Below are 55,536 nucleotides of genomic sequence, written 5' to 3' on the forward strand. Positions count from 1 at the left end.
TAACACCGAAAACCCCCCAAAAGTAAACAGTAAACTCCCATCCATAACACCAGCTTTAAGAGAGGAATCTGAGGATAGGCATTAATCAAAACTCTCAAACCCTGTTGGTGAGAGGGACAGACAGAGGCAGGGGAAAAGGGGGGGGGAGAGAGAGAGGGAGTCAGGGGAAAGGCACAGAGGAAACTGAGATGGAGACAGAGAAAGGGAAAGAGACAAGGAAAGGTCGAAGGAAAGATGGGGAGAGGGTGAGGTAAGGAGACATAGCGTAACCAGTAACCGTAATCTCTACTGACACAGCTCAGCATTGTTGTTCAACGTCTCTCTCTCTCTCTATTTTCTTGAGGCAGCGGTGCTAACCAGGGACAAACTATGGGTTGTAATCTGCGTCGGCTCACTCTGTCCTCGAACAGCAATGTTACTGCAGCTAGTATGTCCCAAACCGCTGGCCTACTTCACCTGCAAAACAATGGCAGGAGGAAGCAGATGCAAATAATCCTATAATCCACACACGCTGCACAGCCCTAGCATGATTAAAGAGGCCAGGCAGCCAGAATAATGCACTCTACTTTGAACAACACCAACCTCAAAATACATCTAATGGTCTTGCAGGAGAAAGAAAGCAGGAAATGGGGATATAACATTCTAAAATGGGGTGGAGTGGTGTGGAGAGAATCAGTTATATTATTTTCTTGCCTTTCTTCCATTTGCCCTTCTTTTTCCTGCCGTTTTCCTTGCCTGACTATTTATTTCACTCTGAACGCCCATGTGATGTGGAAATGGCAGCAGAAGACCAAACGCTTATTAAACGTGATGATGCCTTGTGTGTGGTTGTGCGACTGTGTGTTTGTGCGCACAAGTGTATGTTTGCGTGCCCACACGCTTGTGTGTTTTTACCACTAAGATGCTCCACTTGACAACATCTCGTAATGACTCATTGGAGTGGGTCGCTCAAGTCCTTTTATTGTGCTGCAACGGCTCAAAGCGGGTGTGTGAAACTCTCTATTTGTGCACGCTCTGTGCTGGCTGGTGTGAGCTGCTGCCTGCAGGCATGTACTTGGCTCCAACATCCATCCTCTACCTCTATTGTGCTGCCAGGGCAGCTGGAAGAAGACTCGCCATGCTGTCCCCTCTACGGCTTCTTCCATCCCAGCGAGGAAGAGCGAGAGGGAGGGTTGGAGGGAGCAGGAAATAGGGATTGCGGGTAGGTAAAAGAGAGAGGGGGGTCAGAGGGAGAGGAGAGAGAGGAGAGAGATGGGGTAGGGAAGAGGAGCATTTGAAGGCCTACCTTAGATGTCTACTATCCACTGTAAAGATAACCGTTAGATGAAAGAGCAGACTTTTCTTCCTCTGTTGCTGAAGACCACCATGAGTCCAGGAAACCGCTTTGAGAATCCCCACAACCTCAGTGCAAAATCAGAAAACATAACGACTATGCCACAAAATCTGTGAAACACTTGGCGACACAAGCTCTGCACAATAACCATAATGCACTGCGCCTAAAGTGTACAGTTCTCCCACTACCCGAAGTCCCCCCCTCCCTCCTCCTATGCATCCTGGGTAACGCAGTGCGCCGTGTGCACTTCCAGGTGTCAGCAGAATGCACCGTGGGATGTCACAGCGGATATTGTCACGGTGTGACGGAGATGGATGGCTTGTCACGCCGACTGACCTCCAAACTCCTGTGTCAGCAGGATGACCGGAGAACATGTCACACCGTGTGACTGGTCCAGCACCAAGAAGAGGACAATGCTGCCCCAACAAAGTTTTCCTGGAGCCAAACCACAAAAGAATACGGTACACTCGTCACACGCTTTGTTTTATGATGAGAGTTTCGGTTTTGTGCCTTGTTGTTTGCCCAGCTTTGAGTGGAATCCCATGAAACCTTGCAATAACCAATTGTAACTGTGACAGGAAACCATTTTAAGAGCCATCAGCGAATCGTATCACTGTGGTGGTGCGTTGTTAGCACTGATGCAACGTGTTTGCGTAGGTGCTGTGTAGTTCCTCTACGTAAAACCGTTTGCCTTAGTGCAGCAAAGATGGTTCGGAACCACACTCGCATCATGAGTAACCTTGCCTGAGACCTGAAGACTTGCGTTCGCTCCCAAAGCGAATGCTTAGGCTTTAACTCTGTGGGCTAACACAGTATTGTGGTGTGCAGGATACCTGGCTTTAAACCGGGGCCGGTCACATTTTATTCTAACACCTGACTCAGGTCAGAACATACGACTAGCAGTATAATGATGAAGAGATTTCTTTCCTCTAAGGTCCGTAGTGGCCTTTGATAGAGAGGCCGGCTAAAATACATCACCAGCCCTATGGCAATCCAGGGCCCTTCTCCAATGGGTGCCATCAAGCAGAGACGCTGACGTCCCAACGGCCATCCGTCAGAGCAGGGGACGGGGCTGAGTGGGTCGCTGAGCCGGCCGCACCCTGCCTCCACTGAGACTCATCAGCTGGGTTTGATCACCGGCTGGCCGGGGCAATAATCTTCCCCCTCCCTCCCTTCTTCCCTGCCTCCGTCAATTCGACAGCTGATCCAGCACTCCTCCCCCTCTTCCTTCTCCTTCGACGGGCCACCACAGGGATAGCCGCTCCGCACGACACGCAACCCTGACAGATCCCTCCGCAGACTGGGCTGATTTCATCAGCCACTTGGTCCCCCCCCCCCCTTTCCACCGTGGAGCTGTGGTTGTGGGCCACAGCTCCACATCCACACATCAACGCCTGTTTGTCTTGTGTGGAAGGCAGCTAGAGAGGGATTCAGAAATGCTAGGGAGGGGAATTTCATCAGTACCTTTTATGGTGTTGGGATATAACACTGGTTTACTGTATGTGGTTTTCAGGAACATGTTTAAATATGTGCTGTGTGGATTCTTCATACTTGTATTCCTTTCATCTGTTTTATTGTGGTTGTTTGTTAAGCATTATGACATCAACACTGTGGCATCGACACTGACATCACTATGGCATGATCATATGTCAAGCATATTCCTCATACATCCATATAGATGTAATTCTATTTGAACTACTCTACTGTCAGGGAAATTGCAAGATTATGGTATGCTTGTATTGCATTATAATGGTTGTTTTATTCGACAGAGTATTCTGTTAACTATTGTGTGTTCTACTGAGGAGGGCCTCTATGAGAACACTGACAGGGGAGATTTACGATGTCTTTGGGTGATAAAACCTAAAGAGTATTCCAGAGAACATGAGTTAATGTTTCTGTTCCGTACCAGGGAGAGACGGTTCCAGTTTGGAGTAGGAGGACCAGACACTGGTCTATACAATAAACTGTTGACACAGCAGGTGCTGTCTGCTATGTTTTATAGATATCTTTCATACAAATCTTAACCTTGTGACCATTCTATGTATCTGTTGTTCATCATGTAGGTTGAAAGGGGTGTATCTTGGTTATAAAATACCTTTGTACTTTTGTTTTGCCACTCTCAACGGATCATTAGAACATGGGGAATCGTTAATAAGAGCTTTGCAATAGCGATGACTTGTCATTAAAGATTTAGTTTAAGTATAACTCTGACTGGTGTGATAAGTTTGTCTCTCCTCATTTGATAGTACAGATATTAACCACCACACTACTCTGTCATACTTCAGGGATGTTGAGTTCATTTTCTTCCAGTACATTTTTTTGGTGTGACGTGTGAGAACAGAGAATTTCATCTATTTTCTTTTGTTGCTGTGGTAAACACGTTACTGTGCAGCGTCATACGGAACGAGCCAGTTCGTGACTCTTGAGCGCCCTGATGTTACACTACTGCTTGACAGGAGTTACGGTGCGTTTAATAAATTCAGACCCTTCCCGCTGTTCCGCTCGCTATTATCTTATTGATTGAACATTCTCATCAGGCCTTATTATTGAGGGGGCCCTGGAAATCACCCATAAATCTGACCCCAAGTGGCTCCTGGATAATAAGTCAGTCTGGACAGGACCCTCCTCCAACCAACCAGCTCCTAGCCAGACTTAGGTCCTGGCAGAAAGCAGAGAAAAGCTGCTCTGCACAAGCATCTCCACTGAAAACCCTCCTCTGATTGCTTAGAATATAATATATTGAATATATCTATATTATTCACATACAAGGAAGGGACAATGTTCCAATGTTTCTTTGGCAAGGAAGCAAATCATGGAAATTGCAGTACAAAACAATACAGTCTAATTAAGTTAGTTCGATAAAGAATCCTTCTTTTATTTTCAAGCCTCTCCAGGGTTTAAGGTTGTGAGGAGGCAAGTAGGGACAGATCACTGCATGGGAGGAATAAGTGACCAGGCTTATCTTCACGCACATTCACGCATATTCACGCATATTCACTCACATTCACTCACATTCACTCACATTCATACAGTCACTCACATTTATTCACATTCACGCATATTCACTCACATTCACTCACATTCACACAGTCACTCACATTTATCCTCCCACATTCACACACATCCTCACGACACATTCACTCACATTGACTTACATTCACTCACGATGTGAGTAAGACCTTTAAACAGGTCAACATTCACAAGGCCGCAGAGCCAGACGGATTACCAGGATGTGTACTGCAGTTGCTGACCAACTGGAAAGTGTCTTCACTGACATTTTCAACCTGTCCCTGTCCGAGTCTGTAATACCAACATGTTTTAAGCAGACCACTGTAGTCCCTGTGCCCAAGAACACCAAGGTAACCTGCCTAAATGACTACCGACCCGTAGCACTCACGTCTGTAGCCATGAACTGCTTTGAAAGGCTGGTCATGGCTCACATCAACACAATTATCCCAGAAACCCTAGACCCACTCCAATTTGCATACCACCCTAACAGATCCACAGATGATGCAATCTCTATTGCACTCCACAGTGCCCTTTCCCACCTGGACAAATGGAACACCTATGTGAGAATGCTATTCATTGACTACAACTCAGCATTCAACACCATAGTGCCCTCAAAGCTCATCAATAAGCTAAGGACCCTGGGACTAAACACCTCCCTCTGGAACCTGGACTTCCTGACGGGCCACCCCCGGGTGGTGAGGGTAGGTAACAACACATCCGCCACGCTGATCCTCAACACAGGGCCCCTCAGGGGTGCGTGCTCAGCCCCCTCCTGTACTCCCTGTTCACTCATGACTGCACGGCCAGGCATGACTCCAACACCATCATTAAGTTTGCTGATGACACAACAGTGGTAGGCCTGATCACCGACAATGACGAGACAACCTATAGGGAAGAGTGTGGTGCCAGGACAACAACCCCTCCCTCAACGTGATCTAGACTAAGGAGATGATTGTGGACTACAGGAAAAGGAGGACCGAGCACACCCCCATTCTCATCAACAGGGCTGTAGTGGAGCAGGTTGAGACCTCGAAGTTCCTTGGTGTCCACATCACCAACAAACTATCATGGTCCAAGCACACCAAGACAGTCGTGAAGAGGGCACGACAAAACCTATTCCCCCTCAGGAGACTGAAAAGATTTGGCATGGGTCCTCAGATCCTCAAAAAATTCTACAGCTGCACCTTTGAGAGCATCCTGACAGGTTGCATCACTGCCTGGTATGGCAACTGCTCGGCCTCTGACCGCAAGGCACTACAGAGGGTAGTGCGTACGGCCCAGTACATCACTGGAGCCAAGCTTCCTGCCATCCAGGACCTCTATACCAGGCGGTGTCAGAGGAAGGCCCTAAAAATTGTCAAAGATTCCAGCCACCCTAGTCATAGACTGTTCTCTCTGCTACCGCAGAACAAGCGGTACCGGAGCGCCAAGTCTTTATTTATTTTTATTTTTATTTCACCTTTATTTAACCAGGTAGGCAAGTTGAGAACAAGTTCTCATTTACAATTGCGACCTGGCCAAGATAAAGCAAAGCAGTTGGACAACATACAAAAACACAGAGTTACACATGGAGTAAAACAACATACAATCAATGAAACAGTAGACAAAAATAAGACTATATACAATGTGAGCAAATGATGTAAGATAAGGGAGGTAAAGGCAAAAAAAAGGCCATGGTGGCAAAGTAAATAAAGTATAGCAAGTAAAACACTGGAATGGTATAATTATAATTTGAAGAAAGTTCAAAGTTAAAATATAAATAATATGGTGCAAAGGAGCAAAATAATAAATAAAATAAATAAATACAGTAGGGGAAGAGGTAGTAGTTTGGGCTAAATTATAGATGGGCTATGTACAGGTGCAGTGATCTGGGAGCTGCTCTGATAGCTGGTGCTTAAAGCTAGTGAGGGAGATAAGTGTTTCCAGTTTCAGAGATTTTTGTAGTTCGTCTAGGTCCAAGAGGCTTCTTAACAGCTTCTACCACCAAGCCATAAGACTCCTGAACATCTAATCAAATGGCCACCCAGACTATTTGCATGCCCCCCCCATCCCCCTTTTACACTGCTGCTACTCTCTGTTGTTATCATCTATGCATAGTCACTTTTTAATAACTCTACCTACATGTACATATTACCTCAACTAACCGGTGCCCCCACACATTGACTGTACCGGTACCCCCCTGTATATAGTCTCGCTATTGTTATTTTACTGCTGCTCTTTAACTTGTTACTTTTATTTCTTATTCTTATTCATATATTTTTTAACTGCATTGTTGATTTGGGGCTTGTAAGTAACAATTTGGTGCATGTGACAAATACAATTTGATTTGATTCTCTCACATTCACCCTCATTCACTCACACACACTTCAGGAAAATATTCTGTGAAATGACCAGGGTTATAATTCAAGAGTTAGCATTCAGCACTGTGCCTTTTGATGGTTTTCTCTCTTGCACTCTCCCTCTTTCATTCTCTCCGACTATCTCTCTCCATTTGTCCGACACACGTAGGCACGCATGCACGCACACGCACACGCAAACACACACAAACACACACAGAGGGATTAAAAGAGTCAGAGGAGCAGCTGAGTGGTTGCCTGCTGACACCAGAGTGACAGGGTGCACGGTTGACATCCGGAGTCGTCTGCATGTGCTCTTCGATGTACAGCGGGAGACATGCCTCTTCATTGTCACGGTCTATAACCATCTGTATTCTGAGAGCAGTAGTCAGAGCCACCTAACCTCAGACGTTCCTAGACGTGACTTGGTCTGGGCCCAATTTGACACGAAGCACACAATGCATAATCCAAGTTAACACAATATTTCTAACGTTACATATGTAAATTAGACAGGTAATATGTGTATATTGTGTCTGTGTGAGTGTTTAGGGTACTTGCGGGAACTTTCAATAAAATCCCCATTGGACCATTCCTGGAATCGGGAGGGAATAAGCAGTTGTTGAAAACCAGGGAATTTATTGAAAGCTCCTGGAATTTTGCAACCCTAATTGTGTAACATGTTGTGGTTGGGGATACGTGAGTTAGTAAATAAACAGTGGGCTAGTGGTGCTGCAGTGCTCATTAATCCACTTAGCCTTAATCCCTATTGGCTATCTGAGTCTCTCCTTGGCTTTGGACAGCTACCTGTCACTATCACATGGACCACCTGCTGTGGGGAGTGTACGTTTGTAAGAGAGGGAGAGAGAGTAGATAACATGACTGCATATTGTATGTGCGTGAGTACGTCTGTGTGTGTGTGTGTGTGTGTGTGTGTGTGTGTGTGTGTGTGTGTACTGTATGTGTGTATGTGAATGTATATGGGAGTACAATACCATGTTTAATCCCCATGAGGATCTATGAATAACAATCAGATGAAAAAAACAGAGCATCACTTCCTCTAATTTCCAGAGTGGTCCACACTGGATGCGGTAGAAGTCACATGGTCAGGTCAATGCGGGGGTCGGGCTGGTGTGGTGCTCTGAGGTCACAGTAGCATTAGTAACCAGACACCAGTGTGCGTTCCCAGTGACGGAAACCGGATACCACCTTTGGATCTAGAGGGCACAGCATGGAGGCCATCCATGCAGTTCATTTTCTCTTCAGGCACATAAGTGTCTGTTGTCAGCCCATCTGGTTGGGGGAAAACCCCTGGTATTATTCAATACCCGCTGGATGGTTATGTGGTGGATTTTCATTGAAAATGAACCAGTGACTGTATTCTTGAATGGAACTCTTAATGAAAGGGTTGACCGCCCATTCACCACTGTAGTGTAATACCCAGGGGTCCTCGGATATCCAATCATAGAAAGCAGTGTAAAATTAATGATTAATTTATACTTCCAAACAGAGGAAGCGAGCGATGGGAGTCTGGATCTCCCTTGAATTAGTGCACCACAGGGGGGAAATTGAATGGAAGAGGGTCATGCTATTTGGTGCGTTATGCTGGTGTGGGTATGGGATTATGGGTAGGAAATCAGGGTGAGCTGGGGGACAGATGTGGACAGATGATACGAGGGGAGGGAGGGAGGGGGGTACAGGACGGGGCCACCCGCTGTGTGGACACCCATACTGGGACCAATCCCCCACGCCAAAAACATCAAGGAGATTAAATGACCCGTGTTTAATATCGAGGCTGAGTATGATGATGATGAATTGATGTCAGAGGTCAGAATTTGGAGTTGTCGAGATAATGACCGTGCTAAAACCATCTCCAGAATAATCTCACGCCACAGTTTGTTTTACACTACTTTTGGTGGCAGCAGTGAGACCCAGAGTATAAGGACAGTAGTCTAATGTAACCTTTTTTTTTTTTTTTAAGTGTGCGAGTCATAAGTATCTGTCTCTGGGCCAGAGTGCAGATTGACTCCTATTGGCTCAGGTTGGCTCACAGGCCTGCCTGCTGGGTGGTGCAGCGGATATACAGCAGCACTGTTCTCTTCCCTGTGAAAAATCGGCCCTGACAGATACAGGCTTCTGTTCGTTAGCAACTCTTCGCCTGCTAAAGTCACACCTGTTCTTTTTCTCACCTGCTGTGGCAACTTTCAGGTCTTCCCACGCCCGACAAAAAAACAGCTTTAGAAGGCTAGAACTGCTCTGCGGAGTTCCTGATACTGTTCTGCTCTTTTTATTGTACTGTTTTTACAGTATGCAGTCTTTGATGATGAACTCACATGAAGAGATCCAGTGATAGTTCAGCTCTGCCAATATGCTTTTTATTGGTGGCGAGGGTCTTCTGTTGCACTGCTTGATTATCTATCCTCTGGCGCTTCTCTGTGTTTATCTGGTTGGTTTGGAGATGCTTTATAAATACGGGCCTTGAACATCAGTACTTTCCATCTCATGTATTTTAGATAGATCGTCTAAGAGGGAGAGAGATATTTAAGGAGAGAGAGGCAGAGAAAGAAGACAGTGACTGAGCAACAACCAATCAAAGAGAGTAGATGGGCAATGCGGATGCGGCAACATTCCTCACAATTCCCACGGGCTGCTTCAGCTGTGACACGAAGGTCATCCTTGTGGTTGAACACAGCGGGAGAGAGCCTGTGCTCTTGAAAAACCTTTGAGGACAGTACTGTACAACCCCGCCCACTGGCAATAAGAGGGTGAAGTGAGGAGATAAAGGAGAGCCCATGGGAGAAGCCACAGCAGAGAGACTCTAGTCTTATCTGCCTAGAGTGGGGGAGTTTAAGCTCAGATGAGACTTATTTAGGGGATTGTAATCAGGTGTTACCGGGCAGATCTGGCTGCCTTAGAAACCTTTGAAACCTCTCTATGGGCCAAACACATGAAGTCAGATGTTCCTGAAATTGATTCAACTGATCCCCACTCACAGTGATAGGAAAAACCTTTAGTGTTTTAGGATAAACTAGCTCTTCTTGTTCTCTTTGACAGTGTTTTGGCATGGGTACTCGTAAACAACTGGACAGAATGAGCTTTGGTAATTCCTTAATGACTTTATGGCCGTCACAGCGTTTGTCATGTGCAAAACTACTGTACTGTTAAAAAGCCCTGAGCTGGCCATCATGTCCTTATGTGATGTCTGCTTTTTGAGTGAAGCTAATGCCACAACACAGGGCTAAAAAATATGTCTGACTGAAATGAAAGTGTTGACAACACCGAAACACCTGTCGCTGCTTTGACAGCACTTCTCGTGGACATAAAGGAAGTTAATGTCAGATTCTGATGAGCTGGCTGCTTATTCAAACAACTGAGTGCTGCTAAAAGTGCACACACACACACACACACACACACACACACACACACACACACACACACACACACACACACACACACACACACACACACACACACACACACACACACACACACACACACACACACACACACACACACACACAATGACTTGTGTTGAGTGACAGTATGACAGTGTTTGATTTTCCCTTAGTTAGATGACATTATCATTGATGTCTTTGTTGCTCTGCCAGGTGTGGACTCTAACTCCGTGAGCCCCTCTGACTCAGTCATAAAGCTTTAATGTCATAGGCACCGTGCCCAGTGCCGTGGTAATGACTCCAGCGGGCACCCTGCCCACACAGGGAGCTCCAGGTCCTGGCGGCGCCAGCAGGACCTTGCTCTCCTTCCTTCCCTCGCTTTCCCTCTTACATAGCCGTCATCATCCCATTTGATGCGTCCATAGAGATGTGCACTGAGGCGTTGTCTGAGATTGTCCTGCCAATTCAGAAGAGTGTGCAAATTCACACTAGATGAGAGAACCAATGCAAAATGACAACCGCTAGCTGTTAGGAATTGCACTCTAAACGTACACTGAGTACACCAAACATTATGAAAACCCTCCTAAAATTGAGTTGCACCCCCCCTTTTGCCCTCAGAACAGCATCAATTCGTTGGGGCATGGATTCTACAAGGTGTCGAAAGCGTTCCACAGGGATGCTGGCCAATGTTGATGACAATGCTTCCCAAGGTTGTGTCAAGTTGGCCTTTGGGTAGTGGACCATCCTTTATACACACGGGAAACTGTTGAGCATGAAAAACCCAGTAGCGTTGCAGTTCTTGACACAAACTGGTGTGCCTGGAATCTACTACCATATCCCGTTCAGAGGCACAATTTTTGTCTTGCTCATTTACCCTCTGAATGGCACACATACACAATCAATGTCTCAATTGTCTCAAGGCTTAAAAATCCTTCTTGAATCTGTCTCCTCCCCTTCATCTACATTGAAGTGGATTGAAGTGGATTGAACAAGTGACGTCAATAAAGGATCATAGCTTTCACCTGGATTCACTTGGTAAGTCTATGGCATGGAAAGAGCAGGTGTCCTTAATGTTTTGTACACTCAGTGTATACTGATGCAGCTCTCTGCAGTGCGGAAATATTGTTACACAAGTATCATAAGCCCTTATGAATATCAAGAAGGCTATTGTTCTCCTTTATGGTTTCCTCTCTATTAGAGGAATAGCCCCTAGTAGACAGTGAGGTACAGAAGTGAAGCGCGAGCACACGAACACACACACACACACACACACACACACACACACACACACACACACACACACACACACACACACACACACACACACACACACACACACACACACACACACACACACACACACACACACACACACACAGTATTTTATAGATGTGACCAGGCACTTCAACATCAGACAGCCTGCCTAGCTGCTTCTCTCTGTCATCTCTTTCCGTGACTGCCTCCTGTCTGTGTGCATTGATGTCAATATGCTACAATATGTTTCCAAATGTGTTATGATCATACCCAATCATCCCTCATCTTGAGAGCTTCCAAGATTAGACACACAACGAGTCTGCCTATCATTTCCTCCGACGAATCTTGGAAGCTCTCAAGATGAATGATGATTGTGTATGATCATAACCCATTTGGAAACATATTGTAATGTAGGACGCCAAGGACACCATGATAAAATTCTGAATGTGTTTTAGATAAAAACGTCTTGATGATGAAAAGCTGTGCTATTTTCAGAAAAGGGCATGGTGATTTGTTACAATTGTAGATGGCCTATATGAAAGACAGTTCACTAATCACTAATGTGTGCTGTAAGCAAGTTGAGTATGAGTATTTATGGTGAGTGGCTTTATCTGAAGGAGCTCTGAGTGGTTCCTGCTGGTTTTTGTACTCTCCGGAGGAAACACACAGAATAAGCATTCATGCCAATATTTAGTGTTAAAATAACCATCAGGTAACATTACAAAATGTGAAGGTAAGGGGACCTGGAGGGAGGGAGCGGGAGAGGGAGGGAGAGAGGGAGAGGTGAGGCCGCCAGCAGCCAGCCGATTCAACCGAGCGCCGTTTGTTTCATGTTGGAGAGTTCGAGGAGCATCTAAAGTCCCTGCTGAATTTGAAATTGATCCGTCAGTGCCTTGGCTCTTCCATCTTTGCTCTTCAGAGTTGTCGAGTCATCTTGGCAGCCGTACCTGTCCACCAACCCACCACCCCCTCCCCACTCATGCATCCCGCATCCTGACTGGTCAGCTGGGGAACACTCTGACTCTCTGGGGATATGGGTTTCAGCTTTCAGCACTTTTCTCAGTGACCTTGAGGTAGTGCGGGATGCGACCTCTCAGCTTCCAACAGAGCTGAACCGCTCAACCTCTATGACCAACAGCAGCCAAGGAGGATGAGGTGGATGCAACGGATGCAAATGTGGCTGACAGGGGCTGGGCGGGGGAGGGTCTAGGTAGAGGATGAAGCTGTCAACCATGTGGTCACAGAATGATCACCTTTAGCGGCGTTGGAAGAAAGTGGATGTTGCCCATTTTCAGGGAAACAATATGTTGTTTTTTTTTATCTGACTTCCATTTCCCTTGAAAAACGGAAGGGACTCCGCTTAGGCGTCTTTCTACGCCTGTTACGTTAGGTTAGAGAATGAGAGTTGTGCAGACTTTGTCTGTGTCAGCCTGTATGCCTCTGCTGTTGAATATGTCAATCTGAACCTGTGGTATAACCTGTGTATAATTTCCCCATGTTTCTATACCACTTGCAGTATTACTGTACATATCTGAAGGGTCTGTTGGAATTATACAGAGCAGGCAGTAAATCAGTTTCTTGTTGAAACATTGATTGCAAGGTTCTAACGGCAATTAGGGCATAATTGTGCTGACGGTATTTACTGTGCTTTGTGTGAATCTGCTGTACAATTTGAAAGCATCACACATTACACAAATCTTGTATACATGAATTACATTTTTATTTGTGGATAGGATCACCTTTCAGTATGATCTTACATTGATGATTGCTTTGGAAAATGGTAGCACCAGGGGCAAACATTTATTGCCTATTATATCTGATTGATTCCAATTCAGATTTGTGCTCTAGTCTATATGACTAATTGCTCACCAATACTTTTTGAATGTGCAAAGGTTGTTTGTTTTTCTATGTTGCCAAATGAAACCAGGGATGATAATATAGCAGTAGCATACCATTTCCATACAAACCACAGCTATTCAAATCAAATTTTTTGACAGCATTTAATCCAAAAGAGGAATTTACAGAATTCTGCTTTTTTGATTATGATAATACTCTATAGATTTATAATGTTTATATGTATGTACATATATGGCACTTGATGACATTAAATCAAGAAAATCCATTTGCCCACAAACGAAAGCAATGGGCGCTTGGGTGTAAATAAAAGAAAGAAAAAATGAATTTAAAAGTCCCAGGTGTCCACATTTGCAGTACATCCCCCCCAATTGAGTGATCACATAGGTTAAGGTCAATGGTGCAAGCTCAGGCAACCAAAACAACGATAGTGCTGACAGCAAAGATGTGAGATGAGTAATATACCGGAAGAATGTATATCATTTGAGTACATTTGACCCTAAAACTGCCAAATAATGTGTGTGTTTCATTGCTATAATGGTATGTGGTGTGTAAAACCGGTGGAATGTCGTAAAAACACCATCACAGCACAAATTGGATATATTTTGGCTAATTATTCATATATAGTGCAAGTATTTACTCCATGTTCAACAGCTGAAGTGAACGACAGAGTGAATGTCAACACATACATTATATGCTTTTAAGAAGCACTTTACAAAATATAGGCTAAACCATAATCTATAAACGTTGCATCAGTGCCTTCTCATAAATATATGACAAACGTTTGGTCCGTTTGTTTTTTAGTTGTCAGTAAAAGACAAATCAAATCGATCTACCCCACCTACTTCGCAAGCGAAGTTGGTGTGATAAAATATACACCACATTCTTCTTAAATATATTTAAATTCTTTGTACAATTGTTCCATTCAGTGGTGCTGAAATGCACACCTCTCGCTCTTAAGCCGCATGCAAAAAATAAATAAAAAATACGCTACATATTTGCTACAACTTCTTCGGTGGTTTATCTACTTCTGTGTCTGATACCACACAGCAAAGCAATACACCAGTTGGAAAAATCCAACGCATGCGACACACTGCACGCAGTGCTACGCACCACAACCTTGTCCAGCAGATGAGTCGCAGTGGTGCGGATTGCCTCCCATTTGAAATGAATGGCCCTCCGCGAGAACCCATACAGTTTTGACGCAACCGGTGTCCACGAGGCTTGTCTTGGGCCTTCTCAATATGCTACACATAGGCAGAGTCACTTGATTGTGTGCGGCCGAAATTGGGCATGCTCATTCTAGGCATGTCTTTGTTACGGATCTCGTAGATGGACTTCCTCCTGGCCTGCACGCCTTTGACAGCTACTTTGATCTTCTTCCAACCAAGATGATTGAGTTCAGCCAAGTTCAGGAGCACACAGACGCCACTGACCGCAAACATGAAGACCAGAAACACGGTCTTCTCCGTGGGTCTTGAAACGTAGCATTCTACATCTTTGATGCAGGGGTATCGATCACACTCATATACCGCGGGGACATTGAATCCGTACAGGAAATATTGACCCACCAGGAACCCTATCTCTAGCGCGTTTCGGAAAACCACTTGGATGATGTAGAATCTTGAGATGCCCTCCTGCCTCCTCATTTTAGACTTTCCACTAGTTCTCATGGCCGAATTTGGGATGTCCTTCACCTCCAAGCAGTCGGGCTCGGCTTCTTTGGTGGAGTTCTCCGTGTTCTGAAGTACTCCGTTTACAATAGTGTTTTTGATCTTTTTGCTGTCGTCTCTTTTGATGGAATCTTGGCGCTTGTCCAAGGAGAGGAACACGGTGGAGTACCCCCGCTCCAAGCGCTCCTTTTGCTTGGCGGACTGGTGCACGGAGTAGGTGATGAAACAGAGACTAGGGGTACACACCAAAATAATCTGAAACACCCAATATCTGATGTGGGAAATGGGGAACGCCTTGTCGTAGCAAGCCTGGTTACAGCCGGGCTGCAGGGTGTTGCACACAAACATGGACTGCTCGTCATCATAGACGGTCTCTCCAATGATCGCAACGATTAGAATCCGGAAAATCACCACCACTGTTAGGAGGATCCTACAACACAAACAAGCACACAATCAAAATGTCGCTGTTAAGATGTGCAGAGATGATTGGCTTAATCATAAAACAAACAGATAGACAATTAGCGATGGCAAACTAATACTGGCTCTAGTGCACTAAACGGGCGCTTGGGAGCTGTCCAGTGCTGAAAGCCACTAGTCAGTTCTGAAAGAAAAGCGCAAAAGCACTATTCACCTCAAGCTTCAGCTCTCTTGTAACAAAATGTGCAAATGTAGTGTTTCCAAAAACATTATTCGTGAATGTTATGTTTATGCCATGATTCCCTATTGGTTCACATTTTTTGCATAGTCATGAATCTTTGTTTTTTGCGTTTTTGTACCGTTCTTCACGCTTAATCGCTTAGAGTAACCTACTTGGTCATCAAACACACACTCATGGTAAGACTTTTACAAAGCTATCCTCACGTTCCCTCTTACCTTCCGATCATAGTAGAGTGCTGTTGGACAGCTGCCTCCAAGAGACGCTCTAATATTGTCCACTCCCCCATTGTCATTCATTTGGAGATGATAGCACACCGTGCACCGTTCTTGTGGAATCTATTGTTTCCCTTGTTTTACTCTCCGGATGCTCCAATATCTGGAGAATGCATTGGTAACGCGCCGCTGCTGCGTGCGCTCCTGACTCCTGCCTTCTGCGCCTCTGCTAAAAGATCACTTGACAACCCAAGCACTTTTGCTCGCGCGAGTCTGAGTGCTGATTAGTAGAAAGCCCTCCTATTTTCGATGGCGCGCGCTGGACGGCAGGTCGCCCGGTGCTTGAATGGAGGGCAGTTGAGTATAATGTTGGTTGGGCGCTAATCCTGTTTTAAGTAGACTACCCTTGCGTCACGCGCAGACAGGTTGGTGGAGAGTTGCCAGAGACACCAGGTTTTTTTTTGTTTCATTATTCTCCAAGTATACTGCAGTAGATTCATCTTTAATAAAAAATAATTGGTTATAAGCTCAAATCACGGGGGATGGCTGTCGCCTGTAAGACAACCACATGACAGTGACAGAACGAATAGTGGCAACAGAGGAAGAGAGACAGAACGAGAGAGAGAGAAAGAGGGGAGGGGGGGGGGGGGGGGGGGGGTAGAAAGAGGGAGAATTGTTTTGTTTGTCTGTATTCCGTAGATTATTATCGTTGCAATGTTGGAGGGAGGGAAGGCAGATTGAAACATGCCTGCAGGGCTAAGCATTAATCGACCCTTGACCATGACAAGACATCCTACACATGATATCATTTTCCGATGGCTATAGAGTCTGTCTAAAAACAGATGTTTTCATTTTGTCTGTTTTAGGCAAAACAACAATCCAAGCATTTGTTGGAATGAAAACCAGGACAATTCCTTAGATAAACGTGGCTGTGCGATTACTAGGTTGAGTAACGCTTTAAAGGGTTGCCTCAGAGGGTCTAAAGATAGCAACAACTTACTTAGTGGACTGGCACAAGTAGTTATTTTTTATGTGTGTGACTGGACTTAACATGTAGGCCTATGTGACTAATCTTCCTACTAGGAAGTAGTTAGCCTGTGTTGTCAATGGATAGCCTATGAGTAAAGAGGTAGGTTTCTCCTGAATTATGAAACAACAATAAGCAATATGCTCCCTCAGGTTTTGAACAGATGATAGATGAGATAAAGATGGTATACAAGATCCTAGGTCTTGTTTATTTATAAGGCAAATAAATATCCACATAATATAAATTCATTCAGGAACCAGTAAAATAACCAAATATAAATTGCACTTTGGTGTAAACAAACTGTACATCATTGACAAAACATAAAACAGGGACCTGCCTGGATTTGTAACTTCCATATCGATCATAAACAAAATATCCATAGGCGGAGGTAATGTACAGAGTTTTTGCATCCGTGGGCGTCTGACTGTCGCAGGGGAGAGCAATTTGTCAATGGGGTGCTTAAAAGCATTTCCTGTGAACGATGGAGGGGCCTGCCTCGTCATACTCCTGCTTGCTGATCCACATCTGCTGGAAAGTGGACAGGGAAGCCAGGATGGAGCCGCCGATCCAGACGGAGTACTTACGCTCGGGGGGAGCGATGATCTAGAGGAGGGGGAAGAGGGAAAACCAATAAGCAAAAGTCCTCTCAGTATGTGGTGCATTATAATGCCTCATACAGTTCATTATTTGTGTTACCGTGATTGGTCATTAGTAACACTGTGAGATTGTAGTCAGGTTGGTCTTAGATGGTCAGTTTGTGGTCTTCAGTAAGCAGGTGAGACTTGAGAAGAATATTTACCTTGATCTTCATAGTGCTGGGGGCCAGGGCAGTGATCTCCTTCTGCATACGGTCAGCAATACCAGGGTACATGGTGGTGCCGCCGGACAGGACGTTGTTGGCATACAGGTCCTTACGGATGTCAATGTCACATTTCATGATGCTGTTGTAGGTGGTCTCATGGATACCAGCAGACTCCATGCCTGGTGAGATAGAAGAGAACATGTTGTAAGCGAAATGCTCTGGATTATGTCTAACTGGTGCTGAGATGGACAACTCCCTCACCACTTTATTAAAAACATATGTTTGGCAGTAGTTGGTGTAACGTCTTATGTAGCGGTTGTAAAGGCTATGTGAAAAAAAAGGGGCCTTTTCTTGTCTTTTAAAGAGGTCAAAATGTGTTGATGGTCAATGAGTTACACAACATTTCTAAGATACCTACCGATGAAAGAAGGCTGGAAGAGGGTCTCGGGGCAGCGGAAACGCTCGTTGCCGATGGTGATGACCTGACCGTCGGGCAGCTCGTAGCTCTTCTCCAGAGAGGAGGAGGAGGCAGCGGTGGCCATCTCATTCTCAAAGTCCAGGGCCACGTAGCACAGCTTCTCCTTGATGTCCCGCACGATCTCACGCTCGGCTGTTACAGTGGAAGATTCAAAGTTGTAGCAGTTTGGTCAAAATGATGAAGAACAACAGACTACCATTCAATACCAAACACACCGTGTCCTCCTTATCGTGTATATGCCCCGGAATGACGGTCTCACCAGTGGTAACGAAGGAGTAGCCGCGCTCCGTCAGGATCTTCATCAGGTAGTCAGTGAGATCGCGACCGGCCAGATCCAGACGCATGATGGCGTGGGGCAGAGCGTAACCCTCATAGATGGGGACATTGTGGGTCACACCATCACCAGAGTCCAGCACAATACCTATAATATGAGGCAGAATAATATGTAAACCATGGAAATAGAATAGAACAGCTTCATGATTAATGGTGTAATCTATTTTTCACAATGAAAGGTTGCATGGGACTCAGTATTGCACCTCTTACATGTAACTGCATCTGCATGTTATGGAACAGAGTGTTTCTCCTCTGCCCGCTTCTCACCTGTGGTACGACCCGAGGCGTAGAGGGACAGCACGGCCTGGATGGCCACGTACATGGCGGGCACGTTGAAGGTCTCGAACATGATCTGGGTCATCTTCTCCCTGTTGGCCTTGGGGTTAAGGGGGGCCTCAGTGAGCAAGGTGGGGTGCTCCTCGGGGGCCACGCGCAGCTCGTTGTAGAAGGTATGGTGCCAGATCTTCTCCATGTCGTCCCAGTTGGTGATGATGCCATGCTCGATGGGGTACTTGAGGGTCAGGATACCTCTTTTGCTCTGGGCCTCGTCTCCTACATAAGAGTCCTTCTGACCCATACCCACCATCACACCCTGTAGAGGAAGGAAGGAAACAAACACAATTCCCCAAAGTCAAACAGACGGACAAATAAATGTAAGCTACTATAGCATAGAACATTCATTCACAATTAAATGGTCTATTGGTAAGGTAAAATACAATTGTAAGCAGATTATCAAGGGTAATGCATAATGTATGGACAATTAAGTCTGGAAAACACCCAGTTTGAAGGTTGCATCCTCATGAGTGTTTCATTGCTTTCATGCTGTGGACCTTACCTGATGACGGGGGCGACCAACGATGGAGGGGAACACAGCGCGAGGTGCGTCATCTCCGGCAAAGCCAGCCTTCACCAGACCAGAGCCATTGTCGCACACAAGGGCAGTAGTTTCATCGTCGTCACACATGATGTCAGTTGGGTTTCTGTTTTGACAAAACGTACATTACGGCTAAGTATAGGCCTACAGATGTAGGATCTTCATTTTAGCCAGTTTGCTACAGCAGGAAAATAATCCTGCATCAACAGGAAATTTACATTTTTGTAGGGGTTGATACATTTTTCGTAAAGGAAAATCAGTATAGGCCTACAGTATCCTACAGTATAAGGGCCATACAAGTCTAACAAACTTGTTTTAGGTCATTATTTATTTACATTTCTTTTAAAACCCTAGACTGGGCAGCACAATGTAAATGAATGTATTATTAATCTAATAATAATAATGATCTGTAGGTTATTATTAAATATGATGAATAATCCATTTCGCTTGTAGGTCTGAATCTGATGGAAAACAGACTAACAAAAATGTAAAAAAATATGTGCAACATTTAGGCTACAACAGCTACTTATTTGATCAATATCCAACAACAACAAAAAGGAGTGTCTTGAAAATTCAAGCTGTCAAATTTTAAATGAAAGCCAATTAGATCCAGTTGTCCGGTTGCAAACTAGAGAAGTCCAATTCAACATCTTTGAAGTGGCTCCTACCTAGGCCTAGGCTGCCAGTTTACCGTAGTAGAGTGACAAGTTGTCAGGTACTCACCAAGTAGCCTGTCCTCTGAATGAGCAGCGGTAGACTTGTGAGGGCAGACACCAATTTATACTCTACAAGTGCCACTACGCCCGGCGACCCCTTTCTCCTTATTTGGTAGCCAGCCCCGGCGCCATTGAGAGCGGAGTGGCCATGAACGGAAGAGCGGGAAGAACAGAGCAGAGGCTCGCTGACTCCTGAAGCCCCATGTATGGAAGGGAACCCGCGCGGACAGACACAGCTGTGTGACGAGGTGTGGAGGTATTCCCTCTATTTCTAACGCGTCAAAGTGAGTACACACAAAGAGTAATGTTATTTGATGGCCTTAGGTTTCATTAGCATACGTGTTGTTCCCTCTTATAGAATTGACCATGCCATGGATTTAGGTTTAGGTTCAGGGATGGGTTATGTGAGGGTTAAAAAAAAATATGTGAATCAACCCATTTTATTTTAGCTCTTAGCAATGCTCTTTATTATGAATGATGACTTTAATGTTCAGTATATAAGACTCCATCCCTACTTGTGTGTGTGTGTGTGTGTGTGTGTGTGTGTGTGTGTGTGTGTGTGTGTGTGTGTGTGTGTGTGTGTGTATGTGTCACTGTCTGTGACTAATAGGTGTGATAAGGAATGCACGGTTAGGGCTTGCGTCATCCATCCAGTTTAGCCTATGAGTTGGTGATTCCTCTTCATGTAGGACATATGTTCACCAGTGGAGGCTGCTGAGGGGAGAACGGCTCCTAATAATGGCTGGAATGGAGTGAATGGAATGGTATCAAACAGATTCATTTTTATTTAGGACATTTAAAAAAAATGTAACCTTTATTTAACTAGGCAAGTGAGTTAAGAACAAATTATTATTTACAATGACGGCCTACACCGGCCAGACATGGACGACGCTGGGCCAATTGTGCGCCGCCTTATGGGACTCCCAATCACTGGTGGTTGTGATACAGCCTGGATGAAGCACATGAAAACCATGTGCTTGATGCCATTCCATTTACTCCCTTCCATCCATTATTACGAGCCGTCCTCCCCTCAGCAGCCTGCACTGACGTTCACACATCTAATTTCCATAATAGGAATGAGTTCAATATGCTTCAATATGAGCCGTTGAATGTCCCAGGGAGACCTTTAGAGATGGATGAAATTCATTGGCTTTTATCGATATGCATACAGCCATATATAAAGGAATATGGAATTAGTAAGACCTGAAAGCGGACAATTTATGATCTGCTTGTGACATTCAATTGAAATAGATAGGAAATGATTAATGAGACACATTTCATAAGTCATAATTGCACTCACTCCCTATTCCTCCCACAGTTGAGGCACATCATTTGCCATCTTTATGTTACCTTGGGATGAGTCTTATATATACATTGGAATATTTAGCCATGGGGTACTTTAGTGTTGGGTGTTTGAGTGGGCAGGATAGCTTCACTTCTCTCCAAGTGATCACCGGAACTCTGATCAGTTCCCTAGTCATTCAACCCACCTTAACATATACATGTATAGCTCTGGGGGTGAAGTTCCCCCCAGAAAGGCTTACAGATCTAGGATCAGCTTTCTGTCCCCCATTCCCAACCTTCGCCATTTAGTGGGGAAATGCAAAACTGACCCAAGCTCAGCATCTAGGGGCAACTTCACCCTACTACCTCTGTCCTACATACAATACAAACACACCCACACACCAGATATGCAAATGATGCTGACGGAGAGGCTATTAACTTTAAAATGATCAGTGCTGTGACTTCCTATGGTTAAATCAGCTGTCCAATGCCCAGAATGGGATAGTTAGAGCAAGGCCATGGTCACTAGGGATTATAGCCTGGCTGGCACAAGACTCTCCCTTCCTCACACGTTACATTCTCACTCTTACAGTGTTATTTCACTATAAGAAATACATCACTGCAGCATCGAGTTATGCATTTGTGCCGTGTATGTTTATCCTGATTCCCTGGACTTATATGTATTTTTTTTGTAGGTATAAATGGGTTTTTGGTACCGTGGCTATTGCAGCAAGATTGACCTCTTCCTGTCCTCTGACACTGGGGGAAGTCATGTGACTAGATGATGTAACAGACAACCACTTGTGCTTTACCCATAATCCCACCCACATTCTCTGTCTGAGCATCTGTCAGCTGGCTCAGGTCTTCTGGCCTGGGGCAAATGGTTGGGGGTTGGGAGGAGGAGGGTCGAGGTTAGAAATAACTGGGATGTTTATAACTTTGCGATGCTTGACAACAAATCAGATTTATGATTAGCTTGTTTCACTGTAATTTGGTTGCAAAACAACTAGCCTGTGAAGTGTCCGTTTCTAAAATAGATTTTGAAAGGCAAAATCTTTAGCGCACAAGTTGAAAAACGTAAAAGTTACAGTACATTTCAAACTCATAGCTTTCATTGTACTGATGGAATTATAAGTATGGGCATGCAGAGGCTACTAATTTACAGTAATCTACTGTACATCCCTAGTGGTTCTAGTAATTTCTTATAATTCTCTTGGGTGAACTTCTTAAACCGAATCAGCATTAAACTTAATTTCTTTCAAATAAGATATCATTCCGAATGAGCCTATTACTCTATGAAGTAAGTCTTTCATTTTTTATGTTTCTTAATCCTTTCCTATGTGCTAACTCTGAAATCTTTCATACTGTACGCTTGGTTTTAATCTCTTAATGCTATGTCCATTTTTCATATATCTGTAACTTCGCTGGCTCCAATTCAACTGTGGATTGTGTCATTTCCACACGTCAGTTTGTTCTAAATCTTTACTTGGATTACTGGGTTCTTGGTTTATTATACATGTTGAGCATGATTCAACAGCAGATACCGTAGTCTGCAAGTGTAAACTACAGTTTGAAACCAACGTTTTGTGAACGATATGACATCGGCATATTAGTCATGTTGGAATACACTTGAAAAAAGTAGTTCTGGAAGCCCGCCTCATATCCTGCTCTGCTTTGCATTCTGTAGGGGATCTGCATAAATGAATGTATTAACCTTTGGTATTAACTTAGGCATATCCATATTCATAAAGCGTTCATTATGCACACGTGTAGTTGTTCCTTTGTTGCCTCAAAACTCATATATTAGCTAAGCCTATACCTGAACAGTGGGTAAGAGTTTGTTTGTTTTGACCTCTCCACCCACGTCTCTTATAATTTATACACATCTTCAATACGTTTTGTGCTGCTGCTATGATGGTATCTAGATTTGTTTAGTGTTGGGAATGGTGAACTGACCAATATTTATGTTTGTCTAGACATACTGTAAATACAGTTAATCGTAATACTCAACAAACATGACCTATATGCAGCATGAATATTCTCTACTAACGGTATGTTGCTTCTTATCATTCCCTCCTGTCTGCAGTCTTGTCCATCCTTCCCCTCCTTTCTTTGACCCTCCAACACCCCCATGGACCTCTCACCGAAGCTTCATTTGGGCATTTATTTAGACTCACCAATCAGAAACATTCTGCTGATACTGTATTTCAGGTGTAAAGAACCAAAACACAGCTAGCGTTACCGTTAATACAATCTGAAGCGTATTTTTATTTAGAGAGATACTATAGAAAAGTGCGTGGTCATACGCACATCCTGAAAAACGTCAGTGCGTTGCTAATAAAGAATACTTTTAACTGTATCGTCATGTTGTTTTTTTTCCGGGTAGGGGGGGTTCAATCCTTAGGGAGGAAGAGGAACGATTGATCTCATCCATTGGCTTCTAACCTCTCCCCCAAGCCTTCTGCTGTCGTCTCTGCGCATATTAAACAGCTGCGATTGATCTTCCGCCATCATTAAGGATTCCATCAATGTCAATTTAATTCCACCCAACGCCTGTGTTGAGTAAACCGAGCTGGCGTTTAGGAAACTTTAGACCTTCACTCTCTGTGTTCAGTTACCCAACGTTTCAATGTTGCTTTTGGCAATCTTACCATGCAGTCTTACTGTCCATGTTCTGCCTATCTTTGGATGACATATCTCACTAGCCTGGTCCAAGATCTGTTTATGCTGTATAGCCAACTCCCATGGTCGTTGTTATGGCAAACAGAATCAAAAGATCTGGGATCAGGCTACTATGTAATCACATCACCTCCCCTATAGAATGTTTTGGCTTTAGTTTAGCTGCTTAATCAGCACTGCATGAGTTTCCGAATGTCTGCTGCTGAAATATAGCCCGCTTATCCTTTGCTGGTTGAAAATAAGTTAGAACGACAATAGTTTCTCTACTTGTGACCTGTCTGCCATTGAGAATGTAGCTTTTTGGTCGATACAAGAAGGGTAGAGTGCACTTCCAAGCAGATTTCGTTACATTCAGCTACCTGAATTAGATACAGTTTGATCCAACGGTTTTCCTCAGAGTTCCTTGCATCCTGCAGTATTCTAAATCCATACAGCAAGTCGGAGGATTTTATCAAACGGTTCTGGCTGTTAACGTGGGCTTGCTGGGTTGTTAGGTTCAGAGAGGTCCCACAACAGCCAAAGATGCGTAAAATAGGCACATAGATATGAATAATTGATATTCTCTTTTCGCCTGCACCAAAATGCAATATTTATGGGGCATTTTAGCCAGAGTTTGTTATTGTTCAGGGTGAAAGCATTTAGTCCCATAACAGGATACGCATAGTAACCAACCATGCTTGTTTCCTTTTTTACTGAGATGTTTTAGTGTATAGAGAGAATTGAAGTCATGCATTGCAGAATTTGGTCTATCTTCAAATCCCTGAATTTGGACTCAAGGGACACAACAGGTGTATTCCACAGTGAATAAAAACATTTGCTTTTAAAGTAACCAAATTACCTTTTGAATTGTGAAGTTATTTCCAAATTATAAAATTGTGTACCTATACCAAATATGTGTAAATGCCTAGTTGGACTATTGCCTTCTCTAGTCGAACATGATTGGTTGGTGACTGCTTGTTGAAACAGTGTAAAGGCTACTATATCCCTCTTATTCCTATGTGTTCTCAGTATAAAGTACTCTCTGGCCCCGAGCCAGGCATGTCAGGGAGCAGTATAGAATGGCATGACGGTGCCAGATCTATAATCTTATATCTACTTTGGCGGGGCGGAGGGGTCATACCAGAGAAGAGCGCCCGCATCACAGGCGGCCGGTGGCACCTTAATTGGGGAGGACGTTCTCATAGTAATGGCTGGAACGGAATAAATAGAATGCTATTGATACCACTTCCCTCACACTCCATTCCAGCCATTATAATGAGCCGTTCTCCCCTCAGCAGCCTCCTGTGGTCTGAATACATAGGTTTGGTTTGCTCCTAGCAGAACACGGCAAGGTGAAGCCATCTCTCTCTCTTTCTCTCTCTCTCTCTCTCTCTCTCTCTCTCTCCCCCCCTTACCTTTATTTTACTGAGACACACTCCTCAAGCCTTACAGACACATAACGGGTGCATTTCCTCCTGAAGAATGATCTTTCACGATTTAGGTAATATGAGAAAAAGAACAGAAAAAGAGCGCCACCTACTGGTGGTGGACTCCGATAGAGATGCGGGTTTAGATATAGGTGCAACTGTCCCAGTGTCCCGGTAAGAGGACGGAAATGACCATTAAGAGACAGGTGTACAGAACACGTTTATTGCCACACTCAAGACAGGCACACGCACAGCAAACAGGGAGACGACTGATGGGAGTGAATAGTGATAGTGGTTTATGATCAAAGGCACTAAAGTCAGGGTGTCCAGAAGAATGGTTGTCCACGTGGAAATGTTCAAATTTGAGTTGATGTGGAGGCAGGAGTGTACAGAGGTTGTCTCAACCTGCCCTCCTCCTGGAAACAACTGAAGATTTGAGAGGCAGAGTGGGGTTCTGCTGCTCCCAGGCTAGGCCATTAATTGGCTGACCAGGTCACATGACACAAGTCAGGAGAGAGTTGCCCCTAGCAACGGCGTTTCCAAGGGCCAGAGGTGTGAAGCCGGGGGATGGTAGCCTCTGCTGGGCTGGAGAGTTTGTGTCTCTGTGTCCCAGGGCCAGAGAGAGGGTTTGATTGAGGGTTTTCAACAGCCGACCCAAAATGTATGAAGGACATTTTTACCTAAAACCCTCTTGTGAGGACGCGGCTTAGTGTGTCCTCTGTAGCCGCCCTGTGAAGTCCAGTGGTGGTTGTAGGGCACCAAAGGAGGCGGAAGTCCGCCGCCTCATGCCGCCACCCGTTCAGTGGCATGGATGGAGCTGGCAGTGAGAGATCAGGTGCTCACAGTGTCTGTGAGGCTGGTCTGTCCAGCAGGAGTCATGGGGGTCCATGCCCGTGCTGCTGGAGGTGTCCAAGTTGATGGAGGAGGCCATCCCACAGGGGCAGGCCAGGTGTCCTCGGCTGGAACCGGTAGAGAGCGCTGGTTAGGGGGTGGCTCTTCCATGGAGCCTGCATGGTCAGCCAGGTCCGGAGGCAGACCCAAATCTGGTCCGGGCGGTGGATCCAAGGCTGGCACTGAATCTGGCGATGGTGTTGGGCCCAGAACAGGAGTGGGAGGCGGACCCAAGACTGGAGCTGAGTCAGCTGGTTGGTCCAGGACAGGGCCGGACATTTGACCTAGGATTGGGTCTGGCGATGGGCCCAGGTCAGTGCTGGACTGGTCTTCCAGGACTGCAGTGGACATTGGGACCAGAACTGCAGTCCGCTCTGATGATGGCAGCTCCAGGAGAGCTAGTGAGGGCTTAGGGGCTGGATTGGACGCCACCTGCAACTCCGACTTAGAGTTGGCTTCGATGTCAGATACAGGCCAAGCAGGTCTGTGAGAGCAGAGGATAGTGTAGGGACCAGCACTGGAGTTGAGTCTGGGGATGGCTGGTCCAGCAGAGACACTAGCAAGAGTGTCTGGGGTGTAGAGTGGAGCTCTGCAGTCTGCTGGAACGACTTGGGCCTCGGTAGCCGTCGTGGGGCAGGCTCAAACGCTGGCAGTCACTGGTCTGGCTGCACCTCTGTCGTCGGTTTGGGCGTCATGGCTGGGTGCAGCTCTGGCAACCGTGGCACCCAAGCCGTTTGAGGCTGCTGCACTGCCTGATACACAGTATACAGTTGGTCGATCCTGTGGTACTCAGGGACTTGAGGTGCAGGCCAGGCGTTGGGGTGCTGCCAGTAACCAGGCGGAGGTTGTGGAGCTGGTGATTGCTAGACTGGAGGGGGTTTCAGGACCGCTGCTGCAGGGCCTCTGTGCCGGCGTACTGCCGTGAGGTAGAGGTGCTGGTTTGAGAGAGGGTTTTTAACAATAACTTCTAGTCTTCACTGGCCCACAGGCTACTTCAAAGGAGACCTGAATTATTTGTGCAACTCTGACTGCGTCTTTGTTTGTGGACCTTTGCAAGAGCATGGTCAAACCAAAGTGTGTGGTCCTTTATAGGCCTATGTGGGGGTTCTTGATTGTGTTTGTGTGGAAATAAACAGACACTAGCACAGACGCTAGCAATGATCACCTGTCTTCCTATTGTTTGCTTCCTTCAGTGTCCCACTGCTCTCAACTGTGGCTGAGGATCAGAGTGGTGGTGGTGTCTGTCTCTCTCTGTCTTTGTGTGTGTGTGGCTGCTGTGGGGGAGGTGTTGTTGGGGGTACTCCTCTGGGGCAGCTGCTGCGGGGTCTAATAGAGTGACAGGGACAGGAGGACGTGGGGATTATGGACCCCCTCTACCGACAGCCGCCAGACCCTGTGCAGGCAGCCAGGCGTAGGAGTGATTCACCAGAAGAGGGGCTCTGACACCGGACATGCCTAGTTTGGTAAGCCATCTGCCAAAGACTGCAAAGTGGAGGGCAATTCCCAACTTGGACAGGCGGAGTCCTTCTGACAGACAAAGGGGGGTGGTGTTGGGAAGGGAGGTGTGTAGGGAAGTGATTGTTTCACCTAGTTCTTACACAACGCATATCATTTATGGCTAGACATTGCAGGTCTCTTTTAAAGATGCACTTTACTTAACAAAAGGCACATCTCAATATGTGGTCTGGGTATGACATGGAATGGCACAAGTTGGGGGGGTGGGCATTCCTCTTTTGTCCTCTATTGTTCCTCAAGCAAGGGGGGAGGCCCAATGATATCAGCGTAAACCCATCAGACCAACTCTTGAAAAACATATATATTTTTTACCCTCTTAAGTGTGTGTACATTACTGTATTTATACTTGGGATATTGTTTACAACAGGAAAAGTAACAACAACAAAAATAAAAGGAGTGCGTGTTTAAACGCCAACCAAACCTGAGATGAAATCATTTCGAGAGAAGACATGTCATCGCGTTATTAAAGAAACGCTCATACAGGGAGATACGTTTTGCAATCGTCCTTGATTTATTGTATTCGTGTTGACATGAGTCGGCACTTCTTTACCGGAACATTTCTACAGTTATACTGTAGACATGGGACATATGAACGTCATCATAGAGAGATCAACATTTCCAAGGAGATACGTATGATCATTTTCTTTCAGAGTACATGTTTAAAATCGGATTTGTTGAAAGTAGTCTTTTTGGCTTTAATGGATGGCATGCCGTATAGTACGCTTACAAAGGAGTCATTAACGTCATGAGACTGGCTCGGCACACTGACCTATAGGAGGCTAGCAAGCAGGAAGCCCTCCAAACATAACCCCACGTTGGTTGATATGTTATGACTTGGCCACAGTCCATCACTCACATGGTGTCACACTGAAACAATTCCTGTGGTCTAGCATTTCCCAACTAGGCGGCTGCAGTGGCCTTGAAACAAAATACCCCCAAGACCAAGCTCATGGGCCCCCCAGGCCCCGGTCCTTTCAAAATACCCCTTAGAAATGCATCTCATTCTCTTCCAGGTCCTGAGGATCAAGTCTCCCTTACCAGCACACACTTACTCTGCTATTAATACCTCCTACACAAATACACAAAAGTCACTGAAACACGTGCACACATTTCAATGACATACAGTATCTGACTAAGATCATAGAATGGTGTCAGAAATGCTTCAACCTCGTCAAATACACTGCACAAAAATATAAACGCAACATGTAAGGTGTTGGTCTTATGTTTCATGAGCTGAACTAAAAGACCCCTAAAATGTTCCATACATATACATTTGTTTACATCCCTGTTAGTGAGCATTTCTCCTTTGCCAAGATAATCCATCCACCTGACAGGTGTGACATATCAAGAAGCTGATTAAACAACCTGATTATTACACAGATGCACCTTGTGCTGGGGAGAATGAAAGGCCACTCTAAAATGTGCAGTTTTGTCACACGACACAATGCCACAGATGTCTCAAGTTTTGAGGGAGCGTGCAATTGGTATGCTGAATGCAGGAATGTCCACCAGAGCTGTTTCCAGATAATTTAATGTTCATTTCTCTACAACGTCATTTTTGAGAATTTGGCAGTACTTCCAACCGGCCTCATAATCGCAGACCCCGTATAACCACGCCAGCCCAGGACATCCACACCCAGCTTCTTCACCATCTGGATCATCTGAAACCATCTCAGGGAAGCTCGTCTGCTTGCTCGTCATCCTCAACAGGGTCTTGACCTGACTGCAGTTTGGCGTCGTAACCAACTTCAGTGGGCAAATGCTCACCTTCGATGGCCACTGGCATGCTGGAAAAGTGTGCTTTTCACGGATGAATCCTGGCGTCGTGTGGGTGAGCGGTTTGTTGATGTAAATGTAGGGAACAGAGTGCCCCATGGTGGCGGTGGGGTTATGGTATGGGCAGGTATAAGTTACGGACAACGAACACAATTGCATTTTATTGATGGCAATTTGAATGCACAGAGATACCGTGATGAGATCTTGAGACCCATTCTCGTACCATTAATCCATCGCCGTCACCTCATGTTTCAGCATTATAATGCACAGCCCCATGTCGCAAGGATCTGTACAGAATTCCTGAAAGCTGAACATTTCCCAGTTCTTCCATGGCCTGCATAATCACTAGACATGTCACCGACTGAGCATGTTTGGGATGCTCTGAATTGATGTGTGCTACAATGTTCCAGTTCCTGCCAATATCCAGAAACTTCACACAGCCATTGAAGAGGTGTGGGAAAACATTCCACAGGCCACAATCAACAGCCTGATCAACTCTATGGGAAAGAGTGTGCCATTTGCAAATGGTGGTCACACCAGATACTGACTGGTTTTCTGTGACCAACAGATGCATATCTGTATTCCCAGTCATGTGAAATCCATAGATTAGTGCCTAATGAATTTATTTCAATTGACTGATTTCCTTATATCATTGTAAATAAGAATTTGTTCTTAACTGACTTGCCTAGTTAAATAAAGGTACAATATATATATAGGTTTATATATATATGAACTGTAACTTAGTAATATTTTCGAAATTGTTTCATGTTGCTTTTATATTTTTGTTCAGTGTATAAAACAGGAGAGATTATTTCACAGAAAATAATAATGTTCCTTGAGTTTTGTCGGAGTTTAGAGTGACAAAAAGTAGCTAACTGCTCTCTAATGTCTCGTCATTGAGCAGAGCGCATGCAGAGCGAACAGCGCACAGGATCGTGTGACAGACAGAGAGGAACAGCTAATGGATTTACTAACGGAGGAAGTTATTTCTGATGTCGGGTTTCGGGCAGAGCCTAAAATTTGGCAAAAGCAATCGGGCCTAGGTAGGGTACGGTCTGAACGTCGCGGGCAAGGGTAGGGCTCTGGCTCGTGCTTAAAATTCTAGCCAGGTCACCCGTGATACAAGTCAGTATTCAACGTCCATCCATGTCTGAAGACATCGGAAGATGAAGTGGAAACCAGCCACTAGGGGCAACAGTGAACGCTGTTACCTTCAAGTAGGCTTCGGTTTTGCTCGGGCGTTGGAGACAGGAATGGCGAATGGACTCAAGCATTTGCCTCTCATTCACACCAGCCAGGCATGTGTAGCCAAAACGAAACATTTTGTGATATTATATGACCTTTGAGACACAATTTGATGCCACCCTGGGGCACTACCTGTTGACTAATTAAAACTCTAAACAATATGAATACAGTAACTATTGGTCACTATTATGGATTATTATTCTAATATATATTCATTATAGAATTGTGTCAGTTATTAATGATAATATTAATGATCAGTCTTTCTTTTTTTTAACTGTTGTAGGGCTAGATATCTACAATCCTATAATAAAATGTAGCATACATAAAATAAACAAGTAATTACAATTTATTTATATATTTCCAAACTAATGTGAATGTGTGCATGTGTGTGCGTGTGTGTGTGGGTGAGCGAGAGAGAAGGAGAGTGTGTGCATGTTGTGTTTTATTTTTTCCTTGTCAGCCACCCATCTCTGCTTTTCGGCTTCATAAAAAGCTGCGGTCTGGAACTCCCTCCAGGTCATCTCTCTCTCCATTCTTTGGCCTTGGTTCCCTGACCACTCACCCTGAATTTAATTCTGCTGCTCTATCGACCGCTACATACGTTCATTGTGGAGAACAAACATCAGTTTGGCCGAATCAATGTGGATGGGTAGCCAGGGAATGGCCTTGATACATAAAAAATTGCGTTTGCAGGACACTAATAAACATATTTGCCTGCCACTCCTAGGAACCCTGTACATACTGTACGTGAAGGCTGTTGGGGCCCTGTTTCAGCTCCAGATGACAAAAACTGCACACACTCCCAGAGGGTTGCAGGTCTGCCGAGTTCCTTTTGGTCACACATTTTAATCAGAGAAATATCCAATGAAACAAAGACTTGGCTTTAAATGTGAATGTACTTTATTGCACACAATCTTCAAATAAAATGGAGCATACATAAAATAAACAAGTTTATTATCATTTATTTACATTGGGCCTAGTGTGTGTGTGTGTGTGTGTGTGTGTGTGTGTGTGTGTGTGTGTGTGTGTGTGTGTGTGTGTGTGTGTGTGTGTGTGTGTGTGTGTGTGTGTGTGAGAGAAAGAGAGAGTGAGAGGGGGGCATGTTTTTAAACTCAGGAAAAAATGCACATATAATTTCCTCAAACTGTACACGTTAACCAATACCGTATTACAATATTATCAATCACACTATGATTTGATAGACATTTAGAGTAATAGAGCAATTATGTAGATATTTATAATGGATATGTAGCCCGAGATATCTCCAATCCTATAATAAAATGGAGCATGCATTAAATAAACAAGTAATTACCATTTATTTACATTGGGGATAATGTGTGTGTGTGACAGAGAGAGAGACAGAGAGAGAGTTTGTGCATGTGGTGTTTTATTTTTCCTTGTCAGCCACCCATCTCTGCTTTGTCAGTCTTGACAGGCCCGGTGCATGCACTTCTGGCTGAGGCTGTCAGGGGCAGTGGTGGAGAGCATGGCAGATCCGAAAGAAAGATGCACAAAGTCACAGTAAGTATACAGCTCAACAACATGTTTGTGTGTGCACGTCTGTTGGTGTGAGTGAGTGCACGTGTATGTAATATAATTCTGAATTGCCTCTATCCATCTGGGAATCCTTAAAAGTTTCTTCTCTCACTGGCCAGTGTAGCAGGAACTGGTGCCGCCGGTAAATGGAATACCTCAGCAGAGGATCTGTCAAATCGGTCAACAGCTGCTCTTGATCATTGTCATGAAGCCACAGCCGTCCCACTCCCGTCAGAAGTTCAGAATGAGAACGTGTAGGCTATATAGAAATAATGACGCTCAAATTGAAAAATCATTCAACTAAATAACGAGTGTTTCTATCATCGTAATCAAGGTGTAGATTACATCTCACATTCCAGTGTTTCAACTTTTAAACAAGGCTGCATGGGATTTCTGTTAATGCGACTCCGTGCAGCCAATGGCAATGTCCGCTTTAGGTATAATGCCAGGAGCCGCATGTGGACAGCTCTAACACAGTTCCACCTCTGACACCGCCAAAACAACCGCTATGCAGATGTCGACTAAAGTGGACCCGATTGAACAGAGCCTCAAAGGAGGGAGAGTATACATGTGTGTGATAATGACCTGTATCACCTCAAATCAAATCAAATTTATTTTTATATAGCCCTTCGTACATCAGCTGATATTCTCAAAGTGCTGTACAGAAACCCAGCCTAAAACCCCAAACAGCAAGCAAAGCATGTGAAAGAAGCACGGTGGCTAGGAAAAACTCCCTAGGAAAAACTCCCTAGAAAGGCCAAAAACCTAGGAAGAAACCTAGAGAGGAACCAGGCTATGAGGGGTGGCCAGTCCTCTTCTGGCTGTGCAGGGTGGATATTAAAACAGAACATGGTCAAAATGTTAAAATGTTAAAATGTTCATAAATGACCAGCATGGTCAAATAATAATAATCATAGTAGTTGTCGAGGGTGCAACAAGCACGTCCGGTGAACAGGTCAGGGTTCCATAGCCGCAGGCAGAACAGTTGAAACTGGAGCAGCAGCACGGCCAGGTGGACTGGGGACAGCAAGGAGTCATCATACCAGGTAGTCCTGAGGCATGGTCCTAGGGCTCAGGTCCTCCGAGAGAAAGACAGAAAGAGAGAAAGAGAGAATTAGAGAGAGCATATTTAAATACACAACAGGACACCGGATAAGACAAGAGAAATACTCCAGATGTAACAGACTGACCCTAGCCCCCCGACACATAAACTACTGCAGCATAAATACTGGAGGCTGAGACAGGAGGGATCAGAAGACACTGTGGCCCCATCCGATGATACCCCCGGACAGGGCCAAACAGGCAGGATATAACCCCACCCACTTTGCCAAAGCACAGCCCCCACACCACTAGAGGGATGTCTCCAACCACCAACTTACCGTCCTAAGACAAGGCCGAGTATAGCCCACAACGATCTCCGCCATGGCACAACCCAAGGGGGGGGGGGGGGGGGGGCGCCAACCCAGACAGGAAGACCACGTCAGTGACTCAACCCACTCAAGTGACGCACCCCTCCCATGGACGGCATCGAAGAACACCAGTAGGCCAGTGACTCAGCCTCTGTAAAAGGGTTAGAGGCAGAGAATCCCAGTGGAAAGAGGGGAACCGGCAAGGCAGAGACAGCAAGGGCGGTTCGTTGCTCCAGCCTTTCCGTTCACCTTCACACTCCTGGGCCAGACTATACTTAATCATAGTAGGACCTACTGAAGAGATAAGTCTTCAGTAAAGACTTAAAGGTTGAGACTGAGTCTGCGTCTCTCACATTGGTAGGCAGACCATTCCATAAAAATGGAGCTCTATAGGAGAAAGCCCTACCTCCAGCCGTTTGCTTAGAAATTCTAGGGACAATTAGGAGGCCTGCGTCTTGTGACCGTAGCGAACGTGTAGGTATGTACGGCAGGACCAAATCGGAAAGATAGGTAGGAGCAAGCCCATGTAATGCTTTGTAGGTTAGCAGTAAAACCTTGAAATCAGCCCTTGCCTTAACAGGAAGCCAGTGTAGGGAGGCTAACACTGGAGTAATATGATCAAATTTTTTGGTTCTAGTCAGGATTCTAGCAGCCGTATTTAGCACTAACTGAAGTTTATTTAGTGCTTTATCCGGGTAGCCGGAAAGTAGAGCATTGCAGTAGTCCAGCCTAGAAGTAACAAAAGCATGGATTAATTTTTCTGCGTCAATTTTGGACAGAAAATTTCTGATTTTTGCAATGTTACGTAGATGGAAAAAAGCTGTCCTTGAAACAGTCCTTGATATGTTCTTCAAAAGAGAGATCAGGGTCCAGAGTAACGCCGAGGTCCTTCACAGTTTTATTTGAGACGACTGTACAACCATCCAGATTAATTGTCAGATTCAACAGAAGATCTCTTTGTTTCTTGGGACCTAGAACAAGCATCTCTGTTTTGTCCGAGTTTAAAAGTAGAAAGTTTGCAGCCATCCACTTCTTTATGTCTGAAACACAGGCTTCTAGCGAGGGCAATTTTGGGGCTTCACCATGTTTCATTGAAATGTACAGCTGTGTGTCGTCTGCATAGCAGTGAAATTTAACATTATGTTTTCGAATGACATCCCCAAGAGGTAAAATATATAGTGAAAACAATAGTGGTCCTAAAACGGAACCTTGAGGAACACCGAAATTTACAATTGATTTGTCAGAGGACAAACCATTCACAGAGACAAACTGATATCTTTCCGACAGATAAGATCTAAACCAGGCCAGAACTTGTCCATGTAGACCAATTTGGGTTTCCAATCTCTCCAAAAGAATGTGGTGATCGATGGTATCAAAAGCGGCACTAAGATCTAGGAGCACGAGGACAGATGCAGAGCCTCGGTCTGACGTCATTAAAAGGTCATTTACCACCTTCACAAGTGCAGTCTCAGTGCTATGATGGGGTCTAAAACCAGACTGAAGCGTTTCGTATACATTGTTTGTCTTCAGGAAGGCAGTCAGTTGCTGTGCAACAGCTTTTTCTAAAATTTTGGAGAGGAATGGAAGATTCGATATAGGCCGATAGTTTTTTATAATTTCTGGATCAAGATTCGGCTTTTTCAAGAGAGGCTTTATTACTGCCACTTTTAGTGAGCTTGGTACACATCCGGTGGATAGAGAGCCGTTTATTATGTTCAACATAGGAGGGCCAAGCACAGGAAGCAGCTCTTTCAGTAGTTTAGTTGGAATAGGGTCCAGTATGCAGCTTGAGGGTTTGGAGGCCATGATTATTTTCATCATTGCGTCAAGAGATATAGTACTAAAACACTTTAGTATCTCCCTTGATCCTAGGTCCTGGCAGAGTTGTGCAGACTCAGGACAATGGAGCTTTGGAGGAATACCCAGATTTAAAGAGGAGAGTCTGTAATTTGCTTTCTAATGATCATGATCTTTTCCTCAAAGAAGTTCATAAATTTATTACTGCTGAAGTGAAAGCCATCCTCCATTTGCGAAGGCTGCTTTTTAGTTAGCTTTGCGACAGTATCAAAAAGAAATTTCGGATTGTTCTTATTTTCCTCAATTAAGTTGGAAAAATAGGATGATCGAGCAGCAGTAAGGGCTCTTCGATACTGCACGGTACTGTCTTTCCAAGCTAGTCGGAAGACTTCCAGTTTGGTGTGGCGCCATTTCCGTTCCAATTTTCTGGAAGCTTGCTTCAGAGCTCGTGTATTTTCTGTATACCAGGGAGCTAGTTTCTTATGACAGATGTTTTTAGTTTTTAGGGGTGCAACTGCATCTAGGGTATTGCGCAAGGTTAAATTGAGTTCCTCGGTTAGGTGGTTAACTGATTTTTGTCCTCTGACGTCCTTGGGTAGGCAGAGGCAGTCTGGAAGGGCATCAAGGAATCTTTGGGTTGTCTGAGAATTTATAGCACGACTTTTAATGCTCCTTGGTTGGGGTCTGAGCAGATTTTATTTGTTGCAATTGCAAACGTAATAAAATGGTGGTCCGATAGTCCAGGATTATGAGGAAAAACATTTAGATCCACAACATTTATTCCATGGGACAAAACTAGGTCCAGAGTATGACTGTGGCAGTGAGTAGGTCCAGAGACATGTTGGACCAAACCCACTGAGTCGATGATGGCTCCGAAAGCCTTTTGGAGTGGGTCTGTGGACTTTTCCATGTGAATGTTAAAGTCACCAAAAATTAGAATATTATCTGCTATGACTACAAGATCCGATAGGAATTCAGGGAACTCAGTGAGGAACACTGCATATGGCCCAGGAGGCCTATAAACAGTAGCTATAAAAAGTGAGTGAGTAGGCTGCATAGATTTCATGACTAGAAGCTCAAAAGACGAAAACGTCATTGTTGTTTTTTTTTTTGTAAATTGAAATTTGCTATCGTAAATGTTAGCAACACCTCCGCCTTTGCCGGATGCACGGGGGGTATGGTCACTAATGTAACCTGGGGGTGAGGCCTCATTTAACACCTTCACAAGTGCAGTCTCAGTGCTATGATATGGGGTCTAAAACCAGACTGAAGCGTTTCGTATACATTGTTTGTCTTCAGGAAGGCATGGTGGTGGTCAGTGTAGCAGGTGCAGGGGGCAGACGACTGCAGCTGTGAGGGCTGTGGTTGAGTTGATCGGGGTATCAGATCTACAGGAGAGAGGCACAATTTAAGTGATTGAGTGAGTGTGTGTGTGTGTGTGTGTTTGTGTATATATACGCTTGTGTGATAATTACCTGGACCACATCACACTGCTTCAGGTCCACAAGCCTCTGGAAGTTCCAGCCCGCCACTTCAGGCCTGGAACAACTCGGTGGAGGCACAGTTACCTGTCACCCACCGAGCCCGGTCGATAGATATGAAAGATAGACACAATATTATTTTAATGACAAAGCCTTGACTACTCACTAACCTAAATTAAGTGTGCGTGTGTGTATTGGGAAACCACGCAGCAGACTTCATTTTTCCAGTTGCTCATTGTACTTGCACATGCAATCTGTAGTGTGTATGCGTGTCTCTGTGTTATTGTGACTCAGAAGTGTGTCAACCTTGTAGTAGGACATTCAGTGATTAGCTTTGGAAGCAATTACTATCAACAGTGTACAGTAAAAACGATATTAAACATTCAGATTTGGATTGACAGGTAGGTTTAATCATGCGAAGTTACAAAACCTCTGGGGATTAGCCTACACTCAAGTTGAATAAAGGATGCAGGACCTGAGCCCTAGGACCATGCCTCAGGACTACCTGGCCTGACAACTCCTGGCTGTCCCTGTCCCCAGTCCACCTGGTCGTGCTGCTGATCCAGTCTCTGCGGTTACGGAACACTGGATGTGCTACCTTGTCCCGGACCTCCTGTTTTACCCCCTCTCTCTCTCTACCGGACCTGCTGTTTTACCCTCTCTCTCTCTCTCTCTCTCTCTACCGGTCCTGCTGTTTTACCCTCTCTCTCTCTCTCTCTCTCTACCGGTCCTGCTGTTTTACCCTCTCTCTCTCTCTCTCTCTCTCTCTCTCTCTCTCTCTCTCTCTCTCTCTCTCTACCGGACCTGCTGTTTTACCCTCTCTCTCTCTCTCTCTCTCTCTCTCTCTCTCTCTCTCTCTCTCTCTCTCTCTCTCTCTCTCTACCGGACCTGCTGTTTTACCCCCCCCCTCTCTCTCTCTCTCTCTCTCTCTCTCTACCGGACCTGTTGTTTTACCCTCTCTCTCTCTACCGGACCTGCTGTTTTACCCTCTCTCTCTCTCTCTCTCTCTCTCTCTCTCTCTCTCTCTCTCTCTCCTCTCTCTCTCTCTCTCTCTCTCTTCCGGACCTGCTGTTTTACCCACTCTCTCTCTCTACCGGACCTGCTGTTTTACCCCCCTCTCTCTCTCTCTCTCTCTCTCTCTCTCTCTCTCTCTCTCTCTCTCTACCGGACCTGCTGTTTTACCCTCTCTCTCTCTCTCTCTCTCTCTCTCTCTCTCTCTCTCTCTCTCTCTCTCTACCGGACCTGCTGTTTTACCCTCTCTCTCTCTACCGGACCTGCTGTTTTACCCTCCCTCTCTCTCTCTCTCTCTCTCTCTCTCTCTCTCTACCGGACCTGCTGTTTTACCCTCTCTCTCTCTCTCTCTCTCTCTCTACCAGACCTGCTGTTTTACCCTCTCTCTCTCTCACTACCGGACCTGCTGTTTTACGCTCTCTCTCTCTACCGGACCTGCTGTTTTACCCTCTCTCTCTCTACCGGACCTGCTGTTTTACCCTCTCTCTCTCTCTCTCTCTCTCTCTCTACCAGACCTGCTGTTTTACCCACTCTCTCTCTCTACCGGACCTGCTGTTTTACCCTCTCTCTCTCTCTCTCTCTCTCTCTCTCTCTCTCTCTCTCTACCGGACCTGCTGTTTTACCCTCTCTCTCTCTCTCTCTCTCTCTCTCTCTCTCTCTCTACCGGACCTGCTGTTTTACCCTCTCTCTCTGTCTCTCTCTCTCTGCCTCTCTCTCTCTCTCTCTCTCTCTCTCTCTCTCTCTCTCTCTCTCTCTCTACCGGACCTGCTGTTTTACCCTCTCTCTCTCTCTCTCTCTCTCTCTCTCTCTCTCTCTCTCTCTCTCTCTCTCTCTCACTACCGGACCTGCTGTATCAACCTCTAAATGCTCGGCTATGAAAAGTCAACTGGCGTTTACTCCTGAGGTGCTGAAGTATTGCACACTCTATAACCACTGTAATTATTATTTGACCCTGCTGGTCATCTATGAACATTTAAACATCTTGAAGAATGATCTGGCCGAAATGACTGTAGTCTTTTATAATCTCCACCAGCAGAGCCAGAAGAGGACTGGCCACCCCTTGGAGCCTGGCTCCTCTTTAGGTTTCTTCCTAGGTTTCTGCCTTTCTAGGGAGTTTTTCCTAGCCACTGTGCTTCTACATCTGCATTGTTTGCTTTTTGGTGTTTTAGTCTGGTTATCTTTAATATAAAGTAAATTGTATTGATTGATTGCCTGTATATGCTTCTATTCATATCAGTAACTCTAAATCTAAATATGACCTTGGAAGGAATGGGAAATTGTACCTTAAGCCAACACTTTTTCCTGGTCTTTCCTGCTGGGGACAGGGAGCTTCAGGTTTGGGAATGGAGGAATATTAACAATAATTAGTGCCCACATTTATGAATGAAACTCAATTTTGGTTAGCTGTGTATCTCATCTGATTGAGAATTGCTGATGATCTACAACACGTGTTTAGAAGCAAGTTACAATGTAATGTTTTGCTAGCACAGACTGGAATAGGTTCTGGGACTCATCCGATGGCATTTCTGAGCATTCTACATCAGTCACCAGCTTCATCATTAGGTGCATCGACAACGTAGTCCCCACAGTGACCGTACGTACATATCCCAACCGGAAGCCATGGATTAGAGGCAACATCTGCACTGAGCTAAAGGCTAGAGCTGCCGCTTTCAAGGTGCGGGACACAAATCCGGACGCTGATAAGAATTCCTGCTATGCCCTCCGGCGAACCATCACGTCGAGCCAGAAGTGTATAGCGGTTGCAAGTTCGAATCCAGCGATAGTGTCACGCCCTGATCTGTTTCACTTGTCCTTGTGCTTGTCTCCACCCCTCTCCAGGTGTCGCCCATCTTCACAATTATCCCCTGTGTATTTATACCTGTGTTTTCTGTCTTTCTGTTGCCAGTTTGTCTTGTTTGTTCAAGCCTACCAGCGTTTTGTCTCAGTTCCAGTTTTTCCCTAGTCTCTCTTTTTCTCGTCCTCTTGGTTTTTGACCTTTGCCTGTCCCTGACCCTGTACCCGCCCGCCTGACCACTGCCTGTCTCTGACCCTGAGCCTGCCTGCCGTCCTGTACTTTGGCCTCTGCTCTGGATTATCGACCCCTGCCTGCCTTGGCCTGTCAAGGCCTGAACTTAACCTTAAACACTTCGAAATTTGACATTTGAGAAACATGGGTTCATGTCTAATTCTGACGTGAGACTGTGAGAGCTGGTAGCAAAATGCATGCCCATGCAGGGCTATACTCTGTGGGCTCAGACAAAGTGCATTGCTCAGCAGGTCTGAAACGACATTGGAGTATTAACAGCGCAGATGATGTCAAAACCTCTGTGGGTGGCTGAATCTTAAAGGTTTATCCCTTTTTTGTTAACCCGCGAAGAAGCGATGTGAAGCTTAGTGCTCACGGCCCTCTCTGTAATCTCAGCACATTAAAAATGCAGACAGAAGAACCATGCCTCCGTGACAATTATGCTGAGAGGAAATTTTAAATAGTCTCTGCTGTGTGTGTGTGTATGTGTCTCTGTATGCATGCATGTGTGTGTCAGAGAGGCACTTTAAAGGACTAGTGTGAATCAGTCATTTTAAAGAGGGGGTTAGAGTTACTAAGTGTGTGCATGCAGTGTCAGGTAAAACTGTAGGAGTGCAAGCGGCACTTTAAACTAAGCTATAGTTTGACTGCGCTGCACAGCAGAGCACGAGCAAATGGCTCAGTTTCAAAATGATGGTGATCAATATAGTGATACCCGAGCCCTGTCCGTACCCTAGTTATTGATTCAAACCCGATTCATAAAGTCGAGGCCTGTCGAGGCCTGTAGCAGAGCTCTGCCACAGAGCTCTCGCCAGCCTATCGCCGATGCTGTCAGAGTGATACATTTTCCCAGCTCATAATAAATACATAAGTCCCACTTTCCCATCCGCCTGAAGTTATTTTAGAACCGTCTTGCAGCTTCATGCAGCGCTGCTAGACTAATGGCTGACGGGAACAGGATGGGAGAACCTGAGAGATGGTTGGTCGGTACTCCTCCCTCCCTCCCTCTGTCAGACATGAACTGGTGACTGTGTAAACATGAAGGACTTAAAAGGCTTTTAGGGCACTAAGGTGTCAGACATACAGCCAAATGGAGGGATGCATGAGATGGGATGTACTGTTTGTCATCAATACAACAGTAGGTCGACTGTACATGGTCTGTATGTGAAAGAGATGCACAAACTCAATCTAGAACTATGTAGCTGTACTGAGTGCACAAAACATTAGGAACACCTTCCTACTATTGAGTTGCACTCCGTTTTGCCCTGAACAGCGTCAATTCATCGGGGCATGGACTCTACAAGGTGTCGAAAGCGTTCCACAGGGATGCTGGTCCATGTTGGCTCCAATGTTTCCCACAGTTGTGTAATGTTGGATGGATATCCTTTGGGTGGTGGACCTTTCTTGATACACATGGGAAGCGGTGCAGTTCTTGACACATTCGAACCGGTGCGCCTGGCACCTACTACCATACCCTTTTCAAAGGCACTTAGAATATTTTTTGTCTTACACAACATACACAATCCATTTCTCAAAAATGATTCTTTAACCCGTCCCCTCCCCTTCACTGATTGAAGTCAATTGAACAAGTGACATTAACAAGGGATCATAGCTTTCACCTGGATTTACCTGGTCAGTCTGTCATGGAAAGAGGGATACCTAGTTAATTGTCCAACTGAATGTATTCAACTGAAATGTGTCTTCCTTATTTAACCCAACCCCTTTGAATCAGAGAGGTGTGGGGAGCTGCCTTGATCAACATCCATGTCTTTGGCACCCGACGAACAGTGGGTTAATTGCCTTGCTCAGAAAGACTGATTTTTACCTTATCAGCTCGGAGATTCGATCCAGCAACCTTCCGGCTACTGGCCCAACGCTCTAACCACTAGGCTACCTGCCGACCTAAGAGCACGTGTTCTTAATGTTTTGTACAGTCAGTGTAGATCTATCCTTACCGCTCTCCACTTAGTAAACCCTTTCTCTCCATAAAGATCCACCATGAACTTTCTCGACCTTCAGTCTCTTGATCGTCCATCTACTCATGATGATTAGGCTAAATTAAGTTTTGTTTTTTTAATAGCATTTTTGTTGTTGTTGATTTACAGTGCTTTTAGGTTCTTTATGTAATGAATAGTGCTATAAAAGTGCTATAAATCACGATTATCTATCCAATCTTAACAGGTCTCTCCATAGGGTTGATGCTCTCGGTCAACTATAAGGCCATCTAATCCAAGAGGGGCTATTACTGCTCGGATTAGATCCCATGTCTCCATACACCAGAGGCATGTCAGAGATTATTCCACAGCGCTGTAATCACAACATGACTTCTTAAACGAGGTTCTGAGGACTCTGATAACATTCTGAGTAGTAGGAAGATGCATATAATGTACAACTGTGTGTTTCAGAAACAAAAGAAACTATTGTGTGAGGGTAAATCCATGGTTCAGCGTAGCATCCTCTGTGTTTTTTTTGCCGTTGGTCAATTGCGTCTACATATTGAGGTATTTTGAGATATTTTTACGTGGACAGGGAACTCCAAAAATATCTGACCTCCATTACTTTAATTGGAATTTTACTTTCGGGTGCCTCAGTAAAGACCAAAATGTTTCATTTAGGGAGATTTTCATTTAGATACCCATAATGACCTAAATGAACCCCTCTCCCAATCCCTTCCCACATCCCCATAGCACAAGCGATATGGATGTATCTACACCAATGAACTGCTCTAACAAGCTTGGACAAAACTGCTATTATTCATTAGCATATACAGTACAACTGCATACAATACTGTATATACTTCACATAACGTAAAATCTGGTGAAATTCTTAAAGAAACCGCTTCAATCTTGAATGGTTTTAAGAGGAAAAGAATCCATTTTAATCCATACTCTGTAAATCCCTAACAGGTCAATAAGCTTTTTTATCTTGTCACAACATGGACACCCAGTTAAAGGTAACTTTTACATCAGGTTTAAAGGCAGTTCGAATGCTTCCAATGAGTACACATTTATAAATAAGTAAGATGTTTAATAGAAAATGTCAAACAGAAAATGGCATTCTAACGACATGTGATCAAAAAACAGCAATCATTCACATTAAAACCTAACTCAGTATTTCATGTACCATGTTAAAACTAGTTTATTTCACACTGACACGTCTCCACATTACACCTTTTTCTCAGAAGTCAGATGCTTCTCCCTCAAAGTGCATCTCAACTAACCAAAACAGAGACATGATGCCATCTTGTGTGAAGAAGTGGTACTGCGAAACCATAATGAAATGACCTGCCGAGTAAGTGTTATCAGATGGCATCGATCCTGTCATCTGAGAATAAACAATGCCTACCTCAGTGCCAAATCAAATATTTTCCAGCTATAACCAAATAGCAACATAATGATATGGCCAGCCAGAGTATTGCATTGAAGACATTTTTACTAGTGTATACTTCATGTGTGTGAAACAGAAGAACTGATTGCTGTTGTACTTACATATTAATAAGTTATTTACAAATACAGTGCCTTCAGGAAGTGTTACGGCCTGAATCACATGTGTTCGGGGGAAAAAAATCCATTTAATCAATTTTGAATTTAGGCTGTATCAACAAAATGTGAAATAAGTCAAGGGTTATAAATACTATCTGAAGGCACTGTGAATACCAGTATGCAATACGATAGGCAGATTGTTAGCATCAACTAATACACCACACATAATTACATTAGTACAAACTCAGTGAACCATATAACGCCATCTATAATAGAAGGCACAAAAAGAAACATAAAAAATATTTACTTTTTCATCAGGATGAACATATTCTGCAATCCAAAAATCTCATGTTGGAGGGTAGAGGAGCATGGCAAGGTAAGTAGTCAAAGTAACATATGAGTGTGTGGAGATCTGTTATGTGTCCTTAAACAGTAGATGACGGTCCCAAGTCTTTTACCTGTGGATTTGCAGGTGTGTCTTCAAATGGCTTGCCTGAGTGAAAGCCTTTCCACACACTGTACATTGAAATGGCCTTTGGCCTGTGTGGATAACATAGTGTCTTTTCAATTTCGAGGGAGCCTCGAAGCTTTTGAAACAGATAGCGCACTGATACGAGCTCGCCCGTCTCTCTTTCTCTAAATGTCTCTGAGAACACCTGTGATGATTCAGTTTCCTCTTGGTGGTAAAACACTGACTACAGCCTGCGCAGACGTGAAGGTCGTTGGGAGGTTCTGACTTATATGGAACATTAAACTCTGACCTAAGGCCACCCTCTAACCCGTCCTCCTCTTTAGCACCATATTGTAAATTAGGTCTATCCTCCAGGTAAGAAACATGTTGGTTAGCAATAGGATATGCCTGTTTGTTTTTGGTGGTTTCTTGGTGATATGGATAGGGGCTTAACCAGTTAGGAAGCTGGGGGTGGTTTTGCTGCCCATAATATTCATGCGAGGGAAACTTTTCCACCTCTTTCTCCTCAGCAATACTCCAGTTATTCTCGGACTTCATGCTTTTCACGTCTTCTGACTGTTTAGGGTTTGGGGTTGGTTCATGCTTTCTGTTGATTTCTGTTGATTGGTTTGCACTTTCTGTTATTAAACAGAAGTGATTGTATGATTCACCACCATGACCATTTTGTCTGTAATTACTATTTTGTTTGTAATTTCCAAAACTTTGACTTGGGCCTGGTTCATCTTGATGAAGACCTCCTGCAAAGATGTGTCCCTCCGAAACAGTCCCATCCTCTAGGGGAATGTTGTCCAGTTGAGCCAAGTTGATGTTCCTCTGTTGTTCATCCCCATGCAGTGTGGCCTTATTATAGTGGACCTTCGCGTGAGACTGTAGATGGCAGAGCTGTCTGAAGGACTTACTACAGATGGTACATCTGAAAGGCTTGATGCCCATGTGGACTAATAGATGTCGGGAGAGTTTAGAAGGACAGTTAAACTTCTTCAGACAGGCCATGCACTGGTACACCCCTGATTTCCTAGGTGCAACAGAAAGCAGTGTTTGGCTGTCGACGTCGTTGGTTGGGGGGCAGTTGAACTGAACTAGAGGGACAGCAGAGAGATCACTGCCACTCGATAAAGTATTTTCACTTCTATTATGGATGACTACGTCCTTTCCATTTGAACATGGGGTCCTTTTCAGTCTTGATAAAGACTTGGTCTGCCTGTCTTCATTATGACTAATAGAGGGTTTAGCCTCTTTCCCTTGTTCATGAACAGACTGGTGCACCTTCATATGAACTTTTTGTCTAAACGTTTTTGGACAAGTGGGGCACTGATAGGAACTTTGTCCTGTGTGAACCAGGGAATGCCGCTGTAGCTTGGATGGAGCGTCAAAGCGCTTTGAACAAACTGGGCAACAATAGCGCCCTCTGCCATGGATTGTGGGTTTCTTTTGTAAGATGCAACTCCTTTGTTTGGATTTGCCTATTAGTGAATGGTGTGTCGGTGTGCTGTCAAATACATCACTGGTCTTCTTGTAGTCTGTCTTATGTCCTTGTCTGAGAGATACTGGCTCTGCTGAAGACTTCCTGTCTGTGTCAGTGTCCAATCCAGGTAGCAGCTTCTCACTGGGGTTCCATGCAGGTTGTTGAGCACCATAGTTGGAGAGACTGTCAGTGGAGCAATGACTGAAGGTAGGTCTGACAGGTAAAACATACTGGCTTAGGAAACAATCAACTTCATTGAGGCCTCTGCTGGCTTCCCGAGGTTGAGAAACTTGGTCTAAATGTTCACTTTGATTTCTCTTCACCGCAGAAACAGGCTTGTTCTTGAATATAATATCCCCTGGTTGGTCGGGGGTATCTTCTACTCTTTTCGAAACATTGTCACTTTTTATGTAGTGGGCCTTCATGTGAGTCTGTAGATGGCAGAGCTGTCTGAAGGACTTACTACAGACGGTGCATCCGAAAGGCTTGATGCCCATGTGGACCAACAGATGTCGGGAGAGTTTGGAGGGATAGTCAAACTTCTTCAGGCATATCATGCACTGATTTTCCCTTGCCTTACGCGTGCTTGTATGTGTGTGGTCTGTGCGATTAGACACAGGCGACTTGTTCCTGTTGTCTGGGGAGCGAGTGAGGTCAATATGCTCCTGTGATGCATGTTTTGCGCCGTCATGCAATATTTCTGATAAGTTGTATAAACCTTCAACTACATCTAGTTGTCTCTTACCATTCGCCTCTATGTTGTAAGTTATAGAACTTTCAGAGTTTTGGAAATATACTTTGGAAGCACAATTACTTTGAGGGGGAAGGTAGGCCTTACTTATATTATTTAACTTACGAGGGTGCACAGCAGTCTCTGAAACTTTATGAGTTTGTTGGTGGACTATCAAATGTCTCTTCTGTTTAAATCTCCTTCCACACATGTTACATGGATAGTTCCTTGGCCAGGTTTTTGACCGCTGGGGTTGGGAAATAGATTTGAGACTTTGTCGTGGTAGTGAAGAGTTCCGCGACTTGGCGACCCCAGAGTGAATGCTGTAGTGTACCTTTAGATGGGCCAGCTGCCTAAAAGCACGCCGGCATAGGTAGCACTGAAATGGTTTCTGGCCTGTGTGAATCAGGCAGTGGCTCTTTAATTTGGACGGGGCGCTGAAGCACTTAAAGCACTCAGGGCATTTATGAGAGTTTGAATTCTCAATTATTTTTGTATGTTTGTCCACTGTTTCATCTCTGGAGGATCTATCCTCATGCAGTGTCTGTTTCTCAGGTTCACTCCAGTCATCGTGGTTCCTCATTGGCTCGTCTTTTGTGTGCTGCTTCTCAAACCTCTCGACCGCAGAGTGTTGGGGATTGAGTTCAGCGGTGCAGCGAGAGGAACAGAGAGATTTTTCCTCAACTCTGTCGACAGGTGCAGTTGGACTGATGCCCACCTCCAATGTGCCCTCTGCACCAAATGTGTCCAAGGAGCCTGTCTGCAAACATGCATTTGAGTTATCTATCTTTATAGGAGGGGCATTTTCATATCCACTTGGAAGCAAGCTAGACTTTACATTGCTCTTCCGTTCAATATGTTTTGGATAAAGGTGTGTGTTAATATGGAATTTCAGGTGTGCTAGTTGCCTAAATGCTTTTTCACAGAGGTGACACACAAATGGTCTTTGTCCTGTGTGCGAAAGGATGTGCCTCTGTAGTTTGGATGGAGCAGAAAAGCATTTCAAGCATGTGACACACTGATAATTCTTGCTTTGTGGCCTCCTGTGTTCCATGATGCCAGCTAGCATTGTGTCCACTAACAATATAGTATTATTTCCACTCTTAGGATGTCATCATTCTAGTTCCTCTGTGGCACAGCCCAGCTGCCAATATGGGAGGACAGCATCTGTAGTGAACAAATCATTTAGTCATTTACAAATATTGTGAAATATTATATTATTTGTAAACTAAATTGCCAACACGGGCTACCTTTATATGCAATAAATTATATCAAACAGAATACAATTTGAAACTTAGCCATGTGAGACGAGATTCCCTAAAAACATCCTACTTCGATACAGCTACGACCGGAAGTGACTTTTAGTTACAGGTTAGGAGAACATTTTAGATAACACAAGCCTTTTCCTAACCTTAACCTAAGTCTCCTAACCTGCTGAGTAAATTATACTAACCTGCTACGGAAAAGTAATTTCCGGTCGTAGCTGTACTCCCTCTAGTCAGAACCTGCTCTTAGGGAATCCCAACATGGGAGGCTGGTTGCTTTTGAAACAGCTAACGTTAGCTAAGCTAGCTACTAAAACATGTATGAAACACAATTCATTGATTCGACTCATTTCTGCCAACTCACCATATGGAAACCTTTATAAATTGCTAAATCACGTCTCACGAACTAATAATTAAGTAATAAATACCGTTATTATTTTACAAAAAAAAAGAATTAGCTTGCTATATGAGCTAACACTTCCACCTTCCTCAAAACAAGCCTTTAACTACCGTCCATGATAAGTGCACGGGCGGAAAACGTCTTCGCCATTATTTGTTCCTGGTCGTTTTAGCTACTGCAGAATGCAATTATTTGAACATTTAAATGTGATCAGATTATCTGATTAATCCGATTGTATGCAATATTTGTGGTAGGCTATGGGTTCAATTTGATGGTAGACATTTTTATTTTACAAATGACAAAAGTAACACACTATTTTATTCGATTAAATTAAAAACTATTTTATATAATATAATAAAATATAATACAATACAATATAATACAATATAAACAAAATAAAAACAACCTAACAGGAAGGCTTTAAACACTCTCGACCACATCTCTCATAAAGGACAGTTTTAACTCAGAAAGACAGATAGTGGCTGTCCCCAAGTCCTGTTTTTTCTGTTGAGGCAGCACAATAAAATATTTAGTAGCCTAATCTGATTTACTCCTGAAAATTCACAGTGACAATGGGTCACGCATTGGCCGTGAGACACACACATTTGACCCTCTTCTCACGCTCTCACTGCACACCTCTTATATTTCATGCATTGAAAAGTACTGCTTTTATTTTTCTAATTAGTCCACTTTATTGTCAGCTCGTAAATTTTTCAACTGTGCTCCAAATCGTTTTGAAATTTCGTCAGCAATTTAACTTCACGAGCAAAATCTCTATCATTGTCCTGTCTTGCGACAGCCAGGGTTGCCAGGTCAAGACAATATCCAATGACCACTCAAAACCCGCACAAAATGCATACTAATTAGGCCCCCCAAAAAAGTAACACAAATTATACAATAAACCCTTTTTCTGTAAGGTTATCAAGCCAATTAAGAAGGAATATCGTAGTAACTTGCAATGACGTTAGAAGCTAAATTCGGTTTTCCTCTAATTAATAATTACTGTGAGCCACTATCTATCTTTTCTGACATGACATAATAAAGGAATTTCAGAACCGCTAGTGCATCAATGGATGTTGATTTAACTCGTTTGACTACTATGATTGAGCAATAAGGAACAAGGGTGTATGGTAATTGGCCAATATACCACAGCTAAGGGCTGTTCTTATTCTTGACGTAATGCAGAGTGCCTGGATATAGCCGTTAGCAGTGGTATATTGGCCTTATACCACAAACTCCAGGGTTCTGTTATTGCTATTATAAGCTGGTTACCAACATATACTGAATGCAACTTGTAAAGTGTTGGTCCCGTGTATGGACAGGGCTCGGGTATCACAAAATTGATCACAAAAGTGTTGAAGCTGAATCATTTGCTCGTGCTCTGCTGTGCAGTACCATCATACAGTATCTGACTAAGATCATAAAATGGTGTCAGAAGAGCTTCAACCTCTTCAAATACACTGAAATCTTATTTCGCAAACATTTTGTGTACAAATGTATTTACATCCCTGTTAGTGAGCATTTTTCTCCTCTGCCAAGATAATCCATATCCACCTGACAGGAGTGGCATATCATGAAGCTGATTAAACAGTATGGTCATTACACAGGTGCACCTTGTGTTGAGAACAATGGAAGGCCACTCTAAAACTTGCAGTTTTGTCACACAACACAATGCCAGAGCGTGCAATTTCTCTACCATAAGCCGCCTCCAACGTCGTTTTAGAGAATTTGGCAGTACGTCCAACCGGCCTCACAACCACAGACCACATGTAACCACGCCAGCCCAAGAACTTCAGATCGGGCTTCTTCACCTGCAGGATCGTCTGAGACCAGACAGCAGATGAAATTGAGGAGTATTTCTGTTTGTAGTAAAGCCCTTTTGTGGGGAAAAACTCATTCTGATTGGTTGGGCCTGGCTCCCGAGTGGGTGGGCCTATGCCGTCCCAGACCCAGCAAAATAACACTCTACTTGAACAGATCTTTGCTCAATCATGAGGCATCGAAGCCAAAGGAGCTGAATAATATTAAGAAATGATATAGATGGAAGGAGAGCAATGTGGATATCTACCAAAAAACAATTAGGCAACAACAAATTCAATCCCTTCTAGACAATTTCCTGGACAAAATGTTTCACTGTAATAGTGAAGGTGTAAACATTGCATTAGAAAACCTAAACAGTATATTTGATCTCTCAGCTTCCCTATCAAATAAAAAAAAATTCAAGCAGACAACCTAAGAAAATGAACAACAATGACAAATGGTTTGATGAAGAATGCAAAAACCTAAGAAAGAATTGAGAAACCTATCCAACCAAAAACATAGAGACCCAGAAAACCTGAGCCTACGGCTTCACTGTGGTGAATCACTAAAACAATACAGAAATACACTACGGAAAAATACACCCCTCCTGTCTCAGCCTCCAGTATTTATGCTGCAGTAGTTTATGTGTCAGGGGGCTAGGGTCAGTCTGTTATATCTGCAGTATTTCTCCTGTCTTATCCGGTGTCCTGTGTGAATTTAAGTATGCTCTCTCTAATTCTCTATTTCTCTCTTTCTTTCTTTCTTTCTCTCTCTCGGAGGACCTGAGCCCTAGGACCATGCCTCAGGACTACCTGGCATGATGACTCCTTGCTGTCCCCAGTCCACCTGGCCGTGCTGCTGCTCCAGTTTCAACTGTTCTGCGTGCGGCTATGGAACCCTGACCTGTTCACCAGACGTGCTACCTGTCCCAGACCTGCTGTTTTCAACTCTCTAGAGACAGCAGGAGCGGTAGAGAGACCCTCAATGATCGGCTATGAAAAGCCAACTGACATTTACTCTTGAGGTGCTGACTTGTAGCACCCTCGACAACTACTGTGATTATTATTATTTGACCATGCTGGTCATTTATGAACATTTGAACATATTGGCCATGTTCTGTTATAATCTCCACCTGGCACAGCCAGAAGAGGCCTGGCCACCCCTCATAGCCTGGTTCCTCTCTAGGTTTCTTACTAGGTTTTGGCCTTTCTAGGGAGTTTTTCCTAGCCACCGTGCTTCTACACCTGCATTACTTGCTGTTTGGGGTTTTAGGCTGGGTTTCTGTACAGCACTTTGAGATATCAGCTGATGTAAGAAGGGCTATATAAATACATTTGGTTTGATTTGAAAAAGAAGGAACAGCACGTCAGAAATCAGCTCAATGTAATTGAAGAATCCATAGAATCTAACCACTTCTGGGACTCTAAACAAACAACAACACAAAGAGTTATCTATCCAAAACAGATATGTATGGATAAACCACTTCTCCAATTTTTTAGGCTCACAAAGAACAATCAGCAAAAACATATACATGATCAAATACAAATCTAAGAATCAACTATTAAAGACTACCAGAACCCACTGGATTCTCCAATTACATTAAATGAACTAAAGGACAAAATACAAACACTCCAACCCAAACAGGCCTGTGGGGTTGATGGTATCCTAAATAAAATGATAAAATATACAGACCACAAATTACAATTGGCTATACTTAAACTCTTTAACGTCATCCTCCTCAGCTCCGGCATCTTCCCCAATATTTGGAACCAAGGACTGATCACCCCAATCCACAAAAGTGAAGACAAATTTGACCCCAATAACTACCGGGGGAAATGCGTCAACAGCAACCTTGGGAAAATCTTCTGCATTATCATTAACAGTGGACTCGTACATTTCCTCAGCAAAAACAATGCACTGAGCAAATGTCAAATTGGCTTTTTACCAAATTACCATATGACAGACCACGTATTCACCCAGCACACCCTAATTGACAAACAAACAAACCAAAACAAAGGCAAAGTATTCTCATGCTTTGTTGATTTTAAAAAGCTTTCAAACTCAATTTGACACGAGGGTCTGCTATACAAATTGTTGGAAAGTGGTGTTGGGGGAAAAACATACAACATTATAAATTCTATGTACACAAACAACAAGTGTGCGGTTAAAATTGGCAAAAAACACACACATTTCTTTCCACAGTGCTGGGGGGTGAGACAGGGATGCAGCTTAAGCCCCACCCTCTTCAACATACTGTATATATCAACAAATTGGCGAGGGCACTAGAACAGTCTGCAGCACCCGTCCTCACCCTAGTAGAATCTGAAGTCAAATGTCTACTGTTTACTGATGATTTGGTGCTTCTGTCTCCAACCAAGGAGGGCCTACAGCAGCACCTAGATCTTACATTTACATTTTAGTCATTTAGCAGACGCTCTTATCCAGAGCGACTTACAGTAGTGAATGCATACATTTCATACAATTTCATACGTTTCATACATTTTTGTTTTTCTGTGCTGGCCCCCCGTGGGAAACAAACCCACAACCCTGGCGTTGCAAACACCATGCTCTACCAACTGAGCTACAATCTTCTACACAGATTCTGTCAGATCAGGGGCCTCATTTATGAAACGGACTTACGATCAATTGTCATCTTATTTATGACTTACGCAGAAAACCACGTATAAGTAGTTATTTATAAAACCTTACTTTGACGTGGAATTGATCTTATCTCTACGCAAAGTCTAGACTTGGCGTAAGTGATTTTCCTGCTGGTTATGTAGGGGTATTGCAGTTTGGGACGCATATGCGTCCAAGCCTGTTGTGAACTTTGCAGTAGCTTTAAGAACAATTAGTTAGGAACTATCAATTAAAGGTGTGAGGAATTAATTGCCAGACGCAAGGTGTTTTAATTAAAAACAGGATGCGATGTTCTATAAATAGTGTGTCAAATTAGAAAAAAGTATCCATGGCTGTTCTTGCATTATTGGAAGACACTGAAAACCGTGCTTTTAGAAGGGATAGAGTTTTCAGAGACCGGAATGACTTTTTTACGCATAATGATCCATGGCTTATAAATCGCTATCGTCTCCCAAGAAAGGTTCTGTTAGATTTGTGCACAGATTTAGTCCCTAATCTGGAAAGGAAGACACGCTGTAATCATGCCATACCAGATAGAGATACATTAGTTTCCCATTTATAGTTGATGAACAGGCGAGTTTGTCCGCTCATTTAATTTCCCAGGGGTCATAGGTGCAGTTGACTGCACGCATATTGCCTTACACGCACCGTCTGGAGATGAACATCTATATGTTAACAGGAAGAATTTCCTTTCATTGAATGTTCAGATCGTCTGTGATGCCCATATGCTACTACTCAATGTATGCTCCAAGTGGCCAGTGTCTACGCACGACTCATTCATTCTGCGCCACAGCAGAATAGGCCTGTGTCTAGAAGCTGGTGAGAGTGGAGGTGGGTGGCTTCTCTGTTAGTCGTTTTTTTTCTTCAGTGTATAATAGCTTATTAACCGTACAAAATAATATACAGTGAGGGAAAAAAGTACTTGATCCGCTGCTGATTTTGTACGTTTGCCCACAGACAAATAAATGATCAGTCTATCATTTTAATGGTAGGTTTATTTGAACAGTGAGAGACAAAATAACAACAAAGAAATCCAGAAAAACGCATGTCAAAAATGTTATAAATTGATTTGCATTTTAATGAGGTAAATAAGTAGTTGATCCCTCTACAAAACATAACTTGGTGGCAAAACCCTTGTTGGCAATCAAAGAGGTCAGACGTTTCTTGTAGTTGGCCACCGGGTTTGCGCACATCTCAGGAGGGATTTTGTCCCACTCCTCTTTGCAGATCTTCTCCAAGTCATTAAGGTTTTTAGGCTGACGTTTGGCAACACGAAACTTCAGCTCCCTCCACAGATTTTCTATGGGATTAAGGTCTGGAGACTGGCTAGGCCACTCCAGGACCTTAATGTGCTTCTTCTTGAGCCACTCCTTTGTTGCCCTGGCTGTGTGTTTTGGGTCATTGTCATGCTGGAATACCCATCCACGACCCATTTTCAATGCCCTGGCTGAGGGAAGGAGGTTCTCACCCAAGATTTGACGGTACAAGGCCCCGTCCATTGTCCCTTTGATTCGGTGAAGTTGTCCTGTCCCCTTAGCAGAAAAACACCCCCAAAGCATAATGTTTCCGCCTCCATGTTTGATGGTGGGGATGGTGTTCTTGGGGTCATAGGCAGCATTCCTCCTCCTCCAAACACGGCGAGTTGAGTTGATGCCAAAGAGCTCCATTTTGATCTCATCTGACCACAACACTTTCACCCAGTTGTCCTCTGAATCATTCAGATGTTCATTGGCAAACTTCAGATGGACATATATATGTGCTTTCTTGAGCAGGGGGACCTTGCGGGCGCTGCAGGGTTTCAGTCCTTCACGGCGTAGTGTGTTACCAATTGTTTTCTTGGTGACTATGGTCCCAGCTGCCTTGAGATCATTGACAAGATCCTCCCGTGTAGTTCTGGGCTGATTCCTCACCGTTCTCATGATCATTGCAACTCCACGAGGTGAGATCTTGCATGGAGCCCCAGGCCAAGGGAGATTGCCAGTTCTTTTGTGTTTCTTCCATTTGCGAATAATCGCACCAACTGTTGTCACCTTCTCACCAAGCTGCTTGGCGATGGTCTTGTAGCCCATTCCAGCCTTGTGTAGGTCTACAATCGTGTCCCTGACATCCTCGGAGAGCTCTTTGGTCTTGGCCATGGTGGAGAGTTTGGAATCTGATTGATTGATTGCTTCTGTGGACAGGTGCCTTTTATACAGGTAACAAACTGAGATTAGGAGCACTCCCTTTAAGAGTGTACTCCTAATCTCAGCTCGTTACCTGTCTAAAAGACACCTGGGAGCCAGAAATCTTTCTGATTGAGAGGGGGTCAAATACTTATTTCCCTCATTAAAATGCAAATCAATTTATAACATTTTTGACATGCGTTTTTCTGGATTTTTTGTTGTTGTTATTCTGTCTCTCACTGTTCAAATAAACCTACCATTAAAATTATAGACTGGTCATTTCTTTGTCAGTGGACAAACGTACAAAATCAGCAGGGGATCAAATACCTTTTTCCCTCACTGTAACACAACGGTTTTACCCTATTAGGTGACCGGGGCTATCCACTAAAAACGTGGCTTCTCACTCCCTTTACCAATCCCCGAACAGCAGAGGAAATGCACTGCAATTTGGCGCACGGCAGAACAAGGTCAGTTGTGGAGCGCACCATCGGACTGCTGAAGGGCAGGTGGCGTTGCCTTGATGCATCAGGTGGAAAACTCCTCTACAAGCCAGAGAAGGTAATTAAAAAAAAAAAAAAAAAAAAAATGTAGTCTTAAAATGGGTCAACTTAAAAAGCAACATATACCAACATTTTATATTTAGCATTTTATTGAAATTGCACACCCAAAGTTTCTGGCCAAATAGCTGAAAACAGTTTTTAATTTGGCCCTACGGTTACTGAGATGTCCCCTTGAAACTTGTTAATTTTGTATCAATGCTAGTGTAAACAAATGGAATCAGCTGATTCCTTTCGTTTCCACTAGCATTGCAACAAAATGCAAACATATTTCAAGGGGACATCTCAGTAACTGTAGTGCCCATTAGTAGTGCAAGTTTCTTTGACAAGAACATTGGGGTGTGCAATTTCAAACCTAAATATAAAATGTTGGCCTGTTTTAAGAATGAATGGTTTCCATCCCCAATCAAAGGTGACGCATAATACTGGCAGGTGGTGTGCTCCACAACATAGCCCTGAGGCATGGTATTGAAATGAATGCAGAGATTAGAATGGACCCCCAAGAGCCTCCTAACCCACCACCCAATGGAGCACCTGCCCCGGTTGATGCAATGAG

General features: G+C 44.2%; 2 protein-coding genes and 1 non-coding gene across 3 annotated transcripts; all 3 read right to left on the reverse strand.

Moving 5' to 3' along the window:
• Nucleotides 1-13,022: 13,022 nt before the first annotated feature.
• On the reverse strand, nucleotides 13,023-16,789 carry LOC106571648 (gap junction delta-2 protein). Its single transcript, XM_014144954.3, has 2 exons — nucleotides 15,725-16,789; nucleotides 13,023-15,281 (listed from the first exon to the last, which is right to left on the reverse strand). The coding sequence occupies exons 1-2, from the start codon at nucleotides 15,799-15,801 to the stop codon at nucleotides 14,426-14,428; spliced, it is 933 nt and encodes a 310-aa protein (XP_014000429.1). The 5' UTR covers nucleotides 15,802-16,789; the 3' UTR covers nucleotides 13,023-14,425.
• A 141-nt stretch (nucleotides 16,790-16,930) lies between these two features.
• actc2 (actin, alpha, cardiac muscle 2) lies at nucleotides 16,931-20,103 on the reverse strand. The gene is made up of 7 exons (XM_014144953.3): nucleotides 19,959-20,103; nucleotides 19,197-19,341; nucleotides 18,629-18,953; nucleotides 18,288-18,449; nucleotides 17,969-18,160; nucleotides 17,548-17,729; nucleotides 16,931-17,351 (listed from the first exon to the last, which is right to left on the reverse strand). Exons 2-7 carry the CDS (start codon nucleotides 19,323-19,325, stop codon nucleotides 17,208-17,210), a joined length of 1,134 nt encoding a protein of 377 aa, XP_014000428.1. The 5' UTR covers nucleotides 19,326-19,341; nucleotides 19,959-20,103; the 3' UTR covers nucleotides 16,931-17,207.
• A 22,755-nt stretch (nucleotides 20,104-42,858) lies between these two features.
• On the reverse strand, nucleotides 42,859-47,935 carry LOC106571645 (uncharacterized). Its single transcript, XR_014380633.1, has 2 exons — nucleotides 47,786-47,935; nucleotides 42,859-47,323 (listed from the first exon to the last, which is right to left on the reverse strand). It is a non-coding gene; the product is annotated as an uncharacterized LOC106571645 (transcript).
• Between the last annotated feature and the right edge of the window lie 7,601 nt (nucleotides 47,936-55,536).

Source organism: Salmo salar, chromosome 15 (assembly GCF_965601325.2).
Source record: "Salmo salar chromosome 15, fSalSal1, whole genome shotgun sequence".
In the NCBI taxonomy this organism is placed as follows: domain Eukaryota; kingdom Metazoa; phylum Chordata; class Actinopteri; order Salmoniformes; family Salmonidae; genus Salmo; species Salmo salar.

Bases quoted from the DNA above. Each gene is read 5' to 3' on its own strand.
- LOC106571648 (XM_014144954.3), bottom strand. From the start codon at position 15,801: ATGACAATGGGGGAGTGGACAATATTAGAGCGTCTCTTGGAGGCAGCT. The intron at 15,282-15,724 runs GTAAGAGGGAAC...TTTGTGTTGTAG, and splicing joins CACTCTACTATGATCGGAAG to GATCCTCCTAACAGTGGTGG.
- actc2 (XM_014144953.3), bottom strand. From the start codon at position 19,325: ATGTGTGACGACGATGAAACTACTGCCCTTGTGTGCGACAATGGCTCT. The intron at 18,954-19,196 runs GTAAGGTCCACA...CTTCCTCTACAG, and splicing joins TTGGTCGCCCCCGTCATCAG to GGTGTGATGGTGGGTATGGG. The intron at 17,730-17,968 runs GTAGGTATCTTA...CTATCTCACCAG, and splicing joins CTTCCAGCCTTCTTTCATCG to GCATGGAGTCTGCTGGTATC.